General features: G+C 42.9%; 1 pseudogene; it reads left to right on the top strand.

The window, feature by feature from the left end:
* Positions 1 to 14,707: 14,707 nt before the first annotated feature.
* Positions 14,708 to 44,365, top strand: LOC122707019 (annotated as a pseudogene).
* Positions 44,366 to 62,790: the final 18,425 nt, after the last annotated feature.

Below are 62,790 nucleotides of genomic sequence, written 5' to 3'. Positions count from 1 at the left end.
TTATCCCTTTAAAGGTGCATTCTTAAACACGACCTTCTGCTGGAGGTGCCTTTGGGTGCTCTGCCTGAGCTGGAGAGATCAGCCTGCAGCCTTAGTCCCTCCACCCTGGCCTTCCACCCTACACACTCCAGACCCACCAGAAGGCACTGGAGTTGAATAGAAAACCCTGGCATTCAGTGTGTTCTCAAGTGCCAGTCAGAATAAACCAAAGTCCCTGGGACATAAAATCTCTTCTGGGCCATGCACAGGGTACACCTACCCTCTCAGTACCCTGGGTGAAAACTCCCGCCCGAATGAGAGGCATGGGCCTGCTGTGAACCTGGGTGTCTCATGAGGAGCCTTTCTGCTTCTCCATGCAGCCTTTCCACTAGCCATCCTGCAAAGGAATCAGGGCAACTGCCCCCTCTCGGGTGGCCCCCGTGTTCCCTCCTTCTGTTCTGAGGGGACCCCAAAAGTGGCCAGGTACAAAAATGAGAGACCCAACCTGAGGCTATAGAAAGATTTCTTTAAATAAGGATGTACTCCTTATGTGAAAAAAAATGTTTACAGATATGCTATATATGCTTACAGATATTATAATCACCTTTTATAAATTATTTCCATACACTCTCAACCTATTATGTACTGCATAATATTAAGCATGTTCCAGGAAAGTAATGGGGAGGGAATATACCTAAGGAGGTTTTTAATGAATTCTCCCCCATACGCCTCTCCCACACATACACAGCAGTGAGAGCTCTACAGTGTGACTTTATTTTTTTTTTCATTTATTTTTATTAGTTGGAGGCTAATTACTTTACAATATTGTAGTGGTTTTTGCCATACATTGACATGAATCAGCCATAGATCTACATGTGTTCCCCATCCCTCTGGGTCTTCCCAGTGCACCAGCTCTGAGCACTTGTCTCATGCATCCAACCTGGGCTGGTGGTCTGTTTCACCCTTGATAGTATGCTTGTTTCAATGTTATTCTCTCAGAACATCCCACCCTCGCCTTCTCCCTCAGAATCCTAAAGTCTGTTCTGTACATCTGTGTCTCTTTTTCTGTTTTGCACATTGGGTTATCGTTACCATCTTTTTAAATTCCATATATATGTGTTAGTATACTGTATTGGTGTTTATCTTTCTGGTTTACTTCACCCTGTATAATGGGCTCCAGTTTCATCCATCTCATTAGGACTGATTCAAATGAATTCTTTTTAATGGCTGGGTAATATTCCATGGTGTATATGCACCATAGCTTCCTTATCCATTTGTCTGCTGATGGGCATCTAGGTTGCTTCCATGTCCTGGCAATTATAAACACTGCTGTGATGAACATTGGGGTGCACGTGTCTCTTTCAGATCTGGTTTCCTCGGTGTGTATGCCCAGAAGTGGGATTGCTGGGTCATATGGCAGTTCTATTTCCAGGTTTTTAAGGAATCTCCACACTGTTCTCCATAGCGGCTGTACTAGTTTGCATTCCCACCAACAGTGTAAGAGGGTTCCCTTTTCTCCACACCCTCTCCAGCATTTATTGCTTGTAGACTTTTGGAGAGCAGCCATCCTGACTGGTGTGTAATGGTACCTCATTGTGGTTTTGATTTGCATTTCTCTGATAATGAGTGATGTTGAGCATCTTTTCATGTGTTTGTTAGCCATCTGTATGTCTTCTTTGGAGAAATGTCTGTTTAGTCCTTTGGCCCATTTTTTGATTGGGTCATTTATTTTTCTGGAATTGAGCTTCAGGAGTTGCTTGTATATTTTTGAGATTAATCCTTTGTCTGTTGCTTCGTTTGCTATTATTTTCTCCCATTCTGAGGGCTGCCTTTTCACCTTGCTTATAGTTTCCTTTGTTGTGCAGAAGCTTTTAAGTTTAATTAGGTCCCATTTGTTTATTTTTGCTTTTATTTCCAATATCCTGGGAGGTGGGTCATAGAGGATCCTGCTGTGATTTATGTCGGAGAGTGTTTTGCCTATGTTCTCCTCTAGGAGTTTTATAGTTTCTGGTCTTACATTTAGATCTTTAATCCATTTTGAGTTTATTTTTGTGTATGGTATTAGAAGGTGTTCTAGTTTCATTCTTTTACAAGTGGTTGACCAGTTTTCCCAGCACCACTTGTTAAAGAGGTTGTCTTTTTTCCATTGTATATCCTTGCCTCCTTTGTCGAAGATAAGGTGTCCATAGGTATGCGGATTTATCTCTGGGCTTTTAATTCTGTTCCATTGATCTATATTTCTGTCTTTGTGCCAGTACCATACTGTCTTGATGACTGTGGCTTTGTAGTAGAGTCTGAAGTCAGGCAGGTTGATTCCTCCAGTTCCATTCTTCCTTCTTAAGATTGCTTTGGCTGTTTGAGGTTTTTTGTATTTCCATACAAATTGTGAAATTCTTTGGTCTAGTTCTGTGAAAAATACCGTTGGTAGCTTGATAGGGATTGCATTGAATCTATAAATTGCTTTGGGTAGTATAGCCATTTTCACAATATTGATTCTTCCAATCCATGAACATGGTATATTTCTCCATCTATTTGTGTCCTCTCTGATTTCTTTCATCAGTGTTTTATAGTTTTCTATATATAGGTCTTTCATTTCTTTAGGTAGATATACTCCTAAGTATTTTATTCTTTTTGTTGCAATGGTGAATGGTATTATTTCCTTAATTACTCTTTCTGTTTTCTCATTGTTAGCATATAGGAATGCAGGGGATTTCTGTGTGTTAATTTTATATCCTGCAACATTGCTGTATTCATTGATTAGTTGTAGTAATTTTCTGGTAGAGTCTTTAGGGTTTTCTATGTAGAGGATCATATCATCTTTAAACAGTGAGAGTTTTGCTTCTTCTTTTCCTATCTGGTTTCCTTTTATTTAGTTATTGTTTTCTGCTCTGATTGCTGTGGCCAAAACTTCCAAAGCTATGTTGAATAGTAGTGGTGAGAGTGGACACCCTTGTCTTGTTCCTGACTTTAAGGGAAATGCTTTCCATTTTTCACCATTGAGGATAATGTTTGCTGTGGGTTTGTCATATATAGCTTTTATTATGTTGAGGTATGTTCCTTCTATGCCTGATTTCTGGAGAGTTTTTATCATAAATGGATGTTGAATTTTGTCAAAGGCTTTTTCTGCATCTATTGAGATAATCATATAGTTTTTAACTTTCAATTTGTTAATGTGGTATATTACATTGATTGATTTGTGGATATTAAAGAATCCTTGCATTCCTGGGATAAAGCCCACTTGGTCATCTTTTTAATATGTTGTTGGATTCTGTTTGCTAGAATTTTGTTAAGGATTTTTGCATCTATGTTCATCAGTGATATGTGTGTTCATCAGTGATATTTTAGTGTGATTTTAATTCCACTGTTTAAATGGCAATGGTATTAATTTGATTCTCTTGAGACACAGGCCTAAAAGTCTGTGAGGCACTCTGGTTTTCATAGTTAAGTGTAAGTGAGAAGCAGCCCGCTGTACTCCCAGCACTAAGTGTATTTTACACACATTTTTCATTTCTATCTAATCTCTAAAGCTTCACAGGCAGTGACTGGTGGTGGGGCGGGAGTAGGTACCCAGGTCCATAAGATCAGTCATGTCAAGTGACACCTACACATTTCAAAACTAAGTTAGGTAACATCCTCAAATACTCCTTATAAAGTAGATATCTATCTAACTGGTTTCTATAGCTGGACTATCTTACCTTTCACAAAAGACTGTAAGATATATTCTATTTTTTTTCCTTTTCCAGATGAGGAAAATTGAGGCCAGAGGAAGGTTATCAACAACAGCAGGTGGGAGAGCTGGGATCTGAGCCCAGGAGATAGACGATGGTATTCTGACTGAGGAAAAGCTCGAAAAATATTAACTAATTTCCACTTAGAAGTTAAGAATGCTACTTTTATTTGTACACAGACAAACCAAGTTAACTCTCCAAAGTAGATTTGTTGTTGTTGTTCAGTTGCCCAGTCGTGTCCGCCTCTTTTTCCCATGGACTGCAGCACACCAGGCTTCCCTGTCCATCACCACCTCCGGGAGCTTGGTCAAACTCATGTCCATTGAGTCAGTGATGCCATCCAACCATCTCATCCTCTGTTGTCCCCTTCTCCTCCTGCCTTCAATTTTGCCCAGCATCAGGGTCTTCTCCAATGAGTCAGCTCTTCACATCAGGTAGCCAAAGTATTGGAGTTTCAGCTTCAGCATCAGTCCTTCCAATGAATATTCAGGACTGATTTCTTTTAGGATTGACTGGTTGGATCTCCTTGCAGTCCAATGGACTCTCAAGCGTCTTCTCCAACACCACAGTTTAGAAGCATCAATTCTTTGGTGTTCAGCCTTCTTTATGGTCCAACTCTCACATCCATACATGACTACTGGAAAAACCATAGCTTTGACTATACAGACCTTTGTCAGCAAAATAATGTTTCTGCTTTTCAATACACTGTCTAGGTTTGTCATAGATTTTCTTCCAAGGAGCAAGCGTCTTTTAATTTCATGGTTGAAGTCACCATCTGCAGACCCTCCAGAGTACTTGGAGAGTGCAGACAAAACCTTGTGTGTACTAGGACCAAGGGAAAGGAGCAATGACCCCCACAAGAGACTGAACCAGACCTGCCTGAGAGTGTTTGAGTGTCTCCTGTGAAGGCATGAGTCAACAGTGACCTGCCACGGGGACAGGGGCATTGGCAGCAGCAGACCTGGGAGGTGTGGCATGTGGCATCAGTCCTCTTGGAGGAGGTCACTACTAGCTCCACCATAGAGCCTCCAGGCAGACAACCCACAAACGGGGGAACAATTTTACCAAAGAAGTTCATGCACTGTTGTAAAAGTTCTAAGGCCCACAACAGATTTCCTAACCTGGGAATCCAGCAAAAGGACTGAGAACTCCCAGGGAAACAGACTCTTGAAGGGCACAACAAAGCCTTGTGAGCACCAGGTCCCAGAAAAAAGGAGCAGTGAACCCACAAGAAACTGAGCCATACTTGCCTGTGAATGTCCAAGAGTCTCTGACAGAGGTGTAGGTCAACAGTGGCCTGCCTTGGGGTCAGGGGCATTGACTACAACAGTCCTGGGAGCCTCAGCATGAGGCCTTTTGAAGGAGGTTGCCATTACTGCCATTACCCCACCATAGTTTGGCCTCAGGCAAAACTACAGGGAGGGAACACAGCCCACCCATCAGCAGAAAATTAGATTAAAGATTTACTGAGCTTGGGCCTGACCACAGAGCAGCACCCAGTTTTACCCACAGCCAGTCCCTCCCACCAGGAAGCTTTCATAAACCTCTTACCCTCACCCATCAGAGGGCAGACAGAATGAAAACCACAACCACAGAAAACTAATCAAACTGATAACATGGACCACAACCCTGTCTAACCCAATGAAACTATGAGCCATGCCTTGTAGGGCCACCCAAGATGGATGGGTCATGGAGGAAAGTTCTGACAAAATTGGTCCCTTGGAGGAGTGAATGTCAAACTTCAGTATTCTTGCCTTGAGAACCCCATGAACAGTATGAAAAGGCAAAAAGATAGGACACTGAAAGATGAACTTCCCAGGTCAGTAGGTGCCCAATATGCTACTGGAGATCAGTGGAGAAATAACTCCAAAAGGAATGAAGAGGCTGAGCCAAAGCATAAACAACACCCAGTTGTGGAAAGTAAATTAAAATAATTTAATTGCTTTTTATATGATGGAATATTGCTCAGCCAAAAGAAGAATGAAATGATGCCATTTGCACCAACATGAATGGACCTAGACATAATCACACTAAGTGAAGTAACTCAGACAGAGAAAGATCATTATCATATGATATACTTACATGTGGAATCTAAACATGATACAAGTGAACTTATTCACAAAACAGAAATAGACCATGGACACAAAGAACAAATTATGGTTACCAAAAGAGAAAGATAGCGGGGCAGATAAATTAGGAGTTTGGGAATAACATACGTACACTACTATATATAAAATAGATAAACCACAAGAACATACTGTATAGAACAGAGAACTACACTCAATATTTGGTAATAGCATAAAGTGGAAAAGAATCAGAAAAATAATATATATGTATAACTGAATCACTTTGCTGTACACCAGAAACTAATACAATATTGTAAATCAACTGTGTGTGTGTGTGTGTGTGTGTGTGTGAGTTGCTCAGTCATGCCAGACCCTTTGTGACCCATGGACTGTAGCGTGCCAGCCTCTGTTCATGGGGTTTTTCAGGCACGAATACTGGAGTGGGTTTCCATTGCCATCTCTAGGCTCTCTTTCCAACTGAGGAATCGAACCCACGTCTCCTGTGTCTCCTGAATTGCAGGCAGATTCTTTTTTTTTTTAGAAATCTGATTCTTTTTTTTTTTTTTTCATTTATTTTTATTAGTTGGAGGCTAATTACTTCACAACATTGCAGTGGGTTTTGTCATACATTGACATCCAAGAGTAGAATAACGGAGACAGAAGATAGGATAAGTGACGTAGAAGATAAATTGGTGGAAATAAATGAAGCAGAGAGGAACAGCATGTATATTATCTAAAGTGCAGGCAGATTCTTTACCCGCTGAGTCATTGGGGAAGCCAATACAATGTTGCAAATCAACTATACCTCAATAAAAAAAAAATGTTAATTTTATTTGTACATAGAACAAGTTTATTCTCCAAAGTAGATAAAGTAAATTAAAATAATTTAAAAAGTGAAAATGAAGTCCCTCATTCGTGTACGACTCTTTGCGACCCCATGTACTGCAGCCTCCCAGGCTCTTCCATCCATGGGATTTTCCAGGCAAGAGTACTGGAGTGGGTTGCCATTTCCTTCTCCAGGGGATCTTCCTGCCTCAGGGATTGAACCCGCGTCTCCTGCACTGCAGGAGGATGCTTTACCCTTTAAGCCACCAGGGAAGCCCTAAATAATTTAAAGGTAATACTTTATCGGGTTCCTCAGTGGCTCCTGGTCACCAGAAAGACCAAACCATGCTTAGAAGCTTGGGATTTTTCCATCCCACACCCTCACTTCTCTAGAGAAGATAGAGGGGCTGGAAATGGAGTTAAAACTGATTGTGCCTACATGAGGAAGCCTCCATAAAAATTCCTAAAGTATGGTGTTTGGAGAACTTGTGGGTTGGTGAACATATCTGTGTACTGGGAGGGTAATGCACCCCAGGCTCACAAGACAAAATCTCCTGTGCTTGGGACGCACCCAGAACTTGCCTTAAGTCTTTCTTCATCAGGCTGTTTATCTGTATCCTTTCTCAAGTGCTTTAATACACTGATGTAAGCGAGTGTTCCCCTGAGTTCTGTGAGCTGCTCACTCTAGCAAATTCATCAAATGAGGAGGGGATTGTGGGAACTTCTGACTGTAGCCCAATAGGACAGAAGTTGTGGGCAATATGGGATCCTACTACTTGTGATTGGCACCTGAGATGGGGATGGTCTTGTTGAACTGAGCCCTTCACCCGTGGGCTCTGATGCTATCTCCTGGTATATAGGGTCATGTAGGACACCACATACTGAGTTAAGCTATAGCACACTCAAATGGCGTTGCAAAGTTGCTTGGAGAGGGGAAACCCATACGTATGGTGACCAGAAGCTCCAGATGTGACATTATCTGTGTGGGGAGTACAGGAGACAAGCAGGAGGGAAAGGTTGGGTGTTTTCCTAACATGATAACATGTGCTCATTATTAATGTATTAAATAAGCTGGCACCCAATTTAATAACTCCAGCAGTTTTGCAGAACTGATGTTTGTATCAATATTTCATGATAACTATACCAACCATGGCTGTAGTTGGGCTTCCCTGGTAGCTCAGATGGTAAAGAATCCACCTGCATCATGGGAGATCTGGATTCAATCCCTGGGTTGGGAAGATCCCCTGGAGGAGGGCATGGCAACCCACTCCAGCATTCTTGCCTGGAGAATCCTCAAGGACAGGGGAGCCTGCTGGTCTACAGTCCATGGAGTTGCCAAGAGTTGGACATGACTGAGCGACTAAACACATAGCATACCAACCATAATGTAAATGGAAATAGCTAATTGTTATTGGGCATAAAAATAATTTAGGGTTGCCAAATAAAATATAGTATTGCCAGTTAAATGTGAATTTCAGATAAAAAACAAATAATTTTTAAACATAAGTATGTCCCAAATATTGTATGGGATCTACTTTTACTTAAAAGAATTATTTTGTTTACAAAATTCTACTGAATAGCACAGGGAACTATATTCAACTTCTTGTAATAACCTAAAATGGAAAAGAATCTGGAAAACATTCTTATATATATAAGAAATGTATGTATATATTTGTATAACTGAATCATTTTGCTGTATACCAGAAATAGACACAACATTGTAAATCAAATATACTTCAATTTTAAAAAAGATCAAAGCCACATACACATGTTGCTTATCTGAAGTTCAGATTTAGCCCCGCTCTGCTGCTCTCCACTGCCTTGGTGTCTGGGACTCCCTTGCTGGGACTGTAGGCCCCCCTCCACATCCTGGGAATGAGGGCAGCCCTGGGAAAGCTGAACTTCAGGGTCTCTTCTGCCAACCATGTTGCACCTCGCAGGAATTTGATGAGCCCACTGTCTTGTTTGGTGGCCTTCACCTTTGGATCCCTCACTCAACTGATGTGCACCTTCCTTTCCAACTTAAACCTGTGCAAGGGGCAGAGGGTTATGTTATTTATGTTTAAATAATTTTCCTGATATCTCAGTTGGTACAAAAATCTGCCTGCAATGCAGGAGACCCCAGTTCAATTCCTGGGTTGGGAAGATCTGCTAGAGAAGGGATAGGCTACCCAATCCAGTATTCTTGGGCTTCCCTTGTGTCTCAGCTGGTAAAGAAATCACCTGCAATACAGGAGACCTGGGTTTGATTCCTGGGTTGGGGAGATCTACCAACTCCAGTATTCTGGTCTGGAGAATTCCATGGACTGTATAGCCCATGGGGTCACAAAGAGTTGGACATGACAGTGACTTTCGCTTTCACTTTCAACTTTTAAACATCAGTGTGTCCCACATAATTACTGGGGTGGGTGCTCTTTCTCTCTCCCAGTCTGGCTCGCAGGACTGGTGTTGGCCCTGGGAAGAGGGCTATGGGAATCTTTACGATGTGTCCTAATCACCCTGCTGCCTTGCTCAAGAGGTGAAGTGCACTCTCCTAGGGACCCTGACCTCAAACGAAAGAGACTTCAAGGGTGCAGAACTTTAAGATAAATCTGAAGACCTAATGTTTAGGTTTTATAGAATGTCTCTGTTACATATATGTGAAGCAAGAGAAAATCTGACAGGCAGATGAGGGAGGGGTACTTTGCTGAGTTAGAGGAAGGATATATTCCTGAAGTCTTTTTTCCTGTCTTCCTCTCTGCCTCTCCTGCTACCCCAGGTCTTGTGAATGACAGAACTTAGTGTAAAGGTCACCCATCACCCTTGGCATGCTAAGATATAAAGGAAGAGAATTTAAAAGCATATCCTAAGAACACAATAATGAAACATCACTAGTGAACAAGATTATGGTAGATTCGCTATCACCCCATGAGTGTCCACATTTATTACAAAGAAATACACTTATGGGAATGCCAAAATCACAACTGGCTGTTAAATAACCATCTACTGGAGGACACTGGAACCCACGAGAAAAAAGTTACCTCACATCCAAAGGCAAAAAGAAGCTGCATCAAGATGGCATGAGGGGCACAATCATGACAAAATCAAATCCCATAGCTGCTTGGAAGGTAACCCACTGACTGGAGAATGATAATTCCAAAGAAGTTATCCCCCTGTAGTGAAGGTTAGGAATGCTAGATCAGGCTTCCCAGCCTGGGGACCCAAAAAAGGGACTGGGAGTCCCCAGGGAATTTGACCTTAAAGGCCAGTAGGATTTGATTACAAGACTTCCACAGGACTTGGGGAAACAGACTCCAGTCTTGGTGTGCACAAACAAAACCTTGTGCACACCAAGACTCAAGGTAAGGAGCAGTCTCCACAGGACACTGAACCAAAACTACCTGCTAGAGTTGTAGGGTCTCCTGTGGAGACATGGGTTGGAAGGGGCTCACCATGGGGACAGAGAGACTGACAACAGCAGTCTGGGAAGGTCCCCTACGGTGTAAACACTCTCAGAGGTGACCATCAACCCAACCATAGAGCCCATTGACCCCAGGGCTGGGTCGCCTCAGGCCAAAACACTACCAGGGAGGAAGCACAACCCCACCCAACAGTAGATAATTAAATTAAAACTTTACTGAGAAAGTCCTTAGTTTGAACATTCTTTGGCATTGCCATTCTTTGGGATTGGAATGAAAACTGACCTTTTCCAGTCCCGTGGCTTCTGCTGAGTTTTCCAAATTTGCTGGCTTATTAGGTGCAGTGCTTTCACAGCATCGTCTTTCAGGATTTGAAATAGCTCAACTGGAATTCCATCACCTCCACTAGCTTTGTTTGCAGTGATGCTTCCTAAGGCCCACTTGACTTCGCATTCCAGGATGTCTGGCTCTAGGTGAGTGAACATACCATCGTGGTTATTTGAGTCATGAAGATCTTTTTTGCATAGTTCTTCTGTGTATTCTTGCCACTTCATCTTAATATCTTCTGCTTCTGTTAGGTCCATACCATTTCTGTCCTTTATTGAGCCCATCTTTGTATGAAATGTTCCCTTGGTATCTCTAATTTTCTTGAAGAGACCTCTAGTCTTCCCATTCGATTGTTTTCCTCTATTTCTTTGCTTTGATCACTGAGGAAGGCTTTCTTATCTCTCCTTGCTATTCTTTGGAACTCTGCATTCAAATGGGAATATCTTTCCTTTGCCTTTACCTTCTCTTCTTTTCTCACCTATTTGTAAGGCCTTCTCAAATTGTTTTGCCTTTTTGCGTTTCTTTTTCTTGGGGATGATCTTGATCACTGCCTGCTGTACAATGTCACGGAACCTCCGTCCAACAATACGTGAACTGTGAACTTCCAGATGTTCAAGATGGACTTAGAAACAGCAGAGGAATCGGAGATCAAATTGAAAACATCTATTGGATCATCAAAAAAGCAAGAGAGTTCCAGAAAAACATCTACTTCTTCTTTATTGACTATGCCAGAGCCTTTGACTGTGTGGATTACAATAAACTGTGGAAAATTCTTAAGAGATCAGAATACCAGACCACTTTAGCTGCCTCCTGAGAAATCTGTATGCAGGTCAAGAAGCAACAGTTGGAACTGGACATGGAACAATAGACTAGTTCCAAATAGGGAAAGGAGAACGTCAAGACTGTATATTGTCACCCTGCTTATTTAACTTATATGCAGAGTACATCATGTGAAATGCTGGGCTGGAAGAAGCACAAGCTGGAATCAAGATTGCCAGGAGAAATATGAATAACCTCAGATTTGCAGATGTCACCACACTTATGACAGAAAGTAAAGAAGAAGTAAAGAGCCTCTTGATAAAAGTATAAGAAGAGAGTGAAAAATTTGGCTTAAGGGATGGGATGGGGAGGGAGGTGGAAGGGGGATTTGGGATGGGGGGACGCGTGAACATCCATGGCTGATTCATGTCAATATATGGCAAAAACCACCACAATATTATAATTAGCCTCCAATTAAAATAAATAAGTCATTTTTTTTTAAAAAAAGCTGACTTAAAACTCAACATTCAGAAAACTAAGATTATGGCATCTGGTCCCATCACTTCATGACAAATCGCCGAGGAAACAATGGAAACAGTGACAGACTTTATTTTGGGGGGCTCCAAAATCACTGCAGATGGTGATTGCAGCCATGAAATTATAAGATGCTCCTGGAAGAAAAGCTATGACTAATCTAGACAGCATATTGAAAAGCAGAGACATTATTTTGCCAACAAAGGTCCATCTAGTCAAGGCTATGGTTTTTCCAGTGGCATCTATGGATGTGAGAGTTGAACTATAAAGAAAGTTGAGCACCGAAGAATGATGCTTTTGAACTGTGGTGTTGGAGAAGACTCTTGAGAGTCCCTTGGACTGCAAGGGGAATCCAACCAGTCCATCCTAAAGGGGATCAGTCCTGGGTGTTCATTGGAAGGACTGACGCTGAAGCTGAATACTTTAGCCACCTGATGCAGAGAGCTGACTCATTGGAAAAGACCCCAATGCTGGGAAAGATTGAAGGCAGGAGGAGAGGGGGACTACAGAGGATGAGATGGTTGGATGGCATCACCGACTCAATGGGCATGAGTTGGCTCTGGAAGTTGGTGATGGACAGCGAGGCCTGGCGTGCTGCAGTCCATGAGATACAAAAGTTGGATACAACTGAGTGACTGAACTGAACTGAAGAACTTGGTCTGAATTATTCTTTGACTTAAGGGAATGCTGTGGTTCTTTTGTTCCTCTATCCAGACCACTAACACTTTCTCCATCTAAAGTGATAAAGTTGTATGGTTTTCTTACTATTTGTGTATTCACTGTAACAGCACTTTTAATCTCTCTTAAGAACTTTTCCTGGACATTAACAACGTGGCTAACTGTTTGGCATAAGAGGCCTACTACTTCTTGGCCTATACTGGATTTTGGCATGCCTTCCTCAGTAAGCTTAATCATTTCTAGCTTTTGATTTCAAGTGAAACATGTAACTCTTCTCTCACTTGAACACTTAGAGGTCATTGTAGGGTTCTTAATTGGCCTAATTTCAGTATTGTTGTGTCTTAGGAAATAAGGATGCCTGAGGAGAAGGAGAGAAACAGGGGAACAGCTGGTCAGCAGAGCAGTCAGAACACACACAACATTTATTAATTAAATCTGCTGTCTTATGTGACTGTATTTCAAGCCTCCCCCAAAAAAGAATTATAACAGTAACATCAGAGATCGCTGGCCCCAGATCACCATAACATACACAATTTACAAAGATTTGAAATATTGCTAGCATTACTAAAATTGACAGAGACAAGAAGTGAGCAAATGCTATTGGAAAAAATGACGTCTAAGACTTACTTGATATAGGGTTGCCACAAACCTTCAATTTGTAAAAAATTCATTTATCTGTGAAACACAAAGAGCAAAGTGCAATAAAAGTAGACCTGCACACAAATCACTGAAGATCTGGTGGGAGCTAACAACGTTCTTCTTAAGCTGATTGAGCTGAAACCCAACTGTTTCAGAGGAGCCTCTGACTCCGACACTGTATGTCTTCATGCCAAGGCTATTTCACTTCCACAGAAAAGAAACATCTAGTCTGTGGTCTACTTTCTCTTTTTTATGTTCAGTCTTTCTCTTTATTGAGTCCTCTTTCCTCTGAAAATGTGCTTATCACCCTGATTCCCTCAAGCTCTTCTTGCCTCTCTCTCCTCTTACATTATATTTCGGAAGTCTTCCTTGGAGACAGACGCTAAGTTTGCAAAGACAGCACAACACAGTCCCTGTTCACGGTGCGGCACAGAAACCAGAGCCAGGCAATGATTCCAGACGGGGTGGGAACACCCATACAGATGGTCACACGGGCCTTCAGAGCCAGACAATGATTCCAGACGGGGTGGGAACACCTGTACAGACGGTCACACGGGCCTCCAGAGCCAGGTGATGATTCCAGATGGGGTGGAACTGCCCCGTACAGATGGTCACACAGGCCTCCAGAGCCAGACAATGATTCCAGATGGGGTGGGAACCTCCAGACAGATGGTCACATGGGCCTCCAGAGCCAGTCGATGATTCCAGGCAGGGTGGGAATGTCACGTACAGACGGCTAGACGGGCCTCCAGAGCCAGATGATGATTCGAGATGGGGTGGGAACACCTGTACAGATGGTCACATGGGCCTCAGACCAGGTGATGACTCCAGACGGGGTGGGAACGCCCCGTACAGATGGTCACATGGGCCTCCAGAGCCAGGCGATGATTCCAGATGGGGTGGGGACACCCATACAGATGGTCACACGGGCTTCCAGAAGCAAGACCAACTGAGGGAAAGGGATGCAGGTGGCCTGGAGAGGACAGTGTCAAGGAAATATCTAGAGAGAGATGCTCTGCGAGCTGATTTGAGAGAGTAAGGAAGCAGGGACGCTCCGAGGAGTGAGAAGAGCCTGTTCAGAATCCTTTGAAGAATCTCAGCCTTTTTGCTGTCTGCCTCCAACCCTGCACTGAAATCACTCTTGTAAATATACCGAGAATTTATCATTGTCCAAATGGGTATGTTTTTTCAGGTCTATTTCTGCAGATTCCCCAGCAGACTGGAGGGTAGGCTGGGCCCTGCTTCCAGGAGGCCTTGCCCACTCAGCGTCCTGGGTGCTCCTCCCTGCCCTCTCCTGCCAGCTTGCTTCTGAGCCTCAAGCTCGGTGCCCTCCTCCTTGGCCCCACTGATGGCCAGCCCTTCAGCGCCCACTGAGATAGCTGGACCAACGGCGAGGTGCCTCAGCTGCCAGGAGGGGAGTGAGGGCCTGGGAGCCCCAGCCTGGCTTCTCCCGTGACACTGCTCCACCAACGACCTGTCACACCTCCACTCCTGACTGCCCTGTCCTGGAGCCCTTCACTCTGTCAACTCATGGTGAAGGCTTTCACTGAATCCCATTCACTTTACCTCAGGAATGTCTCTCAAAGCCATCATTATTTCCCCAGTCGTCATCACAGGAGAAGCAGAGGCTTCCTCCCTATCTGCTGTCACCAGGACACCAGCAGAATTATCTTTCTGAAACACAGTTCTGGTGTCTCTTCCCTATCTTAGAGGGCATCCCACAGCAGAGTCCAAGCTATGGAATGTGGTCGAGCAGGCCCTTTGAGCCATCCACATGGTATCAGACACGTATGAAGGGCTGGGTAACCTCATGGTTTGGGTGACGGAAAGTGAGGGGAAAGGACAAGGTCAGCTCAGCAGAGCAGCCCCCAGGGCTAGCCCATGACACATGCATCCCCTTCAGGTGTGACCACTCTGCCTCCTGACTGCGTCCTGTTACCAGTACTGCAGGCGGAGCTTCTGCCACCAAAGGAGACACCACCCACAAAGCCCACACCAGTGAGGTGGATGTTACCAAGATGGATACAAAAACCTCGTTGTTTTAATCCACTGCAATCCTCGAGATCTGGTTACTCTGTGTAGCCCAGCCTGTCCCAAAAGACACATCAAAGAAAAAGCAGAGCTGGACAGGAGTTAAAGTGGTAAAGTTAGATTTTACTCAGGAGCTATGGCAAGAAGGGAAAGGAGACTTCAGTACAGAACCAGGTGCTGTCCTGAACATAGCACAGCCGAGGGCCTGTTGGGGTCAGAGGACGCAGTTACTAAAACGAGACAAGGGAGGGGAGATGCTGGTGAAACCAGCCTTATAGGATCCTTGCTGAGGGCGGGCCAGATGAAGCAGAAGTCCTTGGGAGATGTGGTGGGTGAGGAATCTGGTCAGATTTCAAACATGACCAGGTGTTGAGGGTGGGAGATGCTGGCTTAATTGACCGATCAGTCATCTTACTAAAATCTGGCCCTTAGGATCATGCCAAAGGGAGGGCCTAGTTGAAGAAGAGCTCAGAGTTGCCAACAGGAGTTTGGCCAAGCAGAGACTGTCTTGTTCCCCCCCAGTAACACTTGTCAGCCTCACTCTGTTCTCCTCTGGTAAAGTCCTTCTCCCTCCGCGTGTTGTTTCTTCCCTTGAAATTCCCATGACAGTTGAGCCTCCTCGCAGTAGCATCACCCCTTGTGCACACTTCACAGGGCACTTTTCATTCTGAATTGCAATGAGCTGCTTCCTGACTATGTACTCCTGTCCCTGCAACCCTAGCCAAGAACCCTTCTCACTGTCAGCACGCGAAGAGTTTCCAAGTGTAAGAAGTCTTCTTCATAAGCACCGTCTCAAAGCCTCTGCTCAAAAGTTTCTATTCCATCCAGTTTTGCTGATCAGCTTCTGAAGCCTTCCTCAATTACTTCTGGAAATTTGTAGTCAGTCTAAAACTGCCACCAAGTAAATTGTTTTTACTTTCAAGCAAATTCAAAGTATTAAAAAAAAATCTGGGCTTACATAATGGATTATTGAGGGGAGGAAACATGATGTACATACTGTTGTTTTCTTCACCCAAAGTTCTTTTTGGAAACTTTCAAGGCTCTTGCGACACACGGTCTGACAGCTCTGTGAGGGGATGGAATGCATTTACTCCTTCTTGTTTCCAGGCAGCTAGCACATGGCCTAAGGTGGAGCAGGTGCTCAGCCGACATTCTCTGAACTGAATTTAGTGAGTAGGAGAAAAGTGCCTATGAAAATAAAACTCCTGCTTCCTTTTCACTCCTAACTGCTCTGTCCTGAGCAAAGTCTTTTTTTTTTTTTTTTTTTTTTTTTTTTTTTTTTTTTTTAGCAAAGTCTTTTTTATTCTTCAACTTTTGGAAACAAATACAGGGAGGGAAGTATCTATTTGTCTTGAACATGGTGTATTGAGTGCCTTTGGGAGCTACAATAAAAGAAGGAACAAGAGGAAAGGGAAGGGGGAAGAGGGAGAGAAGAGAGACAGAAGATGATGCTGACAATAATGCTCAACAGAAAGCTGAGGGGAAGGTGTTAAGCATCACTGCCCAGCCTGATACGTCTCACAGCCTGAGCTCTGATGGGCAGGGCCCCCATTACCTACAGCCCTGCGGGGCCCTGGGAGCCACCGCTGTGTGAAGGGGACAGGCAGGGGCAGCCAGGCAGCTGGCCCCGGACTGAGGCCCTGCGTGGGAGCCGGGGCAGCCTGACCCAGGGGGTGCACTCTGCGTGCTCTGACGCCTCCCCTGCTCCAGAAACGGGGCTATGACTGCCAGCTTCTGGCTTCCAGCTGGAGGTTCCAGTCGGCAGTGGAGACGCTGCTGTGAAGCCTCATCATGGTGGAACTTGGCTCACCCATCCATCTCTGAGGAAGAAGAGACGGCTGGTGCCATGACTGCTCTGAACTTCTGTGCCTGTAGCCAACCTCCCTCGACCCCTGCCCCATCCCGGCCTGGCTGCAGGCCAGCCTGCTCCAGCTGGTCCTGGGGTGGCTGGCAGAGCTTGTTCTAAGCCCAGGGCCCAAGGCTTACAGTGGTCTGTGGAATCAAGGAAAAGCAAGTGGTCACTCCCAACTTTTGCTTTTACTGAGGTATACTTTTCATACAATAAAATAAACAGATTTTAATGAACAGTTCTTTAATTTTTTGTAAAGACATAACCTTACTCTAGAGGTCCCCACTTGCCTACCCTTATCACTGAACAAATTTCTGTCACCAAAGGTTAATATTGTCTGTTCTTGAATCTCAGTTTGGTGTCTGACTTCTTATCAATGTAATATTTTGAGGTTTATCCATGTTGTAAATGTGTATCAATAATGCTGTTCTTGTTGCTGGTTTGTGTTCCATCCCGTGATTCTGTCATCAGCCCTCCTGATGATGAACATTTAGGACTTTTCCGGTTTGAAGATATGATAAACAACCTGGCTAGAAATATTTCTGTGCAGCTCTTATTGTGAGTGTGTATTTTTATTTCTCTTAGGTCAGTACCAAAGTGACGCTGCCGAGAGATGGGGTGATAGAGTAAGAAACCATCAAACTGCTTTCCAGAGCATTTCACACTCTCACCAGCAGTGTGTTAGTTTCCAGGCTGATCTCAATCCTAGTCAGATTTTGGAGTTATCAGTCTTTTCAACTTTAGACATTCTAGTGGTGTGAAGTGGTATCCCATGATGTCATTGACATTTTACTGATATGTATGATATTGACCTCCTATTTATATGTTCAGTGGTTATTTGTTTACTACCTTCTATAAAATATTTATCCAAGTCTTTTGCTTAATTTTCAAAAAAGAAATTAAGTTCTTATCATTGAGTTGTCATAGTTCTTTATATATTCTAGATACAAGTTCTTTGTCAAATATATATTATAAATATTTCATCTCCATTTGGGTCTTATCTTCTTTGTGGATCAACTGGTAAAGAATCTGCCTGAAATGTGGGAGACCTGGGTTTGATCCCTGGGTTGGGAAGATCCCCTGGAGAAGGGAAATGTTATCCACTCCAGTATTCTGGCCTGGAGAACTCCATGGACTATATAGTCCGTGGGGTCACTAATAGTCGGATATGACTGAGCGACTTTCACCTCACACTTAAGTTTTTGCCTCCTTGAAACATTCTTGCTTTCAAACAGGGGCAAGAGCAAGGGCCACTTTGCTTCTAGCCTCTGGCCTCTGTGATCCAGTGGCTAGGACCCTTGGTTTCCATCCAGGTTACCCAGGTTTAATTTCTAGGCAGGGAACCAAGATCTCTCTTCAGGACTCCTCACTGCTATCCCTCTGAGATCTCTCCCACTGGACTGGTAAACTTGGGCAGTCTGGAGTTAAGTGGAGAGGATTTCCCTGGGTGGAGGGGTTTGGTGGGGAGAGAAGGCACTGCAGCAGACAGAGCATATTCTTGGCTATTGTATCTCTAGTACACAGAGATGACGAGATCCGAGAGAAAATTGCAGAAATCAGAAGGAACTCTAGAAGCTGTACCGAATCCCAGAGGGAAGGGGGAGTTCATTTGACATCAGTGGTCTGCCACAGATGATGGACTTGATTTCTCCTGAATGTCACCTTCCTTGTACTAAAGTGTTGAATAAACAAGTCCCCGTTCAAGATTATTGAGATTGAGGACAGCGAAATTCAGTTTTTGCTTTTGTTTTTAGCATGGGAAACACAGAGAGAACTTCACAGGAATAAACCCACAAGAGTAGTGTGTTGAGACCTGTCCCTGACTACTGGCTCAGAAGGCCTCTTGGCTTTGACCATTGGGACCTAGAGAGGGTGAAGCTCAGCAGAGTTCTCCAAAAGAACGCTGCCATGGGTCCATCTCAGTGCTTCAGGAGAAGGTCCACAGGCCAAACGGAAGAGGAGCTAAAGACTGTAGTGCCTTCATGGTGAGCTGTGGACAGCTTGTGGCATCTTCCTTGTCTCATCATCATCCATAACTTTCCATACGATCATTGAGCCTTGCTGCTGGTTTGCAGATCTCTTTTCTCCAAGACTTGCATTTGATTGGAAGGAAAAAGCTAGGGTGGATAAACATCTTCATCTTCCTTCTTGGGGTGTTGCAGATGAACACATGTGTATCAAGAGAGGGCCATCACTCCCTTCTTCCTGACCTTTCCTGGGTGAGCCTTGTCTCTCTGAGAGGAGAGATGGTTTAGGACAGAAGCCATTTCCTGAGAGGCACTGTAGAAAAAACAAGTCCTTTGAGTCCTTGCTTTGATTCCTGCAAGTGATGTGATTTTGTGTGAGTTACTTAACACAGATGTCATGATATATTCCTATCCATAAATCAGAAGTAATTATATCTTTACCTGTTCAGGAGAATTACTATAAGGATGAAATGAAATCATTTGGAGATGGACTGTTTTGTGGGACCCACATAGAAATCACTACCAAATCCATTCACCTATCAATCTGTCTGTCCCCCTTCTTTCTTATGTGTGTGTGTATATCCATCCATCCTTCTGTCCATCAGACTCTCCATCTCTCTACTCACCACTTAGGTCTCAACATCAGGCAGACAGCAGACTCTAGACTCTGGGATGATATACCTGCTATCTAATGGCATCACTGACTCAATGGGCACGAGTTTGAGTAAACTCCAGGAGCTGGTGACAGACAAGGAGGCCTGGCATGCTGCAGTCCACAGGATTGCAAAGAGTTGGACACGACTGAGCAACTGAACTGAACTGAACTGAATGGCATAAAACTGCCACCCACGGTCTCTTACTGAAAGTGGAAGCAATATGATTAATAAACTGTTTGGCAGGTGAAGGGAAAAGTTGCCTCAGTGGTTATCAGAGCTGGGATGTTTTAGTGGCTCTGGGGGATTTGCTGAAGCATCACATTTCAGTGCGTCTGCTGGTCTACAAATCCAGTTAACTGTGTTTCCTCTAGGTGTTGATGGCTTGGTTGAAGAATTCACTCCCAGTTGTGGAAGGAGTAGGTGGGGCAACGATTCTGTGCCTGATGTTGAATTTGGGAGAACCACAGCCAAAAAGGCCTTCATGGAAATTTTTAAAAGATGACAAACCCACAGGCACATTAAAATCACCATATAACACAACTTTTCTGCAATACTTTCAGAATTTATGCTAAAAAATAATCCTCCAAAAGAGAGCACTTATTCAGTGGCAAAGTTGGTTAATAGTTAACTGTCTCCCTCCATGTAGCACTAACGTTGCTGCAGGGGCCTGAAGCCTAAGGCTCTCCTCTCCTTGCTCTTTCTCTGTCCACATCTCTCCCCTACCTACTTGGAAATAAGCTTCTCTTCCGTGCACACCGCAGAGCTGTGTATTGTTCCTTGGAACCAGCTGTGTCTCTCTTACTCCTCTTCCCATGGGAGGTAAAACTCTTTCCTTCCAGAGTCCATCTCTTGACCTGTTTCATCTGCTGAACTATCCTGTTTGATCTTGTGTCCTGTCAAGAGCTCCATCAAAGGACTTCTGCATCAGTTAAGGTCAGATGCTGCCCAGGAAGCGATTCTTACTCAGTCCTGATTGCCTGTTACAATCACCTGGGGGCTAAAAATATCCACCTGCCCAGGTGCCCTGCAAGCTCGAGATGGGCCTACTAAGTTCTAGAAACCTTGTCCTGTTCAGCCCTTCCATCTTTGTGCTTAACCAACCTTGGTTTCTGCCAACAAGACGAACATGTCCAACATGAAAACGAGGTTGCATTCATTTTCATTTTCAAATTAAGGAGAAAAAATAAAGTGAGTAGAAAGAATTTTCTCATATATAAAAATTTTCCTATAAGTTTTCTTAAAACTTTCAAGTCTTTAATACTGCTTATGTGAATTAGAATATGTTGTTGTTCAGTCGCCAAGTCGTGTCCGACTCTTTGCAACCCCTTCAACTGCAGCACACTGGGCCTCCCTGTTCCTCACCATCTCCCGGAGTTTCCCCAAGTTCAGGTCCACTGAGTCAGTGATGCCATCCAACCATCTTATCCTCTGTCACCCTCTCCTCCTTCTGCCTTCAGTCTTTCCCAGGATCAGGGTCTTTTCCAATGAGTTGGCTTTTCACATCAGGTGGCCAAACTTTTGGAGCTTCAGCTTCAGCATCAGTCCTTAAATTGAATATTCAGTGTTAATTTCCTTTAGGATGGACTGGTTTGATCTCTTAGCTGTTCAAGGGACTCTCAGGAGTCTTCTCCAACATCACGGTTCAAAAGCCTCAGTTCTTCAGCACTCAGCCTCCTTTATGGTCCAACTCTCACACCTGTACATGACTACTGGAAAGACCATCGCCTTGACTATATGGCCCTTTGTCAGCAAAACAGTGTCTTGACTTTTTAATATGCAGTCTAAGTTTGTCATAGCTTTCCTTCCAAGAAGCAATTGTCTTCTAATTTCAAGGCTGAAATCATTATTTGCATTTATTTTAGAACCCAAGAAGAGGGATTAGAATATAGCCACGTATACTGGCTGATTTTGCTTCCATTATGTTTTACTATTTTACGTGAGATATAGAAACTCTTCATGATGTTAGAGCCCCATATGCTCAGTCAATTGAACACACTTGCAATGATGCCGACACTTGCTTCTGGATGGGACACCGGTCAGGGTCCTCTAAAGAAATAGGTCCAACAGGATGGAGGGCGGGGTGGGAACAGGGCAGGCCTAGAGATGCAGGGAAGGGTCGATGCTGCAGTTCATGTCCAAATGCCTTCCAAAGGCTGAACTCTTTCTGGCTTAAGGATGGTCAACCTATTCTTTCTTGAGGCCTCAACTGATTGGACGAGGCCCACTCACTCCAAAGATGGACATCTACTTTATTCAAAGTCTATTGATTTAAATGCTCAGTTCAGTTCAGTTGCTCAGTCGTGTCCGACTCTTTGCGACCCCATGAATCGCAGTACGCCAGGCCTCCCTGTCCATCACCAACTCCCAGAGTCTACTCAAACTCATGCCCATTGAGTCGGTGATGCCATCCAGCCATATCATTCTCTGTTATCCCCTTCTTCTCCTGCCTTCAATCTTTCCCAGCTCAGGGTCTTTTCCAATGAGTCAACTTTTTGCATGAGGTGGCCAAAGTATTGGAGTTTCAGCTTCAGCATCAGTCCTTCCAATGAACACCCAGGACTGATCTCCTTTAGGGTGGACGGGTTGGATCTCCTTGCAGTCCAAGGGACTCTCAAGAGTCTTCTACAACACCACAGTTCAAAAGCATCAATTTATTGGTGCTCAGCTTTCCTCACAGTCCAAATCTCACATCCATACATGACCACTGGAAAAACCATAGCCTTGACCAGACGGACCTTTGTTGGCAAAGTAATATCTCTGCTTTTTAATATGCTGTCTAGGTTGGTCATAACTTTCCTTCCAAGGAGTAAGCGTCTTTTAATTTCATGACTGCAATCACCATCTGCAGTCATTTTGGAGCCCCCCAAAAAGAAAGTCTGACACTGTTTCTGCTGTCTCCGCATCTATTTCCCATGAAGTGATGGGACCAGATGCCATGATCTTAGTTTTCTGAATGTTGAGCTTTAAGCCAACTTTTTCACTCTCCTCTTTCACTTTCATCAAAGGCTCTTTAGTTCCTCTTCACTTTCTGCCATAAGGGTGGTGTTATCTGAGTATCTGAGGTTATTGATATTTCTCCTGGCAATCTTGATTCCAGCTTGTGCTTCCTCCAGCCCAGCGTTTCTCATGATGTACTCTGCATATAAGTTAAATAAGCAGGGTGACAATATACAGCCTTGACGTACTCCTTTTCCTATTTGGAACCAGTCTGTTGGTCCATGTCCAGTTCTAACTGTTGCTTCCTGACCTGCATACAGGTTTCTCAAGAGGCAGGTCAGGTGGTCTGGTATTCCCACCTCTTTCAGAATTTTCCACAGTTTATTGTGATCCACACAGTCAAAGGCTTTGGCATAGTCAATAAAGCAGAAATAGGTGTTTTTCTGGAACTCTCTCACTTTTTTGATAATCCAGTGGATGTTTGCAATTTGATCTCTGGTTCCTCTGCCTTTTCTAAAACCAGCTTGAACATCTGGAAGTTCATGGTTCACGTATTGCTGAAGCCTGGCTTGGAGAATTTTGAGCATTACTTTACTAGCATGAGAGATGAGTGCAATTGTGTGGTAGTTTAAGCATTCTTTGGGATTGCCTTTCTTAGGGGTTGGAACGAAAACTGACCTTTTCCAGTCCTGTGGCCACTGCTGAGTTTTCCAAATTTGCTGGCATATTGAGTGCAGCACTTTTACAGCATCATCTTTCAGGATTTGAAATAGCTCAACTGGAATTCCATCACTTACACTAGCTTTGTTCTTAGTGATGCTTTCTAAGGCCCACTTGACTTCACATTCCAGGATGTCTGGCTGTAGGTGAATGATCACACCATTGTGATTATCTGGGTCATGAAGATCTTTTTTGTACAGTTCTTCTGTGTATTCTTGCCACCTCTTCTTAATATCTTCTGCTTCTGTTAGGTCCATGCCATTTCTATCCGCTATCGAACCCATCTTTGCATGCAATGTTCCCTGGGTATCTCTAATTTTCTTGAAGAGATCTCTAGTCTTTCCCATTCTGTTGTTTTCCTCTATTTCTTTGCATTGATCACTGAGGAAGGCTTTCTTATCTCTCCTTGCTATCCTTTGGAGCTCTGCATTCAAATGGGAATATCTTTCCTTTTCTCCTTTGCTTTTCACTTCTCGTCTTCTCACAGCTATTTGTAAGACCTCCTCAGACAACCATTTTGCCTTTTTGCATTTCTTTTTCATGGGGATGGTCTTGATCCCTGTCTCCTGTACAGTGTCACGAACCTCCATCCATAGTTCATCAGGCTCTAATGCTAACCTTATCTAAAAAACACCTTCACAACATCTAGACTGGTGTTTGATCAAATGTCTGGGTATCATGGCCCAACCAAGTTGACACATAAAATTACCCATCACAGATAGAACATGCGTGTGCCTCGTACATTACACTCTGAGAAACTACCTCTGAGTGGGGGAGGAGGGGGCAATGTGTGGGAAGCTGCCACCTAAGCTGTGGAGCCCAGGAGAGACCAGAAGAGCCAGAAAGGTGCTGTCGGGGAGGTGGGAAAGGAGGGTGGGCCACAGCCTTGCCTTAGAGGGGTGCTCAGCAACACCAAGGGGCTGCCTTCCCACCCACAGAAGATGGGCTGCGAGGCGCCTCCCAGGAGAGTGAAGGCAGCTCCTCCAGCATGGGGTCCTCTGGAAGTCGTCATCACACATTTGCAGGTGGTTGTTCTGTGATTTTCATCCTCATCTCACAGGTAAAGTTGCCGAAGTACAGAGTGAACCCACCACCCAGGTGCACACAGGAGCCACATGAAGATCCAGGACCAGGGTGAGGGTTCCTGCTCCAGAGTCAGAGATGCTTTCCATCTTCACTATTCAGCCTCCCTCTGCACGAGAGTGAAAAGAGCCTTAAGAACTCGAGGCTGACATGGTCGAGACCTTGGAGGAAGGAAGTAATAGCTGCATCCTTTTCTCACTCAGCCCTAGTGTCTCAGCAAAGGAAAGAGAGCTGCCTGGCCAAGCCCTAGACAAAGGCGCCCACTTCTGTGTTTGTTGGCATTAAGGGGAGGCTCATTTGTCCTGTATCACTTGACAGATTGTGGCCTCAGCAAGAAGCTACTGATTCCTCCATACCTGGTGACTCCCCATCACTGGAAATTTCCCAGCGATGGTTTCCCTTTCTTGCAGAGGTCCATTTCTTGTTCTCCAAGTCTAGACACCAGTGAGCACATCTTGGGAAGGACATGTGTGGAGGCAGCAAGCTGAGGGGAGGCTTCCTGAAGACTCAGGGAAGTGGGAGCTTGTGTCCCAGCCAGCGCAGCTTCTCTGCAAGCAGCAAGTGCCAGCAGAAGACCAAAAAATGCTCTTCACTTTAACAGACCAGTCTGTCTTATGTTTGCTCAGGGGCTCTCTTGAGTCAGCAGGCCTGGTGCTCTCTTTGACACCCACACACCCGCACAGGGAAGGGGAAATAGTCCATTGAAGTTGGTGCTCTAAAAGCTCTTGACCTTTGGCCGCCACAGAGGTTTGGATGTAATTGGGAGGGAGGGGGTGCAGCCTGGTCACCGGGATTATAGGTGCAGCCCCAGTGAGGAGTGCACCCCATGGAGTGCAGCATCATTTCCTGACAGCTTGTCAGACACTGAGGTGGGACTCTGTGACCACCCAGACCTGCTGGATCATCACTTGCCTTTCCACCAGTGATGAATTTCATGTGGAGTTTGAGAAATGCAGCTCTAAAGAAGAGCAATCCTGCTGCTTCTTCAGAAACAGGCGGTGTTGAGGGGGAGCTCAAAGCAGGCGTACATGTAGGTTTCAGGAAGCCAGGGAGCAAAGCAACACAGTCAAGTCTCCTCCGTCTTCTGCCTGTGCCCTGGGGCTGCGGTCCTGCTGGGAGAAGAGCCAGGGCCCCAGGGTGGGGATGGGACACCCGCGGTGCTCAGGCGGGACCGGCGCCAGCTGGGGGTGCCCCTGACAGCCCAGTCCGTCCCTCAGCCCTTCCTCTGCTTTGGGTGAAGGGTATATTTTCATTAATTTGTCAACCATCATACACACTAAATAGCAATCTCTAAATATGCTGCTGACCTCTCCAATTGGTATCCAGATGTAATGATTAAATGACCACCACAGCAGTGCTTCAAGCGGGGGTGTTCTCAGAGGGCTCACGTGGAGACGAGGGGAAAGGTGGGGTCAGAAATGGCTGTTGGCTTGTGGCAACGCTGGTGGGGAAGAGGCTTCCACACTGGCTGCAGGCGTGTGATCCTGGGGCCGGCTGGCACTCACTAGGCTGGGCCTTAGCTTGAAGGGATGTCCCTGAGCTGACCCTGCCCTAGCCTCCTCCCTGCCCTGATGCTGTGAGTCTGCCTTCTTGAGGCCACTAGAAGGGGAACCATCGATTCTGGCAACAGTGTCTGCAGCCGGGCAGACAGGACTGCCGTCCAATCCGCAGAGGCCACGGTCCTGCTGCAACTGTTCTCGGGTGGAGGACGGGGTCTGTGGCTCTGGGAGCCTGAACCTTGGCCCCTCTCAGAGGACAAGTTATCCTGAAGGAGGACAAACAGGACTTTCAAGAGAGAGGGCCATACCCAGGGACCCCACAACTGCACCTGCCTTCTGGATTTGGTGGCCTCCCGGGAACACCAGACCAGGGTCACAGGAAAGAGGCAACATGTGCCTTTCCCCTAGGTCCTGTGGTCTGGGTGATGGGATTGAGGCCATTCGGGGACTAGGGACTTGGCTACCGATGCCAGCTTCCCCAGGCAGCACAGGAGACCAGGAGGCCTGGCCACCTCCAGCGGGAGCCACGGAGCCTCAGGAGGATGTGCAGCAAGAAAGATTGTGCACCCTGGTATCTGTGCCCACGCTCCCTGTGGCCATCTTCTAGAATGCCCGGCCGTCTGCGAGAGACTCAACCCCAGCCAGTTGTGTGAGGAGAAGGCAGCCTTTCTGGACAGCCAAAGAAGAAAAATGAAAGCGTGTTTTGGCATATGCACTGTCTCAGTCATGCCCTGTCTCACACACATGCACAACCACATGAACACATATACTCACCCATATTGACACACTCACCACAAGTCACCCAGACAGCTACATTGAGAAACCATGCATCATCCAGTTCACACCACGTGCTTTCTGAGGCCCCCTGTGGCAGTCAGACAGTGAATGGCACTCTCGGAAGAACACGAAGGCGATGCATGGGGTCTCCAGAGGCTCTGCGCTAACCGCATATGAGACCACGAAACTGGGCCCTGTGTGCATGGAAGCTGAGGGTCTGTCTAAGGGGGTGGTTCTGGCCCTACAGGGCTCAGGCACCTTAACTGACTCAAGCTGACAGAGATGGGCAGGGGAGAATGCAGAGCAAGACCCTTCAGCCCAGAAGTGCCCCAAGGCCCTGCCCAGAGGGAGGGTGCTGAGTGCCGCGCCAGGGCTGACCTGGGTCTGCCTCCCAGGAGTTCCAGTACTCAGCTTTGAAAAAGGTGACTCCTGGGTTAGGTTCCGTGGTGGACAAATTCTGAAAACAGTAGCCACTCAACTCCCCCGACTCTTCCAGGGTCACAGGGAGTACTCAGCAGAAATGTAAAAGATTTTGTAATTAAAATGTCAGATTCCTACTGCAAAAACAACCCAAACAAGAGCCATGCAACCTTTGTGCTAGAGCCGGTCTCCCTCCTGGACCACGAAGCCCAGCTACAGCCACAAAGATGAAAATGCAGGAGTGGCCAGAACTGTCAGCAATCAGACTCCTGCCCCTTCACAGGTGAAGTCCCTCCCTTGGGCAGCCCTGCCTCCCAAACCACCCTTCTCAGCTTGGCACCTAAAATGTTTATTTAGGGAAATTGGTGGTGACTTGAAATAAATCTTCTGCTGTCTTCTTGGTTGACCTCAAATGGACACCCTATCAGGCATAACAAGGGCTCGTGTGACCCCGCAGTCTGCTGCCCCACTGGTTCCTTGCGAGGGGGTGGACATGTAGCTTGTCCTGCTCCTGGACTGCAGAGCTCAGCTTCCCCTCCAGGACTCCCCCAGTGTGTGCACTTGTGTGAAGCAGGGATTCGCTAGATGAGCATCAGGATAGCAGATGTGTTGCTCTACATTTTTCTAACAGAGCTGTCCTTTAACCAGGATCTCTAAACTGGGCCAATATTGAGATCCTGAATTCAAGGAAGGATATTGTCTTTTGCATCAGAACATCACACGTTATTACATCGTCACTATTATGGACCAGAAAAGCTAAAATAAGCTCACGTCAAGCATTCTAATCTATTTACAAGGCCCCCCCATGCCTGCCTGATTGTCACCTCCTTTGTGACCAATGGGGTCACACTGGAGCCCTTGTTATGTATGATCGTGGTGAAGAACCCACCTGCCAATGCAAGAGACTAAAAGAAACACATTCCTTCCCTCAGTTGGGAAGATCCCTTGGAGGAGGGGATGCAACCCATCCAATATTCTTGCCTGGAGAATCCCATGAGCAGAGGAGCCTGGTAGGCACTGGTCCATAGGGTTGCACAGAGTTAGACACTACTGAAGTGACTTAGCACACATGCACACAGAATTTTTCTAAAAGGAGTTTTGTATTCATTACGGAAACTCGGAAACTTAGATTTTACCTACTCTTGAGCTTTTGAACTAAAAAGAGGTGGGGAAAGTCAAGGAAGGGTATTGTCTATTGCTTTGGAGCACCAAGCACTATTACATCGTCACTATTATGGACCAGAAAAGCTAAAATAAGCTCACTGCAAACCTTCTAATCTATTTATAAGGCCCTTCCTGCCTGCCTGATTGTCACTTCCTATTATTTCAAAGTCACCTTTGGTCTCGGTTTGTATAATACCAAGAGCTGTATAATGCCATCCTGCCCAAGAACTTTTATTTAGTTCTTGATACTGTCCAAGCAGCAGCCTCTATGAACCATGCTGACAGATTCAGTCTTCCAAAGGAGCACAGATTTAAAAGGAGCCTGAGACACAAAGGGAGAGTGCCGTCATAGCCCTTTCCTTTGTTAGAGCTGCGGGGGTGGGGTGGGGGGGTGGTCCCTGCTCCCTGCCCGCCTAGTGGGCAGGCTCTGTCCCCACTGCTGTTCCCTGGCCTTTCTCTCATCCTCGCATCCCTCCTGACAGCCACAGGGCAGCGACGCCGGTCCTGGAGGATTTTTCCAAGAAGGATAGGAGCCCCACGTGCTGCCTTGACCTGTTTCCCCTCCCCCTTCCCCACCCCCCCAAACATACAGGCCTGGAGAGAAGCCAGGCACCCCAAGTACCTCCACGCCCCTCCCTTCAGTGCACAGGCAGAACCCCAAGCCAAAGCTGACCCCAGGGTCCTAGAGGTCGCACTGGGCCACGTGGTCTCCTCTTTCTTCTTGCCACCTGCCTGCTGACCTCACTTGAGCTGAGTCCTGTCCGAATCTCAGCCATCTGAGCCTGCAGGTCATGCAGGGCCCATGGGTCAGGGTCTCCATCGCCTCTGGCCTCCATTCCCCCACCCACATTTTCTCTCCCATCCTCTTCCCAGGGACCTAGTTTTCTTCTGATATTTTACAGAAAGGCTTATAATTTTATATTTTGCATTTAATAAGTTTTGTTTTCCTCCTTTCATTAGCACTAATTAATTTTATCTTCACAAAAACATTATCTGTGAGGTAACATGCAAGCAGGGACTCTTACCCCCATTTCACAGATTGGGACCTGAAACCAGAAAAAAAAGCAAACATGCTAAGACCACACAATGAGGAGGAGCCAGGAGCTCTAGAGTTTCAGGGGACTTCAGAGCAGCTTATATGCAAGGTTTTCCTCAGCCTGCACTGTTTTTGTCATGAATGTAATGCCCACTCATTCTGAATTCAGAATATCTTGGTTGTTACATATTTTCTCAATTGGCAGGTAATGAAAGAACAATCACTGTCTAGGGAAAGTGCACACATTTTTTGTTCCTTTTCATTCAAAAAACCTCCTTATAAAAGGTTATGAATCCCTGAGAAGGGGCAAAGTAGGGTGTATATTCTGCCACTTGTACACAAGACAATTTTCAGAGCATGTTTGCACGCCCAGTCACTCAGTCACACCTGAGTCTTTGCAGCCCTATGGACCATAACCCATTAGGTTCCTCTCTCCATGGAATTTCCCAGGCAAGAATACTGGAGTAGGTTGCCATTTCCTGCTCCAGAGGATCTTCCAGACCTAGAGATTGAACTGGCATCGCCCGTGTCTCCTGCATTGCAGGCAGATTCTTTACCACTTGAGCCATTGGGAGATCTTTCAGGGCTATACCAACATTTTTATTTGAATGTGCCAGCCTGCATTTATGACTCCATTATGACCATTTATGTCTATTTGTGACATTTATGGTAAGAGGGGTGCAATCATGATAAAATCAAACCCCACACCCACTGGGTGAGCAACCCACAAACTGGAGAACAATAATATCAAATAAATTCTTGCACAGTTGTAAAGGTTCTAGGTGCTGGGGATCCAGCAAAGGGACTGGAAATCCCCAGGGAATCTGACTTTTAAGGACAGTGGGATTTGATTACAACACTTATGCAAGACTGGGGGAAACAGAGACTCTTGGAGGACACAAACAAAATCTCGTGTGCACCAGGACCCAGGAGAAAGGAGCAGTGACCTTATATGACTGAGGCAGACTTGCCTGTGAGTGTTTGAAGGTCTCCTGCAGAGGCGTGGGCTGGAAGCAGCCCGCTGTGGGGACAGGTCACCGGCAGCAGCGTCCTGGGAGGAGGTGTGTGTCCTTTTTTGAGGTCACCAGTGGCCCTACCATAGAGACTGCAGATTCTAGGACTGGGTCACCTCAGGCCAAACAACTAACAGGGAAGGAGCACAGCCCCACTCATTAGTAGACAATTGGATTAAAAATTTACTGAGCTTGACCCAGCCCACCAGAGCAAGACCCAGTTTTCCCCACAGCCAGTCCCTCCCATCAGGAAGCTTCCGCAAGCCTCTCATCAATCAGAAGGCACACAGAAGAAGCAAGAACTATAATGCCATTTATGACAGTATCATTAAAGTTGGGGGGAGAATATTCAAGAAAAGTAGGTTGATATAAAGAAAAGGCTGGTAGGTATGAGAAATGGAGTATTTCTTGCCATATCGGTAAGCAAGGATGTCACAGTCATCAATGATGACGTGATCCATCATCATTTAGCCCTCCTGTGATCCAGCCACCCTCAGCCTGCAGCCACTCCCTACAGTGAGCACTGAGGAACTCATGATGTGAAGAAGTGGGCTACAGATAGCTGAGGAGCATATAAAAGGAATGATTTCTGTGAGTCCAGACTCTTGCATCTTCCCATACATAAAAAAGGGCTAAATTCCTTCACTTCAGACGTCTAGTTTTCTTTAATCCACAGAAATACTTTGCCCTGTGTGGCAAACTTCTGTATAATCTGACTCCTCCCCTTCACTTCCTTGTAGCAGTTTTCTCAGGGTCACTTGAGATGCTGTCTCCTGGGCTTGAAGCCCTAAAAATTCCCACCAAATAAAGCTTAACGCTCAACTTTTAGATTGTGACTGATTTTTTTTAAGTCAACACGTGTTCTGGGAGAGTGCTAATTGCAGAAGTAAATGATGTTTGTACAACCCAAAACTGGGCTAGGCAGTCAGGATGTTGAAGAGAAAATCACTGATGAGTGAATGAAATCCATTACAAACCATCAGGTATGAGGTGTCTCTTGCAAAGGGGTCCATGTGAGGTTAAGACAACTGTCAGGGGCTGAGAAGGTCCCTACCCTGTGATTCTTGCAGTCCATCCAAGAAGGGCCCCATGAGGACAATGCAGCCGAGAAGCCCTGGGACAGTTCTGCCAGTTGTTCCTCTCCTCCCAAGGTCCTCCTCTCCACAGGCCCCTGGGACTGCTTCTTGCAGCGGTGGCAAGACATTCAGCCCATGTCACCACATGAGAGCCACATCAAGGGGAAAACCTCTCTCTCCTGAAGGGTATGCCATTTTCACCATTATTAGGCTTTGAAATCCAAAATTCATTCTGAAGAGCTGTAGTCTTCAGAGTGATTCAAAGTTTGAATACAGATCTCCAACAGCTGTTCCAGTGGATTTCATTCATGTGGACAACTTGATGCTGCTTGGACCAGAGGAAGGACTAAAGTAAGCAGACTTACTAAAGTAAGTCTCTACCTGTACAGACCCACAGATCCTTGCCTGCAGAAGCAGGTGCAAAGAGTTACAAAGGCCCAGCCCAAAGTAGCAGAGCTGGAAGGACCAACCTGGTGAAATTCTGTGCTCCATAGTTACAGAGTACAGCCCAGAGAAGCAGCAGGTGGCCCAGGTGAGGAGATGCACAAAAATCCCAACAGAAGTTTCTTGTGCTGCCTGCTGGGTTCCCAAGTGACTGCAGCAGGTTTACAGTTTACAAAAAACAGGCTAGCTTTTAAAATTCTCCCTTTCTTGCTTTGTAACAATGAAAATATAAGGTGGCGCTTTGTTATGAGTTGACTTGCTCCCTCTCCCTATTTATGTGTAGAAGTCTTACTGCCAATACCTGAGAATCTTATCCACAGTGACCCAGGGTGATTAGTAAAGATGAGGTCACACTTGAGTTGGGCGGACTCCTCAACCAATATGACTGTTGACCTTACAAAAAATAACACCACATGAAGAGAAAGGGAAAGATAAAACTCACACAAAGGGAAGAAGACGGAGAGAGACACAGGGAGAAGATGGCTGTGGGCAGACCAAGGCCTCAGAAAGAAACAACCCTGGTCATACCTTGATCTCAGACTCCTGGCCTCCAGAACTGTGTGACTGTATCCTTCTGCTGTTTAAGCCTCCCCACCTGTGGCAGCTCCTAGGCCACAAGTATATGCTTCATATAAATTCCTTATGATACACATGAAGAAAACAATTTTTAAACTTAAAACAGAAAACAAGTACAATTAAAAAATTGCCTTTCCCACATCCTCAGAAATGCAGATGACACCACCCTAATGGCAGAGAACAAAGAGGAACTAAAGAGCCTCTTGATGAAGGTGAAAGAGGAGAGTAAAAAAGCTGGCTTAAAACTCCACACTCAAAAAATGAAGATCATGGCATCCGGTCCCATCACTTCATGGCAAATAGATGGGGAAACAATAGAAACAGTGTCAGACTTTATTTTCTTGGGCTCCAAAATCATAGCAGATGGTGACTGCAGCCATGAAATTAAAAGACACTTGCTCCTTGGAAGGAAAGCTATGACAAACCTAGACAGTGTATTAAAAAGCAGAGACATCACTTGGCCAACAAAGGTCTGTATAGTTAAAGCTATTGTTTTTCTGGTAGTCATGTACAGGTCTGAGAGTAGGACCATAAAGGAGGCTAAGCCCTGAAGAATTGATGCTTTCAAATCGTGGTGCTGGAGAAGACTCCTAAGAGTTGCTTGGACAGCAAGGAAATCAAACCAGTCAATGCTAAAGGAAATCAACCCTGACTTCATTGGAAGGACTGATGCTAAAGCTGAAGCTCCGATAGTTTGGCCACCTGATGCAAAGAGACAACTCATTGGAATAGACCCTGATACTGGGGAAGCTTGACGGCAGGAGGAGAAGGGGACAAGAGAGGATGAGATGGTTGAAAGGCATCACTGACTCGATGACATGAGTTTGAGGAAGCTCTGGGAGATAGAGAAGGACAAGGAAGCCTGGCGTGCTGCAGTCCATGGTGTCACAAAGAGTCGGACACAACTGAGCAACAAAACAACAACAGCATGACTCAAGGATACATTTCTATCATATAATCTAAAATTAAAGCAAATTTCTTTCTGAAACACCCTTGGCTGAGGAACTTTATTCTGGTATATGCTGTGCAAAAATGGATTAGACACAGTGTCTCTTTCAAGAGTTTATCCAGGGATAATTGGTGTACAATAAGCTTCACACATATAAAGTATATAAACTGTAAAATTTGTAAACCCTGAAAGTTCAGCACAACCAGGACAGTGAACAGAGCCATCTCTTCCAGAAGTTTCTTCTGTCACCTCTGTAATCCTATCCCTGTTCCCTTCCTTCCTCTCCTCCAGTCCCAAGAAACCAGTGACCTGCTTTCTATATTTTCTAGAATTTTATATAAATGGAATTATGGCATGACATTTTTATATTCGCTTCACTTCTTCCAGCATAATTATTTTGAGATGTTTTTCTACCATCAGCTTACTTGTATAAACAATTCATTCCTGTTTATTGTTGAGTAGTGGTCTACTGTATGGATATGACTTTATTCATTCATTTCTTGACAGGCATTTATAACATTTCTAGTTTTAGGCTTTCCCAAATGTACTGCTGTGAACACTTGCGTGTAAGTCTTTGCCTGGACAAAGGGTTCTTCTCTCTTGGGTAAATACCTAAGGGCGGAATGGCTGGCTCATATGGCACATGTTTAACTTTTTAGGAGATCACCAGATGACTTTACAAAATGCTATGACTTGTTATGTGTCCACCAGCAGTGCATGAGTGTTCTGGTTGCGCACACACTTACCAGTGCTTGCAGGGTCCTCTCTGTTCTCCTGTGTGTGCGATGGTGTCTCTGCACAGCGCAGGAACTTTGGTGTGAGCCATTCCCCAGAGCCTTTGGTGGAGACCCTGTGGAACCAGGATCACAGGTAAATGATGGACCTGCCTTTGCTAACGAGTGAGGGAACAGTGAAGATGGTGCTAAAAAGCGTGATGCCTTTCCTTCTGACACATAAAATAAATTCTAGGTGGATCACATCTGCATGTTAAAAATATCTCAGGATAAACAACAATGTCCTACCATATAACACAGGGAACTATATTCAGTATTCTGTAACAAACCATAATGGAAGAGAATATGAAAAAAATATATATATATAAAACTAAGTCACTTTGCAATACAGCTGAAATAACAGCATTGTAAATCAACTATACTTAAATAATTTTTTTTAATTTAAAAATTTCAGGTAAAAAGTATTATTGTTTGTTCCATAGCAAAAATATGCAAGTGTGTGAAGAGAAAATGTCTGATGCTGCAACTCACGTCCTTGTCCACCTGCTCCCAGGCTCCTTCCGTCTCCCCTCTGGGCCCATGTCCTGGACTCCAGTCACTCGGGGCTGCTGACCATCCCTGGGGATACTGAGGCTTTGCACATGTCAGCAGCTTTGCCGTATGCCTCTGCCAAGAAGTGCTTCCCTGTATTATCCACCTCCAACAGCTCCTCCTCACTCTGAAGGATCCTCAGTGAATAGGTGCCTCATCCCTCAGAACCAGCTGTTGACGCCCAACCTGTGTGTTCTTACAGTACCTGTCACATTGCTTGAAATGAGCAGGATATAGGGGTTGGCCTCCATGCATCTGTGAGCCTCTGCTGGGTGTAGAATTTGCAATTTGTAGGACTGTGTTCTTGGTACCCAGCACAGAGCATGAACCATCCAGTGTGTGCCTAATAAAAGGAGGAAACATGTGCATGTGCTTAAAACATACAGGACGTTGCAGTGGGTAGCCATCCAACCCTGAGTGAGTTTAGCTCACTGTCACAGCCCTCACTATCACAAGCCTAGACGCCCTGACTGGGCACTCCCAGCTCTACTTCCCCTCAGGAAATCCATGGGTTGCTATTGCGATCCCCAGGCCCTTGACTGATTCTTCAAGACTTGTGACTCCCTGGAGTTGGCAGCTTTGCTGTCCTGCCCCAGTGTGCTTTGATATTACTGTATACTTTTAATTAAACATTACCTAATGCCATGACATAAGAGTGGAAAAAGAGAGTGGTAGTTTCTATGAAAAACAATTCCAAAGCTTTGGAAAGACTCAGTAATTGTAAATCATGAAAATGAAAATAACGTCTCATTATGTGTGCATGGGAGAACTCTTTAAAGATAGGAGAGGGAGTAAAAATCCACAAGAATCTGCATTTAGAGTCGTGTGCAAATGTCTTTGTTTCTCACATCACTTCAAATAAGTTGAAATTGGTCTGTATAGAAACATTGTCTCTGTACAGACAATGCATTATGGCTGTGTGTGCTTTGGACAGGAAATGTGGATTGGAAATGACCAAATCAGATGATCAGCATGTACATCTACATATATAAGTTTCAAACTAAAAGAAAATGTTTTATGTATATATATATTATTGTTGCTTGTTCATTGCTAAGTTGTGTCTGACTCTTCACCACCCCATGAACTGCAGCACACCAGGCTTCCCTGTCCTTGACTATATATTAACATATATATATATATATATACACACACACACACACACACACATATATGTAACGTGTATTTATGTGTATATATATAGGGCTTCCCAGGTGGTGCTAGTGGTAAAGACCCTGCCTGCCAATGCAGGTGGAGAAGGAAAGGATAACCCACTCCAGTATTCTTGCCTGGAGAATCCCATGGACAGAGGAGCCTGGCAGGCCGTGGTCCATAGGGTCAAAGAGAGTCAGAGACGACTGAAACAAATAAGCACACATGCCAATGCAGGAGACTTAAGAGCTGTGAGTTTGATCCCAGGGTCGGGAAGATCCCCTGGAGGAGGAAATGGCAACCCACTCCAGTATTCTTGCCTGGAGAATCTCATGGATGGAGAAGCCTAGCAGTCTACAGCGTAGGATTGCACAGAGTTGGACACGACCAAAGTGATTTAGCACATATGCATGCATATATGTATATATACACATGTAAGTGTTTTATATATATATATATATATATATATACACATACATACATACATACGCTTCTATATATACACATATGCATACGTGTATATGTATATTTGTGTGGGCATGAGTGTACAGGTGTTATATATATATATACACACATATATACACTTACATATATACACATTTATATACATGTGTATATATGCATGTTTGTGTGTGCATGAGTGTACACACACACACACACATATAATGATTTTCTACTTTAATATATGATTAAATGATTTTGGATCTTTACTTACAAGCTGCTTGTTTTATATGTGTTAGAGCTCCTACTAAACACATAATTTATATAAATAAATAAACAACATATAAATACAGATTTTAAATATTTATGTGTATACATTAAACATTATACCTCTGTGCAAATATATTTTGTATCCTGAGTACTTTTTTGCATATAGATAAGTAGCATATAAACTGAACATTGGTTTCTGCTTTTAATTTTTATTTTGCTTTGGAGTGTTGTTGATTAACAATGTTGTTAGTCCCAGGTGTACAGCAAAATGATTTCAGTTACACATATACATGTACATATTCTTTTTCAATATTTTGTATTTTTGTGTTTGTAAACCCATGGCTGATTCATATCAATGTATGGCAAAAACCACTACAATATTGTAAAGTAATTAGCCTCCAACTAAAATAAATAAATTAAAAAAAAAAAAAGAATTTCATCCTCATTTCTAGGACAGATGGCTGTAGCCGCTGGGTTCTCAGGAAGCCAGCTCTGAGGTACAGTCGGATGGGGAAAACCTTTGGGAACATCACCTGTGCAGGAGAGACAGGAAGTGGGACCAGGAGAGGAGGAGCTGGCGTGAGAAGAGGCCGAGCAGCGCAGCGGTCCCGGTCCTCTGGGCTTGTAGAGGTCGTGTCGTCCCAACGGGAAGGAGGCGGCGGGGCCTAGACCCACAGCAGGATGTGGGCTGTGCAGCGGGGTGAGGCCTTTGGGGAGTCACTGAGCGGGGAGGCTCTGCTGCCAAGGGGCTGAAAGCTGGAAGCCGACTGCCCTCCGCTCTCCTGAGGTCGGGCAGTGAGCCTCCATGCAGGGATTCCAGGCAGCGCAGCCCAGGATCCACGGCAGGAGCGGTTGGCTTTGTTCTAGAATGAGTCTCCTCCATCACATGGAAGGGATTCTAAAGTACTACCAGGGTGTGCCTGCATTCTGAGTCACTTCAGTCGTGTCCCACTCTTTGTGACACTATGAACTGATCCTGCCAGGCTCCCCTGTCCATGGGGATTCTCCAGGCAAGAGCACTAGAGTGGGTTGCCATGCCCTCCTCCAGGGATCTTCCCAACCAGGGAGGGAACCCACATCGCCTGCAGCTCCTGCATTGCCGGTGAATTCTTTACCACTGAGCCACCAAGAAAGCCCGCCTACCAGAGCACCTGGATGGAAAACTGGTCCTTTCCTTATTTTCATGCCATTTCTCTTTTTCTTCATCTCAAAATGTCACAGAGGGCAGATCTGGCCCCCAGTGGTGACCACACTATAGGGAAGAGCTTCCTTCTCACAAAGGGGCTGAAGAATATTTGGACTGAAACCTCACAGTCCCTGCACACACAGTGACATATGTCAGGGAATGTTTGACGGGAGGATTCCTACATGCTGTCTTTCATGAGTCCTTTGTCCCTCTTCAAGCGGAACAGCACGCTGCTCCCAGGGACTGAGGTCATTGTGTGAGGCAAGCATGAGTCTCCTTTAGTAAACATTCTCCTTAGGACAAAACAGCTTAATCTCCTTCCCCTTTCTTGAGATATGGATTGTCTCCTGACCTTGTGACTAACATTACCCCTTGTTCCGTTGGTAACGGTTGCTGTACATTTGGTTTTCTGATCTCTATCATTCCCGAAAGAAGTTTCTTGTACTGCAGCCTATATATACTCATCGAAAAATCATTAAAGCACCTTTGCTCCATCAGAGCTTAGGTCCCCGGGTCTTTTTTGTCTCTCTCTCTCTCTCTTTCTCTCTCTCTCTCCCTCTCTCTCTTTTTCTGGCTGACTCTCTGGAGCGTGGAGACCTGTCGTGCTCACTTTTCTGCCCAGGCTTCTAAGACCCCCTTGAGAGGGCACCTGGTGCCTTCGTGAACGATGCAAGTCCTGTGTCAAGGACTTTATTGGTCCTCTGCGTAAACCAAGGGATATCAGCCTCTTTCTCTCTTTCACTTTCTTATCGTCAACTCCATACCACAAGGTTCCGGTCCATTAAAGGACCCCAACAGACACACACTCAGGCAATGCAAAGTGGCTCTGCCCTGCTAACAACACACAGATTCTTACACGGAGCTGGGAGGAGGGAAATTCTAGTCTCCTAGCTCTCCATCCTACTCAAGGATTCCATGAGTCCACAGTCTTAGAGAGGGGTGGCTGCTCTACTGTTGTCTGGGAGACAAAAACTATACAGCAGTGACAACAGGTCACAAGTGTTGAAAGCCTAGTAATAGGCCTGGGTGGGAATTCTGGTTGCATGGGATAAGTTTCTTTCCCTCTCTGAGCCTTTTTTCTGTTTCCTAGCTCTATACAGTGAACAGTGAGACCATACATACTAAAGTGCAAGCTGACCGGTGAGAGCCAAGTTTAGAAAAGCAGTCACTACATTGTCAGCAACTATTTGTCTTTAAATATGCTCAAATACATAAATTTGTGTGTGCAGAAAACTAACGTGAATAGTGGTTATTACTGGGTGGGGAGATTACGGGTGAATTTTTTTCGCATAAATTGTTTCCCATGAATTTTTTAAAGAGATATTACATTGGTATTCAGGAAGAAAAATAATTTTAAAAAATAATTAATTAAGGTTAAAAATCATAAAGTCAATAGAAGAGTCAGTTTTGTGGCCTGACTGCCCCACCTCAGGAAGGAGAAAGTATCATGAAGGCACTTTTATCAGGAGGTCTCAGAGGGGCTGGATTACTTGCCTTAGCTCTGGAACAGTGGCTAACATGCCGTAGGAGACAGGGCTAATGTTTTCAGGCCCCAAGTCATCAGGTGAACTCACACTTCCCCCCCAGATCATTTATAAGTTTCAACACCCAATTACTTCTCCTTTAAGAAGAAACAAATAAAATTTATTCAAATAATGGTACCACTTACTCAGCACAGAGGAGGTCCACCTGCTACTGCCGTTGGAATGGTCCAGCCCCAGAAGAGCTCACTGGTCATCATGTGATCTCAGCCGTACTCTCAGAGGCTGCCTAGGAGAAGTGCTGGGCGTTCAGATGGGGCTGCCAAGCTGTGTTCGGAACTCCCTGTGAATCCTGAGATAATGAGGACCATGAGGTTTCATACCTCGAAATTTGGACAAACTTGTCTTGAAGATCACCTCTGTGCTGAACCTATGCAACTTTGCAAAATGCATTCTGTAACTTGGATTGGAAGCTGCAGACTCACTCCGGGTGAGGTTGCCCTCAGGTCTCCGGTTGTCCCCATCTTCCTCCTTGTTGTTGCTATTCAGAAGCAGCTAAGTTGTGTCCGACTCTGTGCCCCATGGACTGTAGCACACCAGGCTCCTCTGTCCTCCAAGTTCTTGCCTGGAGAATCTTCCTCCTTAGGCACTTCATAATCATGTCACCTCACTTTTCCTTCTTTTTCTCTTAAAAATTTGAGGCCATTTTTCTCTCTTCCAATTTCCTCACATCCCTGGGATAAAGCTCACTTGGTCATGGTTTGATTTTTTAATATGTTGTTGGATTATGTTTGCTAGAATTTTGTTGAGGATTTTTGCATGTATGTTCATCAGTGATATTGGTCTGTAGTTTTATTTTTTTGTGGCATCTTTGTCTGGTTTTGGTATTAGGGTCATGATGGCCTCATAGAATGAATTTGACAGTTTACCTTCCGCTACAATTTTCTCGAAGAGTTTGAGTAGGATAGGTGTTAGCTCTTTTCTAAATTTTTGGTAAAATTCACCTGTGAAGTCATCTGGTCCTGGGCTTTTGTTTGTTGGAAGATTTTTGATTACAGTTTTGACTCCCATGCTTGTGATAGGTCTGTTAAGATTTTCTATTTCTTCCTGGTTCAGTTTTGAAAGGTTATACTTTTATAAGAATTTGTCCATTTCTTCCAAGGTGTCCATGTTATTGGTATATAGTTGCTGATAGTAGTCTCTTATGACTATTTCCGTGTTGTCTGTTGTGATTTCTCCATTTTCATTTCTAATTTTATTGATTTGATTCTTTTTTCTTTTTCTTGATGAGTCTGGCTAATGGTTTGTCTATTTTATCTTCTCAAAGAACCAGCTTTTAGTTTTGCTGATTTTTGCTATAGTCTCCTTTGTTTCTTTTTCATTTATTTCTGCTTTAATTTTTATTATTTCTTTCCTTCTGCTAACCCTGGGGTTCTTCATTTCTTCTTTTTCTAGTTGCTCTAGGTGTAAAGTTAGGTTATTTATTTATTTTTTATCCTGTTTCTTGAGGTAAACTTGTATTGCTATGAACCTTCTCCTTAGCACTGCTTTTACTGAATCCCATAGGTTTTGGGTTGTTGTGTTTTCATTTTCATTTTTTTCTATGCAAATTTTCATTTCCTTTCTGACTTCTTCCATGATTTGTTGGTTATTTAGAAGCATGTTGTATAGCCTCCATATGTTTGTATTTTTAATAGTTTTTTTTTCCTGTAGTTGACATCTAATCTTACAGCATTGTGATCAGAAAAGATGCATGAAATGATTTTAAATTTTTTGAATTTACCAAGGCTAGATTTATGGCCCAGTATGTGACCTGGAGAATGTTCCGTGTGCACTTGAGGAAAAGGTGAAGTTCATTGTTTTGAGATGAAATGTCCTTTAGATATCAATTAGGTCTAACTCATCCATTGTCTCATTTGTGTTTCCTTGCTAGTTTATTGTTTGTGTTTAAGTTTGTGTTTAAGTTTGTGTTTCCTTGCTAGTTTATTGTTTGGTTGATCTATCCATAGGTGTGAGTGGGGTATTAAATTCTCCCACTATTATTGTGTTACTGTTAATTTCCCCTTTCATACTTGTTAGCATTTGGCTTACATATTGAGGTGCTCCTATGTTGGTTGCATATATATTTATAATTGTTATATCTTCTTCTTAGATTGATCTTTTGATCATTATGTAGTGTGCCTCTTTGTCTCTTTTCACGGTCTTTATTTCAAAGTCTATCTTATCTGATATGAGTATTGCTACTCCTGCTTTCTTTTGGCCTCCATTTGCATGAAATATCTTTTTCCAACCCTTCACTTTCAGTCTGTATGTGTTCCTAGGTTTGAGGTGGGTTTCTTGTAGACAGCATATATTGGGGTCCTATTTTTGTATCCGTCCACCCAGTGTTTGTCTTTTGGTTGGGCATTCAACTCATTTACATTTAAGGTAATTATTTATAAGTATGATCCCATTGTCATTTACTTTGTAGTTTTGGATTTGAGTTTATAAACCTTTTCTGTGTTTCCTGTCTGGAGAAGATCCTTTAGCATTTGTTGAATAGCTGGTTTGATGGTGCTGAATTCTCTCAGCTTTTGTTTGTCTGTAAAGCTTTTGATTTCTCCTTCATATTTGAATGAAATTCTTGCTTGGTGTCATAATCTGGATTGTAGGTTTTTCTTTTTCATCACTTTAAGTATGTCCTGCCATTCACTTCTGGCTTGAAGAGTTTCTATTGAAAGATCAGCTGTTTTCCTTATGGGAATCCCCTTGTGTGTTATTTGTTGCTTTTCCCTTGCTGTTGTTAACATTTGCTCTTTGTGTTTGATCTTCATTAGTTTGATTAATATGTGTCTTGGGGTGTTTCGCCTTGGGTTTATCCTGTTTGGGACTCTCTGGGTTTCTTGGACTTGGGTGGCTGTTTATTTCCCCATTTTAGGGAAGTTTTCAACTATTATCTCCTCAAGTATTTTCTCATGCCCTTCCTTTTTGTCTTCTTCATCTGGGACGCCTATGATTTGAATGTTGGGGCATTTAACATTGTCCCAGAGGTCTCTGAGGTTGTCCTCATTTCTTTTATTTTTTTTTCTTTTCTTTTTTCCTCTCTGCTTCATTTGTTTCCATAATTCTATCTTACACCTCACTTATCCTGTCTTCTGCCTCAGTTATTCTACTGTTGGTTCTCTCTAGAGCACTTTTGATCTCATTTTTGCATTATTCGTTATTGATTGACTTTTCTTTATTTCTTCTAGGTCCTTGTTAAATATTTCTTGCATCTTCTTAATACTTGTCTATAGTCTATTTATCTGTAGCTCTATTTTGTTTGCAAGATTTTGGATCATCTGTACTATCATGACTCTGAATTCTTTTCCAGGTAGACTCCCTATCTCCCCCTCTTTTGTTTGGTTTGGTGGGCATTTATCATGTTCTTTTACCTGCTAAATATTTCTCTGCCTTTTCATTTTTTTTTTTTTTTTTTTTAGATTTCTGTGTTTAGGGTGCCCTTTCTATAGGCTGGAAGTTATTGGTTCCTCTTTACTGTGGAGCCTGCTCCCTGTGGGTAGTGTTGAACAAGGTTTCCTGGTTAGGGGAGCTTGCGTCTGTGTTCTGGTGAGTGGAGCTGGATCTCTTCTCTGAAGTGCAACAAAATGTCCAGTAATGAGTTTGGGATGTCTATAGATTTGGCTGGCTTTGGGCAGCCTGTCTTTTAATGCTCAGGGCTGTGTTCCTGCTTTGCTGGAGAATTTGTGTGTTATGTCTTGCTCTGGAACTTGTTGGCTTTTGGGTGGAGTTTGGTTTCAGTGTAGTTATGGAAGATTTTGGATGAGCTCTTGTCTATTAATGTTCCCTGAAATCAGTTCTCTGATGTTCTCAAGTTTTGGAATTAAGCCTTCTGCCTCTGATTTTCAGTCTTATTCTTACAGTAGCCTCAAGACTTCTCCATCCATATAGCACAGATGATAAAACTTCTAGGTTAATGGTGAAACAATTCTCCACAGCGAGGGACACCCAGAGAGGCTCATAGAGTTACATAGAGAAGAGAAGAGGGTGGAGGGAGATAGAGGTGACCAGGAGGAGAAGAGGGGGAGTCAAAAAGGGAGTGATCAATCTAGCCAGTGATCAGTTTCCTAAGTGTTCTGCAAAGCCTGGAACACCCAGAGAAATTCACAGAGCTTAGTAGAGAAGAGAAGGGGGGGGGGGAGGAGATAGAGGTAACCTGGGGAAGAAAAGGGAGAGTCAATAGGGGAGAGAGCAATCAAGCCAGTAATCAAACCCCTAAGTGAAAATGTATACTGAAGATTAGATTCTTAAAGGTACAAAATTGATAACAAATACCAAAAAGCAAAGATTAAAAATCTAGAGCAGAGGTTAGACTCTAAAAAAAAAAACCATATTAAAAATACAAAACAAAACCAATCACAAAAATTATATATATATATATGAAATTTGCATTAAAAATGGGGTCTTTTTGCGGGAGGAGCAAGGCCTACAGACAGCTGCTGCCGGTCTGGTTGCCGGCAGGACCTGCTGGATTTCACACGTGCCTGTCTTCCATTCATTCAGCCTTTCCATGCTGTGCGCACACCTCAGAGAATGCAAATGGGTCTAGATCCATCTGTTCTTCCAAGGCTTTATCGTCTGGAAGATTTCACAGACACAGTTTATTGGAAATAGAAACTTAACTTTTCAAGTTAATTTTCCATTCGATTTTCTCTTTATCTGTTCTACTAGCTTCCCTCCCAATTTAGGAAGCCACCCCTACTCCGAATCCCACGCCTACAGAAGATGAGAAAACAGAATCTAATCAGGAGGTTGCTAACCCAGAACACTATATTAAACACCCTTTACAGAACAGATGGGCACTCTGGTTTTTAAAAACTGATAAAAGCAAAACTTGGCAAACAAACCTTTGATTGATCTCTAAGTTTGATATTGTTGAAGACTTTTGGGCTCTGTACAACCATATCCAGTTGTCTAGTAATTTAATGCCTGACTGTAACTACTCACTTTTTAAGGATGGTATTGAGTCTATGTGGGAAGATGAGAAAAACAAATGAGAAGGAAGACAGCTAACTACTCTGAAAAAACAGCAGAGATGAAGCGACCTCGATTGTTTTTGGCTAGAGACACTGCTACGCCTTATTGGAGAATCTTTTGATGACTACAGTGATGATGTATGTGGAGTTATTGTTAATGTTAGAGCTAAAGGTGATAAAATTTTTAAAAAAGTGATAAAATAGCAATTTGGGCTACTGAATGTGAAAACAAAGAAGCTGCTACACATATAGGGAAGGTGTACAAGGAAAGGTTAGGACTTCCTCCAAAGACAGTGATTGGTTATCAGTCCCATGCAGATACAGCTACTCAGAGTGGCTTCACCACTAAAAATAGGTTTGTTGTTTAAGAAGACACCTTCTGAGTATTCTCATAGGAAGCTGCCTCAGGCAATCAAGATTTGGGAGCTGAACCAAAGCCTCTTCAAAAGCAGAGTGGACTGCATTTAAATATGATTTCCATCTAATGTGGCTAAGATACAAGAGAAGTCTCATTTGTCTAGAGTGTCCATTATCCCAATCAAAGAATTACAGTAAAGAATTACAGTAAGAATTACATCCGCAGAATCCATAAATGTGTTCCTGGCCCACTCTGTAATAGCTTAATAGAATTAACCATTACAAACACATTTGACCCATCTACAATATTAAAAAAAAAAAAAGAGCTTGCATTTCTATACCTGACAAGAGAACCATTCTGTTTATGCCCCATTGTATGCAAGAGCATATTTTGCTGGTTTGAAAGAGAATGATGCATACAGTTTTCTGGCAATTTTCTTAGTTTCTTTTTACAGCATGATCTTTGCTGTACTCTTGCTGATGGCTGCTAGATTTTAATTTATTTGTTTTCCCACTTGATAAGATTAGTGATTCTTATTTCAGTTTTTCATTTGTTTTGCTTTAGTTTTTCTTTCTTATGTGACATTGGTGAAGGATCCAGGAATATGACACAAAGGTGGAATAAACATTAACTTTGTGCATTCTTTGGTAATTTTCTTTTGCAACTTAACTACAACACTTTGTTAAAAATTTATGCATTTCATTCAAATCAGTGATTTATGTTTTTGTGATTTCCTAAACTTAATTGTGGATTATAAAAAATGTAACATCATAATTCATTCCTTATTAGAATTAGTATGTCTGTTTTTGTGTCTTTATGCTATATTTTAAAACTTTGTATTACTTAGGTTATTTTGTTTTGGTTAAAAAATTGGGTCAAGTAGAAAAGCAGTCCCATTCATATTAAGACAGTGTACAAAACTGTAAATAAAATGTGTACAGTGAATTTTCTTTTAGGCAACTAGAAATGTCCTTTTATTTCTACATCTCTGTAGCAGGAATTTGTATTTATTACTGCAAGGCAGTCTCTACTGTGTCTTCTCTGTAGTGTCTTCCACATAAGCAGCATAAGCTTGGAGCAAAAGTTTGTTTATTTTGTTTACTTTAATTTTTAATAAATTGAATAGGTAGCATCATAAAAAAAATAGGGTCTTTTTTTTTTGTCCGTAATAGGTTATAAATAGAAAATTAAAGGAGTAATAAAGAACTTAAATTAAAAAAAAAAATTAAAAGTAATAATAGTAAAAATATATCTAGGAATTTCTCTGGAGCTGTTTTGGGCAGTGTGGGGTCAGTTCAGTTTCAGATAGTTCCTTGTTCCAGCTTGTACTTGTTCTCAAGCATAGGCTCCTTCCAATGCTTAGTCAATGTTAACGACAAGGTTTTAATCTGTCACACCCGTCACTTCCAGAGCGGTTCCCTCTCCTCTGTTTATTTTGTCTTCCTCTGTTTGCAAGTCTCTTCAGTGTCTCATTTGCACCCTGACACAAGGGGACGAAGGTGGTCACTTATTTAGGCTCACTTGTTCAGTTGTCCTGGTGGGAGGGAGGAACTCTGCAAACAAACATCACTGGCGTGTGTGGGGAGTGCTCACAGTGCATGACCACACTGGGTCTGTCCCCGCTCACAGCGCGTGTGCTTTCCCGGTCTACACTGCTCAGGCTCCCGCTTGCTCTGCAGGGGAAGTGTCCAAAGCAGGCCCTGGGTTTCATGCACTTCGCAGGTCTAAGCCATTCAAGTTCAGGTTGTGGGTACTCCACAAGGGCACAGACTCAGTTGGGCGTGCGTTTTGTGCCCTTCCCAGGTCCAAGCAGCTCAGGCGACCAGCTACCTGGTGAGCGCACTGTCCCAGGTGGTCCGTGCATCTTAATCACCTCCCAGTCCCAGCCGCTTTGTTTCCAGGGTGCGCCGGGTGAGCACTGTCTCAGATGTGCTGTGCATCTCCTTTGGGTAGCTGATCTCAGGCTGCGACCCTACTGGCAGATGTCAACCGTCCAGGATCCCAGGAAGACGTGGTTAGCAACTGGGAACCTGTTCACAGTTTGGTGGAGGATGCCAGTCTCTGCGGCTGAGATTTCAGCAGCCCCTTGCCTTCTGGGTGTCGCTCTCCTGCCTCTCAGCCTCCAGCAGGGGTGGCGGGTGCGGGGAGAGTAGGGGGCAGGGGCCTGTATGCAGCTGGCTAGCTCTCCTTTGGTATTGGAGCAATCCTTTGTTCTGTGAGCAGACCAGTGTGCACATTAGAGCCTTTCACAAGGAAGCTCTCTTTCTTTTCTCTCTGGCGATCCCACAGTTTGGATTGCTGTCTCATGTTAGCTCCCTCAGATTGTCCTCAAGGCACTCAGCCCAGTCCCTACTCTAAGCACTGATTATGCAGCCCATGCCTCTCTGTCCAGCCCCCACTCCCTGGTGGCATACACGAGCGTCTGGGCTACTTCTCCACTGGCACTTGCAGTTAGGCATGTATTCTGTGAATTTTTTTTTCTTCTTCTCCTCAGTTGCCCTCTGAGAGTCCCAAACTCCCCACAGACCCGCCTGTGAGAGAGTTTCCTGCTGTTTGGAAACTTCTCCTCCTTCACGACTCCCTCCCCAGGACGGGTCTCTGTCCCTAACTCTTTTGTCTCTCTTTTTGTCTTTTATATTTTGTCCTACCTCCTTTTGAAGAGATTGGGCTGCCTTTCTGGGTGCCCGGTGTCCTCCGCCAGCATTCGGAAGTTGTTTTGTGTAAGTTGCTCAGCATTCAAATGATCTTTTGATGAATTCATTGGGGAGAAAGTGGTCTCCCCATCCTATTCCTCCACCATCTTGGGACCACCCCCCTCTGAAATGTTTTTTATAGCTCAATTAAAAAAATGTAGATGTAACCAAGATTGACATGATGCATTTGGTGACTGCATCTTCTCAGTCCTTTTTGATCATGATATTTGGAAGAGACTAGGACAATTGCCTCATGAAATGTCCAAGCTCTGGATTTGATGGTGATGTCATTTGTGGCATCATTTGACACTCTCCTATAAGCTAGAAGTCAAAACAAAAGCTGCACTTGGATTTAGTGTAGACATTTTCTTCAAGAATACTTTAACTTGACTAAAATATTTCCCGTTTTCAAACTAAGCCAAAATGGGTTTGATAGCCCCAAGAATACAATGAGGACATGTTGTAGCCATGTTGAAGATCTTCCTGACTCCTCTGTCTGTGTCTGGGTGTCAGAACTATGGTAAGTTACTTCACTGAAAAATCCATGAACATCACCACTGTTCTAGGTGGTGGAACAGTGCAGATATGGATTCCAAGATGTTTTTGAATCAAAATAACCCCGAAGCTTCAGTTTAGCACTTTAGCTTCTTGAGTTTTCTTCAGCAATGACATTCAATGTCATATAACTATCACCAACATCCATCTGTCTTCCAACTCCTCAGCTTCCCAAATGAAAACTCTGTACCTATTAAATTACAACTCCCCATTTTCTTCTCACTCCCCAGTCTGTGGCAACCATTCTTCTTTCTATCTCTATGGATTTCTTTTCTCTAGGTACTTCGTATAAATGGAATCATACAATATTTGTCCTTTTGTGGACTGGCTAATTTTCACTTAGCATAAAGTTCTCAGAGCTAATCCATGCTGTAGCTTGTGCCATTCTATTTTAAGACTGAATACTATTCCACTGTATGTATAGACCACATTTTGTTTATCCATTTATCTTTCAATGAACTTTTGAATTATTTTCTTTTGGTTATTGTGAGTAATGCTACTATGAACATAAACGTGCAAATGTCTGTTTGAGTTCCTGCTTTTAATGCTTTGCAGTATATACCCAGAAGTGGAATTGGTGGATTTTATGGTAATTTTTTTTTAAAACTTATTGAGAATAATCATAACCTTTAAGTATGGCAAATAAAAGTATGGTGAAATTTCTATACATGATACTAAAGAAATCTCAAGGACAATTTACACATTTCAGTTAAGGTTACATTTTCCTGAGGTAAATAGAATCAGTGAAGCAGCTTCTTGATCTCAGTTTCTGAAATCAGCATCTCAGCGAATGGTGCATAATCTTCATTAGGACCCATGTAAACACTTCCAAAGTGGGCCAATCTGTAGGGAATAGTCCAGGCAGATGGACAGTGAATTATAAGAACCAATAGAACAGATGACAAAAACATTCATCAAAGCTGCCAGGTCCAGCAATGTACAAATTCCAGAGATGTTATTAATAGGATGAAAGGAGGTAAATTTTAGACACTGGTTCAGATATGCTAGCTCAGGGAGAAATCACACCGACTTTGAGAATGCAACTCACTACGTTGTACTGGCCATCTTTTTTTTTTTTTTTTTTTTTAATGATGGCAACAGAGAACTCAGCATGTCAGAAACTGGGCCAGTTTCTTTTTTTAAAATTCTTTTTTGGTTTTCACTCCTTTCCAAAATCAGGCTAGTATGAGGGAATTTACTCTTTTACGTTTGCTGAAAAAAGAATTTCTGAAGGAGGAAAAGAAACTGAAATATGAAGGAGGAAAAAAATAACAAAGAAAACAAAAGAAATGGAGATGAACCAGCATCTAATAAGTAAATGAATAGCTTTACATGTATGTATATGTCTGTAAGTATCTCCTTCTCTGGAATCAGTGGGTTCCAAAATGCCAGCAGATACTCTGAAAGCTGTCACTGGACTCTGAAGCTGGAAAGTAGGGAACGATCAGCCAGTCCTCTGTATGATCTAGGGGAGGTCTTAAAACCCAGGGACAGGACAGGGAAGGCCAGCGGCCTGCCTCTGCAAATAGGAGAAAATGAATTATTCACTCTGGAAAATAGAGTCATCCAGAGATCATCAACTCCTTAATGCAAAATTCAAACTTAAATTGAAGACAGTAGGGGAAACCACTAGATCATTCAGGTATGCCCTAAATCAAATCCCTTATGACTATACAGTGGAAATGACAAATAGACTCAAGGGACTAGATCTGATAGAGTGCTGGAAAAACTACAGATGGAGGTTCATAACAGTGTGTAGGAGGCAGTGACCAAATCCATCTCCAAGAAAAAGAAATGCAAAAAGGCAAAGTGGTTGACTAAAAAGGGCTTATAAATAGCCAAGAAAAGAAGAGAAGCAAAAGGCAAAGGAGAAGAGGACAGACATATCCATCTGAGTGCAGAGTTCCAGAGAATAGCAGGGAGAGATAAGAAAGCCTTCCTCAGTTAACAAAGCAAAGAAGTAGAGGAAAATGATAGAATGGGAAAGACTATAGATCTCTTGAAGAAAATTGGGAATACCAAAGGAACATTTTGTGTGAAGATGGGCACAATAAAGGACAGAAATGTCATGGATCTAACAGAAGCAAAAGATATTAAGAAAAGAGAGCAAAAATACACAGAAGAACTATACAAAAAAGATCTTAATGACCCAGATAACCCCGATGGTGTGATCCCTCACCTAGAACCAGACATCCTAGAGTGCGAAGTCAAGTGGGCCTTAGGAAGCATTAGTACAAACAAAGCTAGTGGAGGTGATGGAATTCCAGCTGAGCTATTTCAAATCCTAAAAGATAATGCTCTTAAAGTGCAGTACTCAATATGCCAGCAAATTTGGAAAACTCAGCAGTAGCCACAGGACTGGAAAAGGTCAATTTTCATTCCAATCCCAAAGTATTCAGAGATGGTTGGAGAGCATCATCGACTCAATGGACATAAGTTTGAGCAAACTCTGGAAGACAGTGAAGGACAGAGAAGCCTGGTGTGCTGTAGTCCATGGGGTCACAAAGAGTCGGACACAACTCGGGGACTGAACAATAACAACAACAAGAGATACTTTGCTCACCCAGCTTAAGATCTGAGAATCTGAGGTTAGGATGTTCTCCAGACAGAGTGCTCAGGGAGCTGTTGACTCATATACCTTCCCAACAGAACTCTGATTCTCCATGGACAGCAGCAATCACTAAGCAGGACCTGGGTGACTGAGAAGGACTACAAACAGAAGTCACTTCAGCATGAGAGGGCTTTCCTCCTGAGGCAAGACTAGATCACAAACACCAGCATGGCCTTCTTCCACTGTTTTAATTTCTATTCCATTGCTCACCACGTGGATAATAGCTGGAGTCACACAGAGGAGCTTCTGTTCACACAGATGCTGCACCATTCACAGGCCCCTTCACATGCCACTTTTTCTGCCATATAGAATCAGTAGCAGAGACCAGATGGAGCCCTACATCTCTTCAACAAAATTAGACACAATTTTGCCTTACTTTTCCTGTTCTTCCTGACCTCTGGCTGTCAGTGCTCTCTTTCAGCTCTGGGGACCATCATAGCCTAGGGAACAAGGCTGAGTGTCTGCTGCTGGGGTCCATGGTGCCCAGGATACTGGTGAGGACAGATAGGGCTTGACTCAGCTGTGTTCTCATCGTGCTTCCTCTCTCCTCAGTAGCTGCTGATAACACTCCCTTAAGCTCTCCTGGGAGACAACTGGCTACAGCGGGCGCATGCCTCTCACCTCACTCTGGTCCTAGGTGCAGATGCACTGGACGAAAGGCCCTTCTGCAGAGGCCATCCGCATGACTTTTACATCAAGTGTTACAGCATCTCCTGAGGAGGATCTCAGTGTAGAAAATGAGGCGCACAGTTGCACACATTATAATTGCTTTCATAGTCCATGCAAATTGTCCTTGATGTTCTCTCAGCGACCACTCAGGTCATGTGTAGCACTGGGCTCCTTTTTGTGAAGTTCAGGCCTAGAAACAAGTGATCTCTGGCTTGTTCATTCTATCATGTATCTGTTCATTCACTCACATCTCTATTTGAGAAATGATGGCTGCACTCTGAGACTCTGTCTTGCTTCTGCAGTCTCTCTCAGCTTTGGATAATGAGATTTGGATGTATTGGAAGAATTTCTTTTAAAAGATCTGCAGTACCTCCCTACAAATCATGGTCCATTAACAAGTAACTGTTTTTGGAACATCCAAAGGGTCACACAGAAGCTTTATTTTCTAAGGTGCTTAAACTTATGTAATCGAAAAGAACTTTATAGACAAAGAGTGCTCAGTTGCTCATTTGTGTCCTCCTCTTTGCAGCCTCATGGACTGTAGCTCACTAGGCTCCTCTGCCCATGGAATTTTCCAGGCAAGAATACTGGAGTAGGGCCATTTCCTACTCCAGGGGATCTTCCTGATCTAGGGATCAAACCCACATCTCTTACATCTCCTGCATTGGCAGGCTGATTCTTTATCACCACACCACCTGGGAAGCCCATACACAAAGGGAGAAGATGCTAGTGCTAACATGACTTTTTTGATTCAGTATCCATAGTCAGAACTGACACTGATAACCTGAATTATTATAAATGTTTCTTTTTAATTTTTCCCAACTATGGAAGTAATAAATTGTTCTAGCAATGATAGACTGAGCAATTCAGACTTGCTCTTGTTCTAGGAAAAAGTAAACTATCTGGATGATGCTAAAACATATCATCTTAAAAGCATCCAAGAGCTACATATATGTGGGCATGCTAAGTCACTTCAGTTGTGTCCAACTCTTTGTGACCCTATGGACTGTAGCCCACTAGGCTCCTCTATCCAGGGGATTCTCCAGGTGAGAATGCTGGAGTGGGTGGCCATGCCCTCTGCCAGGGTATCTTCCCAACCCAGGGATCAAATCCAGATCTCTTATATCTCCCACAGTGACAGGCAGGTTCTTCATCACTAGTCCCACCTGGAAAGCCCCATCCAAGAGCTAACTATAGAATAAAGAACCATTCAGACCACACTTTTAAAGAAGACAAAAACCAGAAAAGGTAAGCCAAAGACTCAGAGGTATTTTGCCCTGGGAATCTTCTCTATACACAAACTGCAAGAAAACTGATTTTAGGTCAGAAGGAGAAATGTTGTGAAGTAATTAGCCTCCAACTAAAAAAAAAAAAAAAAAAGACAAAACTCCAGGCCTCCTAAAATAAGACTGCAAATAGACTACATCGACTATGTTGATGGCTGAAAAGGCCATCACTTCCAGGGTAAGAATGAAGTGGACATAAATAAACCTGTGCCTAGATTTGCAGCTTGCCTCTGATCTGTCTATGTGCCAAAGGAATCTCATGCTTTGAATAGGATATAAGGAGTCCTAGCTGAGTAGTGCATCCAAATCCTGACATAAAAATTAATGGTACATCCAGAAATTGGAGTACTGTCTTACTATTAAAAGAGATTATGCTGGGGAGTAAACTCCAGGATATATTTTTTAAGGGAAAAGAAAGATGGAAAAAATCTACCTCATCTAGCATGCTTCATTTATCTGGTCAGGGTAGAGGTAAAAAATATATATATTATATGTAATATCTAGGTATGTATGTATATGTGAGCTTATATTTTTGAATACAAAATAAACAATAGATTGTTCTCAATTTAGTGTGTTTTACAAATTTAACTTTGGGATTATATGTTTTCTACAACTGAGCTATTTCAAATCCTAAAAGATGATGCTGTTAAAGTGCTTCACTCAATATTCCAGCAAACTTAGAAAACTCAGTAGTGGCCACAGGACTGGAAAAGGTCAGTTTTCATTCCAATCCCGAAGAAAGACAATGACAAAGAATGTTTAAACTACCGCGCAATTGCACTCATCTCACACGCTAGCAAAGTAATGCTCAAAATTCTCCAAGCCAGGCATAAACAGTACATGAACCATGAACTTTCAGAAGTTCAAGATGGTTTTAGAAAAGGCAGAGGAACAAGAGATCAAATTGCCAACATCTGTTGGCTCATCAAAAAAGCAAGACAGTTCCAGAAAAGCATCTACTTCTGCTTTATTGACTATGCCAACGCCTTTGACTGTGTGGATCACAACAAACTGTGGAAAGTTCTTCAAGAGATGGGAATACCAGGCCACCTTACCTGCCTCTTGAGAAATCTGTATGCAGGTCAAGAAGTGACAGTTAGAACCAAATATGGAACAACGGACTGGTTCCAAATTGGGAAAGGAGTATGTCAATGTTGTATATTGTCACCCTGTTTATTTAACTTATATGCAGAGTATATCATGCGAAATGCCAGGCTGGATGAAGCACAAGCTGGAATCAAAAAAGCTGGGAGAAATACCAATAACCTCAGATATGCAGATAACACCACCCTTATGGCAGAAAGTGAAGAAGATCTAAATAGCTTCTTGATGAAAGTGAAAGAGGAGAGTGAAAAAGCTGGCTTAAAACTCAGCATTCAAAAAACTAAGATCATGGCATCCAGTCCCATCACTTCATGGCAAATAGATGGGGAAACAATGGAAACAGTGACTGACTTAATTTTCGGCGGGGGGGGGGGGGGCGGGGGGCGGGTCTCCAAAATCACTGCAGATGGTGACTGCAGCCATAAAATTAAAAAATGCTTGCTCCTTGGAAGAAAAGCTAGGACCAACTGAGGCAGCACATTAAAAAGCAGAGACTATGCCAACAAAAGTCCTTCTATCAAAGATGTGGTTTTTTCAATAGTCATGTATGGATGTGAGAGTTGGACTGTAAAGAAAGCTGAGCGCCAAAGAATTGATACTTTTGAACTGTGGTGTTGGAGAAGACTCTTGAGAGTCCCTTGGAATGCAAGGAGATCCAACCAGTCAGTCCTAAAGAAAATCAGTCCTGGGTATTCATTGGAAGGACTGGTGCTGAAGCTGAAACCCCAATACTTTGGCCACCACATGAGAAGAGTTGACTCATTGGAAAAAAACCCTGATGCTCGGAGGGATTGAGGACAGGAGGAGAAGGGGACGACAGAGGATGAGATGGCTGGATGGCGTCACTGACTCGATGGACATGAGTTTGAGTAAACTCCGGGAGTTTGTGATGGACAGGGAGGCCTGGCGTGCTGCAGTCCATGGGGTCGCAAAGAGTCAGACACAACTGAGCGACTGAACTGAACTGAACTGATAACTCAAAAATTTTGTCACAGAACACCAGGTTGAAATCCCTGCAATCATACAGCAAATTCCCACTGGGTATCTATTTTACATTTGGTGATATATATGTTTCAGTGCTACTCTTCAATTTGTCCCACCCTCTCCTTCTCCTGCTGTATCCACAAGTCAGTTCCCTATGTCTTTGTCTCTATTGCTGCCCTGCAGCACCATTTTTCTAGTTTCCATATATACATGTTAATATATGATATTTGTTTCTCTCTTTCTGACTTACTTCATTCTGTATAACAGGCTCTAGATTCATCCACCTCAGTTCAACTGACTCAAATTCATTCCCTTTTATAGCTAAGTAACATTCCTTTGTATACATATACCACAACGTCTTTATCCATTCATCTGTTGATGGATATCTAGGTTCCTTCCAAGTCCTGGCTATTGTAAATAGTGCTGCAATGAACATCAGGGTACATGTGTAAAAGTATCTTACATCCTAACTTAATTGATATCATTTCCACTCAAGGAATGAGGAAAATTTTCAATATGTCAAGAGCTCAAGTGTGCATCCATTTCTGGCTTCTCAAGAAGGGAGAAAAACACAGATATGTGGGACTGACAGCAGCCACAAGCCAGCTTTGTCTTCAGGTCACAGTAACAAGTTTCAGACAGAAGCCTGGCATCCAGAAATGGACAGCTTTGGCCATGAAAGTATGAGCATAATCCTAAGTATTCCAAGACAGATCTTGCTGGCACCCACATTGCCCTATTCTGATGAATCTTTTAAATAAGACTCCTGGCAGCAGGCCCCTGTTGTTCAGTTGATTAATTGTGTCTGACTCTTTGCAACACCATGACTGCAGTATGTCAGGCTTCCCTGTCCTTCACCATCTCCCAGAGTTTGCTCAAACTCGTGTCCTTTGAGTTGGTGATGCCATCCAACAACCTCATCATCTGCTGTCCCCTTCTCCCTCTGCCTTCTATGTTTCCCAGCATCAGCATCTTTTCCAATAAGTCAACTCTTCACATCAGGTGGCCAAAGTATTGAAGCTTCAGCACCAGTCCTTCTAATGAATATTCAGGGTTGATTTCCTCTAGGATTGACTGGTTTGACCTCCTTGCAGTCCAAGGGACTCTCAAGAGTCTTCTACAACACCACAGTTCAAAAACATCAATTTTTCAGGGCTCAGCTTTCTTTATGGTCCAACTGTCACATCCATACATGACTATTGGAAAAGCCATAGCTTTGACTATATGGACCTTTTTCAGCAAAGTGATGTCTCTGCTTTTTAGTACACTGTCTAGGTTTGTCATAGCTTTTCTTCAAAGGAGCGAGCATCTTTTAATTTCATTGCTGCAGTCACTGTCAACAGTGATTTTGGAGCCCAAGAAAATAGTCTTTCACTGTTCCTATTGTTTCCCCCATCTGTATGCCATGAAATGATTGGATAGGATGTCAAGATCTTTGTTTTTTGAATGTTGAATTTTAAGCTAGCTTTTTCATTCTTCCCTTTCAGCTTCATCAAGAGGCTCTTTAGTTTCTCTTCTCTTTCTGCCATAAGGGTGGTGTTATCTGCATATCTGAGGTTATTGATATTTCTCCTGGGAATCTTGATTCCAGCTTGTGCTTCATCCAGCTTGGCATTTCGCATGATGTACTCTGCATATAAGTTAAATAAACAGGGTGACATTATACAGCCTTGACATACTCCTTTCCCAATTTGGAACCAGTGTGTTGTTCCATGTTTGGTTCTAACTGTTGCTTCTTGACCTGCATACAGGCTTCTCAGAGGGCAGGTAAGGTAGTCTGGTATTCCCATTTCTTTTAAGAATATTCCACAGTTTGTTGTGATCCACACAGTCAAAGGCTTTAGCATAGTCGATGAAGTAGAAATAGATGTTTTTTTCTGAAATTCTCTAGCCTTTTTGATGATCCAACAGATGTTGGCCATTTGACCCCTGGTACTTCTGCCTTTCTAAATCCAGCTTGAGCATCTGGAAGTTCTCATTTCACATACTGTTGAAATCTAGCATTGAAGATTTTGAGCATGACCTTGCTAGCATGTGCAATGAGTGCAATTGTGTAGTAGACCCATATGCCTCAGAAATATACCCTGGGTCCTCAAAGCAATCACTGGCCCCATCTCTCTGAATGCTGTATCTTGGTGTTCTCAGTAATTCAGTTATTCTTCAAATTATTCTTTACGTGAGCAGCCAATGAATCCAATTTCCTAAAAAAAGATTTAAAGGTATCCCTCCTTATAAAGATATGACTGTAGGCTTGGATGAGTGTTTTTGCTATCCTCAAAGCACCTGGAAACATCATCCACCTCTACACATGCACGCCAGTGTTCAGTTCTATTCAAGGGTGCAAGGGCAATGACTTTCTGTACAAGTGGCACACTATCTTCACAATGCCAAGAAAATATGCAATAGAGAGCAGGCAAAAAGCACCTTTTGGAATTCTCCCATATATCTGCTTTTCCCAGCTATCTTTAGAAATACATGTATGCATGTGCAAACCTTACTTAAAAGGAGCAAGATTCTGTGATGTGCTTTCCAGATGGTGTATCAAGTAATGGATATGTAGTAGAATTTAGGACCATGGAAAAAACACTTATGTCTCCAGCACTGCTCATTTAATCCTTATCAGGTTCAGCTGTCCCCACACTGGCACTGTCTCATGTATGTTGCCCTCACATTCCCCTTAGTCTGGATAGCCCGCCAGGTTGCTGACTGGAGATGAGCTTGCAAACTTCAGTCTCCTCCACAGAGCTGACAACTCACATAGAAACACACAGGGCACTGATTTAAAAACTCCCGTGGGTCCTTCTAGAATTCCCACTCACTAGTCAAAGCTATGGTTTTTCCAGTAGTCATGTATGGATGTGACAGTTGAACTATAAAGAAAGCTGAGCACCAAAGAATTGATGCTTTTGAGCTGTAGTGTTGGAGAAGACTCTTAAAAGTCTCTCGGACTGCAAGGAGATCCAACCAGTCAATCTTAAAGGAAGTCAATCTTGAATATTCATTGGAAGGACTGATGCTGAAACTGAAACTCCAATACTTTGACCACCTAATGTGAAGAACTGACTCTTTGGAAAAGACCCTGATCCTGGGAAAGATTGAACGTGGGAGGAGAAAGGGACGACAGAGGATGAGATGGTTGGATGGCATCACTGACTCGATGGACATGACTTTGAGCAAGCTACAGGAGTTGCTAATGGACAGGGATGCCTGGCGTGGTGCAGTCTGTGGCGTCACAGAGTCAGACACGACTGAATGGCTGAACTGAACCACATCTTAATTTTTTAGCTCAATCCACTTGAGTCAAATTGCTTTTATTTTAACATTGTGCATATGGAGTTTCTGATATCTCCATCTTATCTGCTGTTATTTTGGTCTTTTTAAAGAAAGTCTTTTAACAATTCAAGTAGTTTTGTTATTAATGATGATACATTTTATATATTTATTTATTAGTCTGTGTAAACTGAAGACAGGAGACATTAAGTTGAGCCACTTGTGAGAAGAAATTTGGCTGGCCACTTCCTGCCAGGACGATGCTGACCCCAGGGCAGGAAGGATATGCAAGAGGATTTGCCTTGTCCATGATGTAGGTAGAGTTATGGTCCCAGAAACATGAACGAGCCATTCAAGGGTCACAGCTGAAGGGTTCCAGGATTGCTCCAGAGTCAGGCACACTGGGCAGGTGTCCAGGTGTGCCATGTGTGAAATCTGAGGTTGAATGAATATGAGACCTGGATCTTGTTCCTGGGCTGGAATCATGTGAGCCTACAGGGCAGAGTCCCAGTGATGGATGCTGTTCCAGAACCTGCCACTCCCCTTCTTGGCTCACATCTGTGTCCCTGAGTTTAATCCCTCATCCTAGAGATGAAGCAATGATAATTAACAAACACTGCATATTTTCTAAGTTAAGACATTATTTTTTAGATCAGCTTCAAGTTCACCATATAACTGAGGGGAAGATACAGAGATTTCTGTACATATGCCTCCTACACACACACATGTATAGTGTCTCCCATTAACAACATCCCCCACCACTTGCTACAGTCCATGAACCAACAGTGCCACACTATTATCACTCAAAGTCCACAGTTTACATTAGGGTTTACTCTTGTGGTGTACATCCTATGGGTTCAACAAATACATGATTCCAGGTGTCCACCATCATAGTATCCTACAAAGCAGTTTCATTGCCCTAAAAATTCTCTGTGCGCCACCTATTTATCTCTCTCCCCAACTTCTGGCAACCATTGATCTTTTTTACTCTCTCCATAGTTTGTCTTTAACAAAATGTCATAGAGTTGGAATCATTTAAAAATTTTTCGAATTGGTTTCTTTCACTTAGTAAAATGCATTCAAGTCTCCTCCATGTTTTTTCACAGCTTGATAGCTCATTTGGTTTCAGCACTGAATAATATTACATTATCTGAATGTATTGGGGCTTCCCAAATGGCACTAGTGGTAAAGAACCTGCCTTCCAATGCAGGAGATGTAAGAAATGCGGGTTCAATCCCTGAGTGGGGAAGATGCCTGAAGGAGGGCATGGCAACCAAATTCAGTATTCTTGCCTGGATAATCCCATGGACAGAGGAGCCTAGTGGGCTACGGTTCACAGGGTCCCAAAGAGTCAGACATGACTGAAGTGACTTAGCACGCATGTATGCATCAGTTTACTTATTTCTTCATCTACTGAAGGACATCTTGGTTGCTTTCAGGTTTTGGAAAATTATGAATAAAACTTTAATAAACATTCATCTGTGGGTTTTTGTGTGGATATAGGTTTTCAGCTTCTTTGAGTAAATACCAAGGAGCACAATTGCTAGACTGTACAGTATGTGGATGTCTAGTTTTATTTTTAAAAAAATCCCCAAACTGCCTTCCAAAGTGGTTGTATCAGTTTGCATTCCTGTTTATGAGCAATTTTATCATATAGAGAATTCTCAGATATGCTGACTCATCCAATCATTAAGATAAACTCATCAGGTGACACAATTAACCCAACTGTGTGACTGGAAATGGTGGCTCTGAGAGTCAGGAGATTCCCCCAGGGCCACACAGACAGGGTGAGCAAACTCTTAGAGAAGCAAATCTTAATGTAAGTTATGAGGAAAGAGACCTTACAAAAATGGAGGGTTGACCAGAATCCAAGGAAAATGATGAAACAAGATCCATAATGCAAGGAAGAATTAAAGAATAAACATACAGAGACAAACAGCACAATTACTGAAATTAAAAATACTCTAGAAGGAATCAATAGCAGAATATCTGAAGCAGAAGAACGGATCAGTGAGCTGGAAGATAAAATGGTGGAAATAACTTCTGAAGAGCAGAATAAAGTAAAAAGAATGAAATGAACTGTGGATAGTCTCAGAGACCTCTGGGACAATATCAGATACACCAACATTCGAATTATAGGGGTCCCAGAAGGCGAAGAAAAAAAGAAAGGGTATGAGAAAAATTTTGAAGAGATTATAGTTTAAAATTTCCCCAACATGGAAAAGGAAATAGTCAATTAAGTCCAAGAGGCACAAAGAGTCCCATACAGGATAAAGCCAAGGAGAAACATGCCAAGACACATATTAATCAAACCAACAAAAACTAAACGCAAGGAAAGAATATTAAAAGCAGCAAGGGAGAAGCAACAAGTAACATACAAGGGAAACCCCATACAATTAACAGCTGATCTTTCAGCAGAAAGTCTACAGGCCAGAAGGGAATGGCAGGATATATTTAAAGTACTGAAAGGAAAAATCTATAACCAAGATTACTGTACCTGGCAAGGATCTCATTCAAAATTGATGAAGAAATAAAAAGCTTTTCAGACGAGCAAAAGTTAAGAGAATTCAGTACCACCAAACCAGCTTTACAACAAAAGTTAAAGGGAATTACATAGTCAAGAAATACGAGAGAAGAAAAAAGAGCTACAAAATCAACCCCAAACAGTTAAGAAAATGGCAATAGGAACATATATATCAATAATTACTTTAAATATAAATGGATTAATGCTCCAACCAAAAGACACAGACTGGCTGAATGGATACAAAAACAAGATCCATATATATGCTGTCAACACTTCAGACCTCAAGACACATGCAGACTGAAAGTGAGAGGATGGAAAAATATATTCCATGCAAATGCATGGAAATGAATTTCCATGGAAATGCAAAAGAAAGCTGGAGTAGCAATCCTCATAGCAGATAAAATTGACCTTAAAATAAAAAATATTACCAGAGATAAGGAAGGACATTACATAATGGTCAAGGGATCAACCCAAGCGGAAGACATAACAATTGTAAATATCTATGCACCCAACATAGGAGCACCCTCAATACATAAGACAAACACTAACAGACATCAAAGGAGAAATTGACAGTAACACAGTAATAGTAGACTTTAACACCCCACTCACACCAATGGAGAGATCATCAAAACAAAATTAATAAGGAAACACAAGTCTTAAATGATACATTAGATGAGATGGATCTCTTTGATATTTTCAGGACATTTCATCCAAAGGCAGAAGAATACACCTTCTTCTCAAGTGCACATGGAACATTCTCCAGGACAGACTGCATCTTTGGCCACAAATCAAGCCTCAGTAAATTTAAGAAAATTGAAATCATATCAAGCATCTTCTTCAACCACAATGCTATGAGACTAGATATCAATTACAAGAAAAAAAAATATAAGAAACACAAACACATGGAGATTGAACAACACATTTCTAAATAACCAACAGGTTACTGAAGAAATCAAAAGGGAAATAAAAAAATTTCTAGAAGCAAATGACAATGAAAACACAACAAGTCAAAACCTGTGGGATGCTGCAAAAGCAGGTCTAAGAGGGAAATTTATTGCAATACAGTTCTACCTCGAGAAACAAGAAAAATGTTGAATAGACAATCTAACTTTTCACCTAAAACAACTGGAAAAAGAAGAACAAAGAGCCCACAAAATTAGTAGAAAGAAAGAAATCATAAATATCTGAGCAGAAATAAATGAAAAAGAAAGGAAAAAAAAATAGTAAAGATTAACAAAACTAAAAGTTGGTTCTTTGAGAAGATAAACAAAATTGACATGTCTTTAGCCAGACTCATCAAAAAAAAAAAAAAAGAGAGAAGGGTCAAATCAACCAAATTAGAAATGAAAAAGGAGAGGTTGCAACAGACAATGCAGAAATACAAAGGATTATAAGAGACTATTATGAACAACTATAATGGCCATAAAGTGGATAACCTGGAAGAAATGGACAGGTTCTTAGAAAAGTTCAATCTTCCAAGACTGAACCAGAAGAAATAGAAATTATGAACAACCCAATTACAAGCACTGAAATTGAAGCTGTGTTCAAAAATCTTCCAAAAACCAAAAGCCCAGGACCAGATGGCTTCACAGAAGAATTCTATGAAATGTTCAGAGAAGAGCTAATGCCTATCCTTCTAAAACTCTTTCAAAAAATTGCAGAGGAAGGAACACTTCCAAACTCATTTTACAAGGCCACCATCACCCTGATACCAAAACCAGACAAAGGCAACATACACACACACAAAGAAAACTACAGGTCAATATCACTGATAAGCATAGATGCAAAAATCCTCAACAAAATTTTAGCACACAGAATTCAGCAACACATCAAAAAGCTCACACACCATGATCAAGTTGGGTTTATTCCAGGAATTCAAGGATTCTTCAATATACATGAATAAATCATTGTGATACACCATATTAACAAATTGAAAGATAAAAACTATATGATAATCTCAATAGATGCAGAAAAAACCTTTGACAAAATTCAGCACCCATTTATGATTAAAACTCTTCAAAAAATGGGCATAGAAGTAACTTACCTCAACATAATACAGGGCATATATGATAAGCCTACAGCAAACATTATTCTCAATGGTGAAAAACTGAAAGCATTCCCCATAAGATCAGGAACAAGACAAAGGTGTCCACTTTCACCAGTACTATTCAACATAGTTCTGGAAGTCCTAGCTACAGCAATCAGAGAATAAAAGAAATAAAAGGAATCCAGATCAGAAAAGAAGAAGTAAAGATCTCATTGTTTGATACTGTACATAGAAAACCTTAAAGATAATATCAGAAAATTACTAGAGCTAATCAGTGAATTTAGCAAAGTTGCAGGATATAAAATCAATACATAGAAATCACTTGCATTTCTATAAGCTAGCAATGAAAAATCAGAAAGAGAAATCAAGGAATCAATCCCACTCACCATTGCAACAAAAAGAATTAAATATCTAGGAATGAACTTACCTAAGAAGACCAAAGAACTGTACACAGAAAATTATATGACACTAAGGAAAGAAATCAAAGATGATATAAACAGATGGAGAGATATTTCATGTTCCTGGATAGGAAGAATCAATACTGAAAAAATGAGTTTACTACCAAATGCAATCTACAGATTCCATGTGATCCCTATCAAATTACCAATGGCATTTTCCCACAGAATTAGAACAAAAATTTTCACAATTCATATGGAAACACAAAAGATCCTGAATCACCAAAGCAGTCTTGA

This window comes from Cervus elaphus, chromosome 13, assembly GCF_910594005.1.
Source record: "Cervus elaphus chromosome 13, mCerEla1.1, whole genome shotgun sequence".
Lineage (NCBI taxonomy): Eukaryota > Metazoa > Chordata > Mammalia > Artiodactyla > Cervidae > Cervus > Cervus elaphus.
Note: the sequence above shows the minus strand (reverse complement) of the source record. Positions and strands in the feature narration are given on the sequence as shown.